The sequence below is a fragment of the Magnolia sinica genome, chromosome 14 (genome assembly GCF_029962835.1).
Source record: "Magnolia sinica isolate HGM2019 chromosome 14, MsV1, whole genome shotgun sequence".
NCBI classification, from domain to species: domain Eukaryota; kingdom Viridiplantae; phylum Streptophyta; class Magnoliopsida; order Magnoliales; family Magnoliaceae; genus Magnolia; species Magnolia sinica.
Window position 1 is genome coordinate 1,422,096 of NC_080586.1, and position 71,813 is coordinate 1,493,908.

Sequence of the window (71,813 nt, forward strand, 5' to 3'; positions counted from 1 at the left end):
CCAAGACAATGTTGTCTATGATAGTACCGGGGTTCTCCTCCTTATCTCCTACTTACAAGCACTCCCCAATGAACAACATTCTCCTTCAATCAGAGTTTGGTGTTGTTGGGATTTTTGCCTGCGGAATCACACAAATCTAGATCTAAGATAGCAATCCAATGACACCAAGTAAACACAAGAGAACACAGATTTAACATGGAAAACCCTTGCGGGAAAAAATTACAACACAAAGTGACAAAATTCCACTATGAAAGCATAAATTATAAAGAGAGGACTTACCCGATTCGAACAACCTCGAATCTCACCCTTGCTACACCCTTTGCACCCTAGAACCCCTTCCAGAAACCCTTGGAAACCCTTTAGGAAGCCTTAGCCATACCCCAGAAAAGATCTAGGGACCCCTATTTATAGTTTAGGAAACACCCCATCCGCACCTTTCCGAAACCACTTCAAGTTTACGTAATCTGCACAAAATCTACGCAGAATTTGTGTAACCCTTGACTAGTCGAGCCAAGGCCTCGACTAGTCGAAGGGCACCCTCAACTAGTCGAGCCTAACCCTCGACTAGTCGAGCGTCCTGGAACTCCAAAAAATAACGTTACTGGACTTCAAGTCGAGCGGACCTCGACTGGTCGAGCAGCCCCCTCGACCGGTCGAGCAGCTGGGTAATATACAAGATTTAAGACATCTGTTTACAACAATCTCCACCACGTCTTCAATCTTCAACCGTGTATCTTCGTCACCTCTTCTCTTATTTCCGCATCATATTATAGCTTTAATCAACTCTTCTCATGCACACTCAATCCTTTTTTTCTGCCATCGTCAAGCCCAGAGAAGTTGCACAAAACTTGAACTTCTCTGCAGGAATGACCTTGGTGATCATGTCTTCCGGATTCATGATGGTGTGAATCTTCTCCAGAAATATTCCTCCTTACACAAGCACCTGTCAGATAACATAGACATCTAATTAATTGCTCCACCCGCTAGTACAAATGAGTAACCTGAAGTCAACTTCCTGGAATCCATACTGTTTGCATAATCTGAATCCACATACCCTTCCAACTTTGTTCCTGTCTTTCCAAAAGAAAAGACGTAGTTTTCTTACCATCTCACCGCTACCTAATATTACTTGCCGGAGTACTTGCTCACAACACTGATAGCTTGTGAAATAACCGGTATAATTCAGACCATGACATACACTGCTAACCGCATTCAAATAAGGCTTATGAGATATATCCTACTTTTCCTCATCTGTTTTGGGACATGTCTTGAGGAAAATTTGATGAGAGACGCGTAGGGAACGCTCTTCGGCTTTACCTGGCCCATCACATCCTTGATCAACACCTACCCAAGGTATCCTACCTGAGATAACCAAAACCTACTCCTCTTTTAGTCCCCCGATCCTTCATCCTGAATGTCCCACTTAACCGACTTTTCAATACCTTGATTTCAGACATGTCATAATTGTTGATCTACATGTCATTAGCATACAATTCCTGACTCACCATGAAGGAATCAAACCACTGCCTAGGCGACAGGTCATACCATGACCTCCTACAAACTTTTTTCTCAGCCCATTTAACTTCGAACCGCTCTGGTTGCTTCATGTAGACCTGCTCTTCCAATTTCTTTTACAGAAGTGTAGACTCCACATCCATCCTTCCAACTCAAGATCACATTGGCCAACCAGCGCCAATCACGGATCTAATAGACATCTGTTATACTGTCGGCGCGAATATCTCTGAGAAGCCGATTCCTTCTCTTTGAGCATAACCCGTCGTCACCAACCTCACCCTGTATCTATGTTGTATCCTCTTGAAGATCCACCTATATCCAACTACTTCCCGGCCCACTGGAAGCTCTACCAGCTTCCATGTATCAATCTGGTATAACGAGTCCATCACATTGCCCATAGTCACCTTCCACTTCTCAGTACTAAGCTCATATAGAGTCATCTGAATAGAAGATGAATCCTCTGCGATATGGGAGTCATCCATGTACCTCGTCGATATCCTGCGATTATGCCGTGTGATTCTTCCCATAGGTGGCTGCTCTACCTGCACTGTATCCCTGTTCGCATGTCTCAGCCTTCCTGCCCTGCCCGCTCATGTGGCCATACCCAATATGCCACACACGTACAGAGGTGGAATCCACTACAGCCACTGCAACTCCACCTTTTGAAGTACTCTCGATCAACCTGTACATGTTACCAAGTCGTTGCGCTTTCATGATTACCTGTGCCGCATTAGATACCTTAAGAGCACCATCAATACCTGTGAACTTGCAGCCCATTGCTTCAAGTACACTAAGAGAAATTAGATTCTTCTTCATGTTAGGGACGTGCCTCACATCAATCAGGGTACGCTCCACCCCATCAAACATCTTAATATGCACCGTACCAATATCCACAACATTACAGGCAAATCCATTGCCCATAAACACCTATCCACCATCGCACTTCCTGTAGTTGGTGAACCAACCCCGATAAGGAGTCATGTGAAAAGATGCCCCTGTGTCTAAAATCTACTCGTCTTTACGATCATCGTATAAAAGTGTCTGATTATAGACACAGACAAAACATCACCATCACATCCACTCCATCCATCTGATGTGACAGCATTGGCTTCCTTGTATGAAGCCTCAGAATCTTCTCTCTTCGATTTAGGATTTTCACAATCCTTCTTCACATGTCCTTCCATCCCACAATTCCAATACTTTAGCTTTCCTTTACAAAATCCTTCTTCACATGTCCTTCCATCCCACAATTCCAACACTTTACCTTTCATTTGCAAAATCCTTCTTCACATGTCATTCCATCCCACAATTCTAACAATTTACCTTTCCTTTGCCATTGCCCTTGGATTTGGATCTAGAACCTGAAGAACCTATACCTTGTTCAGAATTCCTACCCCTTGTAACCAGTGCATCAGAAGATATCTCCAGGTCGACGTTAAGCTTTCTCATAACCTTCCTTTGAAGGGTTGGGATAACGGTGTTGATACTTAGGGTTTTATTCATGCTGCACATTGTGTTCTTGAATGACTCATAAGACGCCAGAAGAGAATTCAGCAACATACATCCTTATTCTTCATCTTTCATCACTTATTCCATATCTAGCAATTTGCAAACCAATTTATTAAAGTTGCTGATGTGAGTCTCTAGGTCTCCACCCTCTGCCATCTTTAAGTTATACCACTGTCGCTTCAAGTGTAGGCAATTTTCAGAGAATTTTTTCACATAGACATCCACTAACTTTGCCCATAACTTAGTCGCAGTTTTCTTCCTTATGACATTGCAGAGAACCTCATCCGTGAGACATAAACAGATCGATGATAAGGCCTTCCTATCAAGAGTATTCCAATCATCATCAGTCATAGTAGACTTCCGCTCCTCAAGAGCACCATCTTCACCTTGCTTGATTAAGGAACTAATCATCTGGACCTTCCATAACTCAAAATTATTTTTCCCCGAGTACTTTTCAATCTCATACCTAGTGCTTCCCATTGATGCTAAATCCTAAGATTCAGATCTGTGTCCCCAATGATTGCTCTTATATGACTTGTTGGGATTTTTGCCTACAGAATCACACAAATTTAGATCTAGGATAGCAATCCAATGACACCAAGTAAACACAAGAGAACAAATAGATTTAATGTGGAAAACCCTTACAGGAAAAAACTATGGCACAAAGCGACAGAATTCCACTATGAAAGCATAAATCACAAAGAGAAAGGACTTATCCGATTCGAACAACCTCGAATCTTACCCTTGTTACACCCTTTGCACCCCTAGAACCCCTTCTAAAAACTCTTGAAAACCCTTTAGGAAGCCTTAGCCATACCCTAGAAAAGCCCTAGGGACCCTTATTTATAGTTTAGAAAACACCCCTTCCGCACCTTTGCGAAACCGCCTCAAGTTTATGCAATCCGCGCAAGATCTGCGCAGGGCCTCCACTGGTCGAAGGGTACCCTCAACTGGTCAAGCCTGACCCTCAACTAGTCAAGCGTCCCAGAACTCAAAAAATCAACACTGATGGACTTTGAGTTGAGTGGACCTCAACTAGTCGAGCAACCCCCTCGACCGGTAGAGCAGCCCCCTCGACTGGTCGAGCAGCACTGTAAGATACAAGATTTAAGACATCTATTTACAACAGGTGTTCCCATCATCTTCAAGCCCATGCACATGTGAAAGTTCACACACTAGCTAGGAAGCTATGACCGACTAGTCATATTTACATGGTTACGTAGCAATGAATGTTATAAGAGTCATGTTTCGATTTGATGTTTGCTAAATTACATGTCTATTCATGTAACATACCAATATCTAGTCGGCTATGCTTTCTTTTACTTGATAGTGGGCCATCTTGATGTTTTATTTCTTACTTTTGCTAGATATGAAAAAGGCATATGAGTAACTCAAATAATAATAATAATAATAATAATAATAATAATAATAATAATAGTGAGGAAAATAGAGCCAGACACAAACTGAACTAGCTCGGTTAACTTGCTCGACACAGCTCAGGCTAGCTCGACTCAGATAAGATTGAATGTTGGGCTTGGGCCAAGTTTGAGCCTTTTTTTTTTTAATATGAAAAAATTTTGAACCGAGCTCTGCTTAACTCGAAATCGACTTGGTTTGGTTCAGCTCGACCTATATACATTTAAAATTATATATATATCACCCTAAATCTCCTTTTCTTTTTCACCCTAGTCAACCCGACCGGCCTAACCCCCCTCTCAATTTCAAATATGAATCTCTCTCTAGCCATCCTTTCCTGTTCATGTACTTGGTCGTCTGTCCCTGTTCGATCACTACGTTGTCCCTATCCAAGCACTCGATCGAGCATTTGAGCTTCCCTATACGACTATACGTCCTTGTCCGAGAACTCGAGTCGGTAAACACCCCCCCTCTCTCTCTCTCTCTCTCTCTCTCTATATATATATATATATATATATATAGAGAGAGAGAGAGAGAGAGAGAGAGAGAGAGAGAGAGAGAGAGAGAGAGAGAGAGAGAGACATACGCGCTCGAACACGAACTTGGCTTGAATTTGATTAAGGTAATATGATATGACATTCAACCGAAAAAAATAAAGTGCTAGAAGTGAAATTCAAAAGGTTAGCCAAATAAATCTATCAAAAGTACCCAAACTATATATGTGTTTTCAAAAGGAAAGAATTTTTCAGAAATAACAAAAAAAAAAAAGAAAAGATCCGTCCATTTAGCTAAATCCATCTCTACCACAACCTATAAAACCAAAAAACCAAATAATAATTAAAAAAAAGGGGGGGTGGGGGGGGAAGAAAAGAAATTAGTTATTATTTATAATCTTATATAAGAAGCTCTATTGTATATGAAAAAATAATAATTGCTTTGTAAGTTGTGGCAGAGATGGATTGAGCTAAATTGAGACATCTCGTTTTGTCTTTTTTCTTTTCTGAAAAATTGTTTTCATTTTGAAAACATATATATAGTTTGGGTACAGTCGCTAAATTTATTTGGCTAACCTGACATTGAAATTCACTTCTAGCACTTTATTTTTTTTGGTTGAATGTCATATCATCTCTTTCATCTAAGGGCGTGCTCCAGTGGTACTGGTACCACCGCAAACTACAATAGTGCTCAGAAGATGTGGAGTCCACATGGTGCATGCGTAAAATCTAGCCTGCCCAAAATATGCGATGACGCAAATAGAGATCCCTTGACTGAATTTGAGCTTGAGTTTGAGCTTTCGAGCTCCCAAATAGATGGGGTGGGGGGGGGGTGGGGGGGGGGTGGGGGTTTCGAGTTCTCAAACAAGGATGTACAGTTGGACATGGAAGCTCAAATGCTCGATCGAGTGCTCGGACAGGGATGGCCTAGTGCTCAAACAGGGACAGACGACCGAGTACACGGATAGGAAAGGATGGCCAGAGAGAGAGAGAGAGAGAGAGAGAGAGAGAGAGAGAGGAAGGATGGGCCGGTCGGGTCAACTAGAGCTGAAAAAAGAAAAGGAAATTTAGGGTGATATTATATGTGTGTGTGTGTATTATTTATATTTAATTTTAAATGTATATAGGTTGAGACGAGTCGAGTTGAACCGAACTGATCGAGTCAATTTCAAGTCGTGTAGAGCTTGGTTCGAAATTTTTCAAACAAAAAATAAAAGGCTCGACTCGGCCCAAACCCAACACTCGATCCAATCTGAGTCGAGTTGGCCTGAGCTGAGCCGAGCAAGTTAACCGAGCTAGTTCAGTTTGTGTCCGGATCTATTTTCCTCACCAATGATTTTTTTTTTTTTTTTTTTTTTTGAGTTACTCATGTGCCTTTTTCATATCTAACAAAAGTAAGAAATAAAACATCAAGATGGCCCACTATCAAGTAAAAGAAAGCATAACCCATTAGCTATTGGTATATAACATGAATAGACATGTAACTTCGCAAACATCAAATCCATACATGACTTTTATAACTTTCATTACTACATAACCATGTAAAGGTCCCAGCTTCCTAGGTAGTGCGTGAACTCTCACATGTGCAAGGGCTTGAAGATGATGGGAACACCAAACTCAGGTTGAAGGAGAATGTTGTTCACTGGGGAGTGCTTGTAAGTAGGAGATAGGGAGAAGGAGAACCTCTGCAGTATCATGGACAGCACTGTCTTGGCCTCCAACATTGCAAAGTTCTGGCCCACACAGACCCGTGGTCCCATCGAGAAGGCGATGAGCGCATTGGGGTGTTTGGCGGCCCGCGAAAATCCATCGGCAAACCTTAGAGGATTGAACTCATCGGCATCATCGCCCCAATACTTCTTGTTTCTGTGGATGATGGGGAAAGGGAATGTTACGACAGTGTCCTTTGGGATCATGAGGTTCCCAAGCTTGAGGTCTGAAACGGCCTTTCTCTCCGTGAATATCACAGGGCTGTACAGCCTTAGTGTTTCAAAAATAACCATGGTCACCTGCACACATAACAGGTCCAAAAAAAAAAACTGTCAACCTCAGATATGTGCCCAATAGCAGGGGTGGCAATGGGCTAGGGCTTTGTAGGACTAGGGCTTGGGTTCCTAAACTTAGTCCAAGGGCTAAACCCAATTCAATCAAATGGGCCACCCTTATAAAAAAATGAATGGATGGTTTAAAGATAATTAGTGAGCCATTTCCATTAAATGTATGTTTGTAGTTTAAAAGAATTTTAGATACAGTCTCATGTTCTAATAATCAAAATCATTTATATGATGGGATTCATTTTTAATAGATGAAATACCTTCAAATTTTCTCAATGGACTATTTCATTTTTTGGTCATTTTCTTTTTATTGTTACCTGGCTCAGGCGGGTCTAGTCCGGGCCAGGGCTTAGGGCGTCTAAGGGGTAAGGGGCCGGGCTAACCCGGGACGGCCCTACTGAATGTTATCAAGCACTTAATCCACATACATGTGGAATCTTGGTAGGAGATCAAGACCGTTCATCAGTTGTATTCAGGTGCGGATAGAACACACTTGAAAAATCGCAGCATTCGAACGATCATAGCCATTGTTTAGACAATCCTCGCCAATCCAATGTTGTAACCATTGGTTGGGCATTTTTCCTATGAAGGTCCTGTAAACAGTGGCTAGGATCATCCGATCGGTGTGATTTTTAATGGCGGGGAGCGTGTACTCACCAACTTCAACCGTGCAAGATTGTCGGCATCCGGCAGCTTGGTGGGCCCACATACGGACGCAACTTCCTCCCTAAGCTTCTCCTGCCATTCCTGGTTGATACTGAGGAAGTACATTGCCCATGTTAGTAGATTAGATGTGGTCTCATGGCCTGCAAAGAAGAAAGTCTTGCATTCATCAATGATTTCATTAATAGTCAAGGTGGCGTCCATCTTCGCCTTCTTGTTGGGCCCACCAATCTCTGAAATGCTCATCATCAGTCCAAGAAGATCATCTCCAAAATCATCCTGCCCTTCATTTCTCATTCTCAGCTTACTCTCAATGATAGCACGCAATTGATTTCTCAACCTTTTTTCAAGCTTCCACATGCGTCTGTTCCATTTTGTTGGAAGGTATCTGCAAAGGAATGGACGGACAGTAAGTGGGCCAGGTTTTGGTCGGCTCAGATCAGCCTAAAAGAAAATAAAAGTAAAAAAGAAAGTAACAGCTCATATCGTAGTGGGCCTAGATATGCCCATCTTGATAGACATGGGCCGGGCCAGATCTCAACTTGGACATCCAGACTGAGCCCATTGACCAATGATATGTAAGCTAGTGGGCCATTAATCTGGACCGTTGGATGGTTGAAGATGGTGGGAGTAGGGTCCTTACTCGCTGCCTGGAATGTTGACATCTGTTACAGATTCAATGACCATGTGATGGAGTTCTCTTTCCACCTGAAATACTTCTTTTCCTTCCTTGTAGCTGGTCCCAAATGATGTGTGAGATATGATGTCTCCCGTTAGCTGCATGAACTCCTTATGCATGTCGAAATCCTTCTGATCTCCTCCTGGGTGGGCCATTTCATTGGCCCACTGATCAAGGGTGGATTGTGAGCATGCAGCCATTCTCTTTATCATTCCCTACATAGATTGAAATGCAAACATTAGGAATGGGAGAGTGACATTTGAATACATAAACCCAATCGCAACCGTACATAGATACTGATACTGTACATGTGCCATATTGGTAACACTTAAATGAACCGTTCAAATGGTGGGCCGCATGGATGGGATGATAAAGATCTTGCTGGGAGTATAACCATCTCATCAGGTGAGGCCACAAATAAAGAAAGGTCCAGTACTCATCATATCTAGAATATATGACTGATGCTTGTGTGGCCCACCTGACAAGTGAGAAGATCTGATTTTTTAGCCATAGAGGGATAAAGGTGACCCCCACATGATGAATGGTCTGGATCTGTCTCTATGCCACATAGGAAAAAAATAATCCTGGGCAGGCTAGGAAAATAATGGTCCATGTTGATTATACTATAAAGAGGTATGGACATTGGCATGGACAATCTATCACATGGGGCCTACCTTTGGTCGCCCATCCCTCTTAAAAGACTATTTAATCAGAAGATCCTCACCGTCTGATAAATGGATACAAAAAATAGATAGCGTATATTTATTTTTGCTTTTTTTAAAAAATGATCCCTAGATATGGAGTGTCCATCGGATGGGCCCACCTTCGACTTTCTATAAAATCATTTTTCAAAGGCTGGGGAAATGAACGATCCATATTAATTACATTAAAAAAAAAAAAAAAAGGCCTTACCGTAATGTAAATCATCCCTCTAAAAAATCACAATGGTTGGGAAATGGATGATCCACATAGATGATGATACTAGAAAAAGTCTGATTAATGGTTATGATTTTCTACATGTGACCTCCAACCTTTGATCATACAACACTCTTAAAACAACTTCATAAAATCATCCTAATCATTCAATTGATAAATAAAAATCATTTTGATGGGATTATCCTAATCATGTAATCAATGAATTGATAATACTAGAAAAGACTCAATCATCGATATGGATGGTCCATCACATGGGCCCACCTTGTAGCCCATCCCTCTTGGATGATCCTAACCATCCAATAATTGACTAGTTTCATTTAATTATACTTTCTTAAAAGATAACCACAACTTTATAAAGAAAATATCGAGGAAGAGACAGAGTCAAATAACATATCATCTGACGGCAAAATAAAAGAGCCACTCCCATTCCCCACCATCGTCTAAGAAAGCTGCGGTCACATTGTTACCTAAAGCTGCTGTGCATTGAGTTGGATTGAGTTAGGGCTGACCTGACTTGATCCAGTTTTGAAATATGTCTAACTTGAACTCGATCTAACTTAGTACCGAGTCCAGCATGTTTGACCCGATCTGAGTCCGGGTCTGACCTGGACTAATCCAGACCGAGTTCAACCCTATCTAAAATACCAAGTCAAGTTAAGTCAGCACCGAGTTAGGCCAGGTGCAACGGGTATCTACAGGTTAAAATCACAACTCAAAACCTAAATTCGCTTGCCCAAATTGCAACTTCTCCTTCAACTCAAAAGCTTTTTTTTTTTTTTACTAATATATATATACAAGTCAAGTTTTGAATCAAGCCAGGTCAATACCGAGTTGAATTTCGCATCGAGTCAAGTCGAGTTACTAGGTAACTTGAACTCAACTCAATTTGACTCAATTCCGATCGACTCACCCACTCAATTCGAATCGAGCTCGATCAAAACAACTCAGACAAGTCGAATCGTCTCATGCCCATCTCTATTGTTGCCCCAAATAAGAAAAAACAAAAAAAAAAAAGAAAAAAAGCAAAAGATATAATCACCGATTTGCACCTTTAATCATGTGGGGCCCACCTTTTTTGTCATCTTTCTTAAAAATCACTCTAGTTAGATGAATCTAATAAACCTAACCTTCTATCAATTGCTTAGAAGATTGACGATACTTATTGATTATACTATAAAGTGCCAAAGCATCGTCCAAATGTGATAACTTAAAAAACTCTCACAGATCAGCTTTTTTTTTTTCTTTTCTTTTTTTTGGGGGCCATTTTGTCCCACATCTGAGTCCGTGATAAATGCACATGAGTAAGGAAGGATTTTTGCCACTCGCCTCCCACACATGGTAACGTGGTGTGCACATACATGATCTAAGCCGCTCAGTGTGTGGGTCCCATCAGGTACATCCATTATCTCATAAATCAGACTTCTACAAATATCAGATGGGTTGTAGGCACGCAAAGATGGATGGGCTTTCAGGAGAATTCACCAGTACTTGAAATTCAACGTACATATTTAGCCCATCAGATGAGAGAATTCATCTGAGGTGTACGATCTTCCTGATGAGCGGCTTGGATCTTGCACAGATGTAAGCTAGCATGAGTAGATAAGATGTACTCACTCAGAGAGTTGGGTTATTAGCAAGACACCACAAACAATGTTCATAGGCTTACGGCTTCTAATTGGTAGGCCACACATGCACCGAAACAATGTATACTCTAAAAATACTTATTGTACACCGTCCATTGTTACTGTAAATACGTGGCCCACCTGATCGTCAACCAGACCTAAATATTTGGCAAGATGATCTAGACAGTCTGTCCCACATCATAAACGGATCTGATGTCCTCACACGAGCCACATGTATGAGGCTAGCAAAAAGAAAGAAAGGAAAGGGGAGTAGTATGTTACCTTGAGTTTGTCAACGTGGAAGGCAGGATTAACGGCTCGCCTGTGCCTGACCCAGTCAACCCCAGTAAGAGAGAGCAAACCATTCCCTAGAAGTGCATGTACTGATGGGGCTGGCTTGTCTACTGTGTAGTATTCAAATTTCGTAGACAACACTTCCTTGATCAGCTCAGGGTCTACAATGCTCAGCCTCGGTTGGGTCCCAAACCAAAATAAAAAGGTCTCTCCTGCCACACCCACATACACCTTACACATATCAGGTCATGATATGGGCCCCACAAAGGCTGCCATAAATGTACGGTCCACAATCGAGGAATTGTGATCCATGAATCCAAGATTGAGACTAGCACTATAGAAATAGAAGTAGGATATTATAATAGATTAATGTAGAAAAATGCTACACGCAATCTTACCGAAGTCGCACGTGGAAATGAGTCACGTGTGTGTAAGATAGGACAATACACCATAGACTCCGTGCATCTAGAATCAGGCAAATAAGATGAACAAGTGGGCCACACAGAGAACATACAATTTGAACCATCAATCTATTTCATCTAATTGTTTATTCATTTCATACATTTGGGTGGCCCGCTCGATGATCATCAATGCATGTCTTTTTATATATCACGTTTTCATTATTGGGATTGCTTGATGAACGGTGCTGATCTCTCATACGTGTACTTAGTTTTTACGTGTGAGCACATTGTACTTTCATGGTTGTTATAAGCTAATAAAAGCTATTTTATTATTCTTCCATTGGGGATGTGCGGAGGGAGTAGAGCTAGGCAACGAGTCGAGTAGGATGGAGTTAGGGCTAACTTGACTTGATCCGGTTTTGAAATAGGTATGGCCTGAACTCGATTCGACTTGATACCAAGTCCAGCATGTCGGACTCGATTCGAGTTCTGTCCGGCCTGGATTGATCCGGACCGAGTTCGATCCGGTTAGAAGTATTGATTTGCATCGAGTTGGCACCAAGTCAAATTGAGAGATGAGGGAGAGAGGGAGGGAGGGAGTGGAGAAGAGAGAGAGGAGGAGGAGGAGGGTGATGGTGGTGGGTGGTTGCTGGGCTTGGAAGAGGAGGATGAGGGAGGGAGAGAGAGAGAAGTTGGGATTGGGTCAGGGTAAGTTTACAGAGTCGGGTCAAGTTGGGTTTTAGATCGAGTTGAGTCTAACTAGATCTAGTTTCAAGTCGAGTCAAGTTGAGTTACTGGGTAACTCGAACTCATCGGTTTGAGTTCAAATTGGGCAAAGCTTGGTTCAGACCAACTCACCCATTTGGTTCAAGTCGAGTCGGATCGGACTGATTCAAACGAGTTGAGTTAGCCAACTCAGGTTGTCTCGTGCCCACGTCTTGGAGGGAGACTGAGTACTCTACATAATGGGCACCTACGTATGTGGGCCCACCATATTTTAAGTATAATATCCACTCTGTTCATCAGGTTCTATACTTGATCTTTAAGTCTTTAGGTAAAAAAAAATCAGTGAGATTGACAACTTAAATGGGTCACACCATGTGTGTGAATGAATGCCGTCCAAAGATCTATGCGTGGCCCACCATATGGTGTATCTTTCATCAAAACCGTTAATCAGGTCTAGCTCACTAGGATGAAGAGAAGATACTATAATAAGCCTATTAAAAAACTCAGCCACACCGTATGAACGTGGGAGTAATTATTTGTGTCCACTTGCATGCCTTCTATGAAAGAGTGAAGTCTTGAATATGCACCATTGACTGCTTGACATATCAAACGAATGGTTTAGATCTAGTGCCCACACACGTCTGCAGCAATGAATCGATTCTGCCTTCCACTTCCCAACTCCTACTATAGTTCACGACCACTTTGAAAATGGTGGTGACTCAACCATTCAAATTGTGGGGATATTTTAGGTAAAATATATCTCTAAGATCACGCTGAAAAAGAAATCCTAACCATTCAGTTGGTGACCATCATGTGGACGGTTAGAAGTAAAATAGTAAGTGATCTTAAACTAGATGGTAACTCACCTTATGAGTTTTGATTTATGCTCCATCCAGTTGGGTCATCAGATTTGAACGATCAGGATTACCTTTCAGCCATGCGATGCAAAAGGCAAAGATTTGCAACATTTTTTATTTTTTTTAAAAACTTTTTAAAAAAAATTTTAAAATTTTTTTTTAAAATTTTTTTGTGGAGACCACCATGATGTACATATATTTTATCCACTTCATCTATCGGTTTGGCCAGATCATTTTACGATGTGATCGTAAAAATGAAGCAAATCCAAATTTTAGGTGGACCACACATGAGTAAACAGTGTTGATTGAACACCCACCATTAAAAACTTTATAAGGGCGTACGTTGAAATATTTATTTGCCATCCAACTGGTTGATAAGGTCATAAAAGCCTTAAAGGACCACACAAATATCATCTAAGGCCTCGAGAGGTTTTTAATGGTTAATCACTACTTTTCCTATGGCATGGTCCACCTGATTTTAGACCTGCTGCATTTTTTTGGACGGGGATTGGATACTGACAAGGTCAGTAGCCAAATGGATGATGTCACCAAGCTCTGGTGACCCACCATAATGCGTGTGTTGTATCCACACCGTTCAACCATTTGTAGAGATCGTTTTATGACACACCATGATGCATGTGTTGTATCCACACCGTTCAACCATTTGTAGAGATCGTTTTATGGTACGAGAAGAGGAAGAAGATAAGATCTGAAGTTCAAGTGGACCCACCACAGAAAACCGTGGGAGCAGTAACACCACCGTTGGAACATTTATAGGGCTTACCGTGATGTATTTTTGAAATCCAACCTATTAATAAGTTAACACAGAGAAAGATGAAGTGAAAAAAAAAAATATATCATCTTGATCGGAAACTTCTGTGGCCCCAAAGAAGTTTTGAACGGTGGATGTTACTGTCCCTACCGTTTTCCATGATGGGGTCCACTTGAACTTTAGATCTATCTCATTATTTTCTTCATGCCATAAAATGATCTCTCCAAATGGATGGACGGTATAGATACAACACATGCATCATGGTAGGGTCCACTGAGCTTGGTGACGTAACTTCAGTAGCCATTTGGCTACTGACCTTGTAAGTATCTAATCCGTGTATCCTAAAATGGTACGGCGAAACGGATGGACGGCTAGGAAATAGGATATATATTTCATGGTGGGCTCCACAGTTGGGATCCACCGCAGTCGCGTCCACATGCCACGGACCTCCTTGGCGTGTTGACGTGGCAAAGATCTATGGCCCCACCATGCATAATGTATGTATTATATCCATGCTGTTCATTCATCTTACGAGATCATTTTAAAGCATGAGCCTAAAAATGAAGCAAATTAAAATCTCAAGTGGACCGCACCATACAAAGCAGTGGGGACAATGATGCCTGCCATTGAAACCTTTCTGGGCTTACCAAACCTGTGCATAAGATCACACATACCTTCCTTGGATGCAGCCAAAACACAAATATCAACTTGATTAAAAAAAAAAAAAAAACCTTCGTTTGTATTTTTTTTCTTTCCTATTTATAAATGGCTAAGCATTGCTTTGAATGATTTGGAGCACTCGATGAGTAGATTAGATATATTTTTGCAAGAGATGATCCCCATGGCGGGACCATTCTATTGGATGGGTTGGATGTTGTATCCACTGCATGGGTTTGATATTATCCTTGCAGCTTAACCGGTTAGACACTTTGGACTTGAAACTTTGTGTGTGCAGCTGTCTTACATACGTAGGTGGGTCTCACATCCTTACCGAAAAAGCTAGGAAGACAAAAGGAACAAAGGGACAGACAAGCCGCCCTTCGAGAACCACGGGACGCGGATTTCGTAAAGGAAAAGCCTTTGGCAAGGAGTTTCTGTGCCAGGAAGCTAGGTGAGGCCCACCATGATATTTGTGAGAAATCCACCGTGTCCATCCCTTTTAAGACATGCAATAAAAAAATCAGATGATCCAATACTCAAGTAGCCCACTCCAGCGTAAACAGCGGGAATAGATAAACCGCAGTTGAAATTTTGCATGGCAACAAAAGTTTTATATCAGGTTAAGTTTTCTTTGTTGTAAGTTCATCCCACTAAAAATGACTTCATAAATAGCTTATATGGTATATGAACATCAAGGTGGAGCTTATAAAAGTTTCAACGGTATGCATTGCTTTCTTAAATGTTTTCTCATTGGGCTCTCGCAATAGGCAGACGGAATGAATTTGGCCCTACCTAGCTTCCTAGCTGAATCCATTGTTGGAAATCTGCATCTGTTTATCCATTTTTTTTTATTTGTATTTTTGAGCATGAGCCACTAAATGAAGCAGATGCAAATCTCAGGTGGACCATACCACAGGAAACAGTGGTGATTGGATGCTCACCATTAAAAACTTATGGAGGGTACAAAAGTTTTAGATCAAATTATTCTTTGTGTTTTAACGTTATTTACATGCTGAATGGCAAATAAACATTAGTGGTTCCCATTAAGTTTTCAATGTCGAGCATCCAATCACAACTGTTTCCCACCTTGGATTTGAATCAGCCTAATTTTTTAGTTCTTGCATTAAAATGATCTTAAAAAATGGTTAGTTCTTGCATTAAAATGATCTTAAAAAATGAATGAGGGCATGGATAAAACAAATAATCTTTCCCACCTTCGTTTTTCTTCTTCCGGAATGACTTCTCTCAAGAAGAAAAACGAAGGAAGAGTTAATTTTTCTTATTTTGCTACTTTGGATGGAAAGCATGTGTCACCTCAAACTGACCGCATGTATAAACAATCCAATGATCAGAACCGTCCATATTCTGTACGCTACAATAGACGGTCCACAGTAAGAAATTTATGATGATGAACGGAGGATTCTGCCCATCTACATATGTAGTTAAATGTTTTCCACTCCAAAGAAAATTTTCGATGGCTCGAATTCAGCTACATGAATCAATGGATCAGAATCATTCTTCCAGCGTGATTCTTGGGAGCCATTTAATATAGGTTGGACGGTTCCGATCATCCAATAGTTGAATGTTGGCCACTGAAAAGAAAATTTTCAGTGGCTCGAATCCAGGCCCACGGATAAATGGATCAGAATCATTCTTTCGGCGTGATTATTGGGGGCCACTGAAAGTGGCCTCCGAAGAGGATGGACAGTTCCGATTATCCAACCATGTATGTATGTGAGCTCGATGGGGCAGACACAGGCAAAATGAAGTGAGGGGAGAGAGACTGACCATAGTCTCGAGACCATCGGTGGTAGTGGGGCAGCACCTTTGGTGTAACGTCGAGTGATGAAGGATCCATAGGCTTCTGTTTAGCTTCCAATTCAAGCCTCTCAATCTCCTTGAGAGATCCTGTGAGGATTGAGTAAGAAGGCCCCTTTATCCCTTGTTTGGCAAAGTGCCTTGTTATGGCGTATGGCCTCCATATGAGATCCATGAAGAGCTTCCACAGCCCTAGGATCACTGCCAGCATCACAGCCGTTAAAAGAACTTCAAGGTAGCCCATTTCTCTATTTTGCAGCCGAGAGAGGGAGAGAGAGAGAGAGAGAGAGAGATTCTTCAGGGAGGGTTACATGGATTGCTCCTTCAGGGAGGGTTACATGTATATTTATGTGTTGAGTCGGGATCCTCTGTTATCAGGTCAACAGAGAATTCCTGTCACCCTAATGGTTTGGCGTCCGAAGCAGTTTTTTATTTATTTTATTTTTATTTATTTTATGTGTTTTGGTTGATGTTTGGAATTTTGACAGGAAGCATGTGAGTATTTGCCTAATTACTGTACTTTTTTGTAAAAAGTTAAACGTTTTTTAATTATATATATAAATCTATCTCACTAATTTGGTAATTTTCCCTGTACATCCCTAAGAGAAATCTAATGGAAGTTTATTTTCTGTAAGTGACAAAACTATTTTTTTAATTCCGTTGTTATTTTTTTTAACAAGATGGGTGTTTTATAGGGAGTGGATTGGGTGCTTCCCTGGCTGTGGGGCCAACCTTGATGAGTTTTTGTATATCCACACCGTCTATAAGTTTTTCCAACTCATTTTAGATCGTTTTTCTAAAATGGAAGCAAATCAAAATCTAAATTGGGCCACATCGAAGGAAAAAGTAGTCATTGAACGGACGCCGTTAGAACATTTTGAAGAGCCCGCGGTAATGTTTGGATGAATGGAAAACACAAATATCAGCTTGATCCAAAACTACCGTAGCCCCCAAGAAGTTTTTAACGGTGGAAATTCAATCCTTAATTTGTGGCCCACTTGAGATTTGGATAAACTTATATTTTCGGATTGTACTCTAAAATAATCTGGAAAAAATGATAGATGGCGTGGATATACAAAATACACATTAAAGCAGGCCCCATGGTCAGGGATACCCACACTGCTATGTTACCCGGGTAACACCTAATCCGCTCTCAAAGTCCAAATCCAATGCACGAACTCGGATTGCGTAGTGCAGAAGACACGCGTGAGTATTGTGTATTCGTCGCAAAATTTGTGGGGCCACCACGATGAATTTGTTTTATCCACGCCGTCCATTCATTTTTCCCCGTCATTGTAGGGCATGAGCTCAAAAATGAGGTAGATCCAATGCTCAAGTGGCCCTTGAAACGTTCCGAGTGCCCACCATGATGTTTATTTGCCATCCAATCTGTTCATAAGGTCACACATAAATGGATAAAGGGAAATCACAAATATCAGCTTGATCCAAAACTTATGTGGCCTCCACTCTTTACTATGGTGTGGTCCACTTGAGCTTTGGATCTGCCACATTTTTTGGCTCATGCACTAAAATGATCTATAAAAATAGATGGACGGTATGGATAAAACACATACATGATGGTGGGCCCACAGAATTTTGTCACGTGTACGGGGTGTGCTGTGTTCTGCACTACGCAGTTCGAGTCCACAATGCACCCCACCAGTTTTCAACGGACGCTCCGGCCTTCACTCAGTACAAGCGGGTCCCATTTTTCAGCAATCCAAACCATTGACATGATGGAAAACACTACAAAGGGGACGCGGATTGCATGGTGACCCCAACACCACCTACGTCGGTGGTTTTAAGACGTACAGAAAAGTCATTGACGTGATTGGTATATTTCTGTATTTTCCTTGTTAACCTTTGATTTTCTGAAGATCAATTCAAGGGTTTTGATATTTGAATCTCTTGCAATTTTCATGCATGGCCCATACGTTGTGTGCCTCTCTCGTCAACGGTTTAGATCAGTTAAGAACAAACCCCACTTTGACTTATTAAAAATCTGAGTGCGAAGTGTAGAGATTTAAGAGGAGAATTCAAGGCACACATGCACGAGCGAACATGGCATATGAGTGTGAGATTCGGATCACTCATCAGGTGGGGCCACCGTTAACATTCGCTGGCCCCAAAAGTCTTGAGTGTTACACTAGTCAAGAAGGTTATGTAGATGGAAAATACTGAGTGAAAGATAAAAAGTCTTTGAGTGTTACACCCCGATCTGTAGCTCAAGTGGTAGACGTGAAATATACCTCGTTTCAACACCGAAGTCATGGTATCAATCCCTAGTGAGGGGTCAACTAACGGTGGGTGTACTGACAAGTTAACAAAAAAAAGATAAAAATTAGGCTATATAGGTGGAAAAGACATATACCATGTTATCCTCACCACCCAACCCATTCTCCACACGCATGGCCCACCTAACAAGTCGACCATTCTCAAATTTTAAACAGGGCATACTAACAATGGGCCCCACATGATGAGTGTCGTAGATCTCACATGCAGTTCCCTTTCCACATGTGTACAGTCAATCACCTTTTGAATATTTATGTGCGCGAATAGCCATAGAAATTCTGGTTTGAGAAAATATACGCATGCATCAAGTCATGCATTACGAAAAATAATCCACCTAACACGTGGACCGCGTACTGCTTCCGGTGTTAAATAAGAGGGGGTCTTATATGCAACTAGTTGGATCTATCATTAATGGTCCAACTACCACATAATTTTTAAATTCTTTAATTTGATGGCATCCAAACGGTCCAAATGGTTGGTCCAAGAAGTAACATTTTCCAACGTGATAATCAAACCGATCCAATCATCAGGTGGGCAACACAAGTACTTGGACAGAATCGGGAGATTGGATCTTTTTTCGTCGGTGTGTCCCACATGATGAATAGATCAGATTAATCATTAAATGTCCTTCATCACGGGAAAATTACTCAATCGGGTTGGATTTTGTAGATCCTTTACAGTTGGTTTCCTTTGATGAATTGGACACTGGATTATTGTCCAACTGATTGCTCCTAATACGACCTTATTAAACAATGGGGAATTTTACCAGAAACATTCGGGTACATGTTTCAGGAACGATTTTTTTTTATTTTTTTTATTTTTTTGTTTTTGTTTTTTTTAGTTAGCTTGTTAGCACACACCCATGTCAGTACAGACACTCCATGTTAGCCACCCCTGCTAGGGATCCATACCAAGACCTCAAGTGTTGAAACGGGGTATCTCCACATTCTGCCGGTTGAGCTTATCTTGGTGTCAGAAGACGTTTTTGAATGAATCTGTTGCGAGACATAGACAGTACCAGACTGGCTACTGAAGTGACGTCACTAATTTCTATAAGGCTCCACGTAAGTATACACAAAGAATGAGGCAGGTACAGAGCTCAAGTTGCCCACAGCAAAAAACATGGATATTAAATAACTACCATTAAATTCTTGGGAGCCATGAAAGTTTTAGATTAAGCTAATAGTTCTGTTTTAAATTTTTTCGTGTCTTTGTTAACTTATGGACAGGTTGGATTTCAAATAAATATGATGGTAAGCTCAAAAAGGTTTCAACGGTGAGCATTAGTGGCCTCATTATTTTATGTGATGGGTCTACTTGAGCTTGGATCTACCTGAGTCTTTGCAAAATGTCTTTAAATGATATCTCTAAATGATTAGTTGGTGGATACAACACATACATCACGATAGGGTCCATGGAACTTGAGGAAGGTAGTTCAGTAGTCAAATCGGTACTGACTTTGTCCGTAGCTAATAGAGCTCAGCCAGAAAAGGCGTCCGTGGCTAGGGTGGGTCCTTCGGTTATCTTTACATGAATCCACCCGTCACCTGCCCTTGGAAATGAATCGTATTTGATGGGATTAACATCATTAGTGTACAATGATGGCATGTTTGGAAATACCATGGTATTGGAGCCATCCAATCCCATGTTTGGGATAAAATTTTTGCTATGAAACATATTGGAATAAGCAAAATCATATTTGGTGGATTGTGGAATTGTAATTAACAGACCATATTTACAACGGATGCCATTCACTTGTACACTAATGTAGTCAGAATGTCACATGTAAATGGTGTACATGAATAAACGGCATGGATAAATGCACGCATCAATGTGAAGCCCATGTGTAATGGATTTCAAAATCCACAAAAATCTTACATGAGACTAAATGCAATTCCACAGGACTAAACGCAATTCCATCCCACCTAATCCCAACCTTTCCCATCTTCTCCAAATGCTAGATGGAATTGGACAAGTAAATGCAATTCTATCCCACCTAATCCCATATAATACCCTGTGTCAAACACTCCCTAATAATCACCCCATATTAGCCTCGGAATTAAAAATAAAAATTTAAAATAAATAAACATTGGACTCATCCATAATTCATGATTTAGATAGACCACATTTAGTATGTAAGACGACACTCATCATCCAAATGTTTTCCCTTGGGGTGGCCCAGATGAACAACGGATATGCATGATTTTTGGGTCCCTAAACTAAAATGTTTGTTTTTCATCTAATGGTTAGGAGTGCATTTTATATAATCAACATGGTGGGCCCTATAACAATCAATCGTTCCCAACTACTTTTATTGATGTGGTGTACCCGAATCACAGATCATCACGATTTATTGGCCCTTGCTACAACGTTAGATTACACATCTAATAGTTAGAGTGGATCTCACGTACATGTCACGATGGCCCCGTGAGAAATCAAAGGTGGTCATAAAACCCTATAAGCAGAAGATTTCTTGTACACAAGGGAGAGGGACGCCCCCCACTGATTTTAAGTGATACACACTTGGATAATTAGAAGTATAATCTCACGGCCGGTTCAGGATTTAAAATCAGTTGGCCTGCGAATCAGGTGGGCCATATAAAAGGAAACATGTTGACCTTGATTTTTTACATCAATTACTTCAATGATAATTTAAAATCCACTCCAACCATTAGACACCACGCTTCAATTTAGACCCATGGCCCAAAAATCAGGCCCATCTGTAATTCAAGTGAGCTACAGTATGAGAAATAGTTTGGAGGGTGAGCATTTTCCTACACACCTTTTCCAATCATGTGCCTCCCCTGAATCACGGATGGATCTGACTTTGGAATTCAGGGCCTAACAGAGGGTGACGCACCTGATGGTCGGTGTCGATTTCACATAAACATCATGATAGGGCCCACTCGAGTCGGCAGCTTATTGAAATCCTTTTTTTAATAGCGATATATAATTCAATATTAAGTAGATATTAAGTAAGAAGTTTTGTTTTGTTTCGTTTGTTTTTTTGTAAAATTCTCTAAATAAGAATATAAAAGGGATTGATACATTTGTCTGTTTTCATCACAACATGATGCAAGTCCCACTGACCGGTCAACAAACTGGGTTGGTGGTTCCAAATTCATTTTCATCGGATGATCTTAACCGTCTAAATAAGAATATAAAAAGGATTGATACATTTGTCTCGTTGCATCACAACATGATGCAAGTCCTACTGACCGGTCAACAAAGTGGGCTGGTGGCTCGAAGTTCATTTTCATCGGATGATCTTAACCGTTCGATGGGAACTTTGGCAATTTAACATGATTCCGTAACTGAGGATATCTAAAGTATCCTCACTATAATGTATGTATTTCATTCATGCTGTACATTCATTTTTCATGTCATTTTATAGCATGAGGCCAAAAATTTGGACCACATTATAAGAAACAATATTGATCGAACTCCCACCATTAAAACTCTTGGGGCCATACAAAAATTAGATCAAATTGATATTTGTTTTTTTCCTTTTATCTAAGTCTGTAGGAAAAATAAACCAATCAATGATTAAAGGTCAGGTCGGATAATACAACGGTTTCAATTCCATACTCAAAACTCAAGGTCGGAGTAAGATCGAGCTCGGCATATCGTCATTGGATCGGGACATTCTCTAACATGCACAAGCACCTGAAAGAGTACTACCTCCGCCAGTTTTAAGATCCCCAAAGTTCTTAAGGGACGTCCCGCCTCATTGCCCGACTAAGGAGATAGGTCGGTATAGCGCAGGTCAGCATGAATCGGGTCCTCATGACCCAGGTTAACACGCCACTCCCTGGTCAAGTCGGCCAAAACCACCTCGGTCTCCCATTGCGCGTCTCTAATGATCTCGGATAATCAGATCTAGCTCAAGAAAAATCCGTTTGGAGTCTTCTCCAAGGTTCTCAAAGGATATCTGCGACACGCTCAGACCCCCAAGATCTTCACTGAGGATCTCGAAAGATCCTCCTACTATTCCAAGATCTGAATCTACTTCCAACATGTATATACTAAACAGGAAAATTCCCTCTATGCCACCGCCTCTCCTAAAAGCTATAAATAAGATATCTCTAATGGTGAAAGATATGCACTATCTTTAGCCCTAAAAATCTCAATACTCGATTAGATCTAGATCATTTTCCTGACTTAGGTATCGGAGGGTCCCCTACTCTACCTAGGGTCTTCCTTGTCCGTTCCTCGTGCAAGTAAGCAGGTCCAGAAAGAGCTAACCAGATTTCTGCAGCAACAATGTCAAATAAACATTACAGTGGGCCTTACGAGGTTTTTAATAGTGAAAATTCAATGACTATTATTTTCCTATGATATAGTCCACCTGAGATTTAAATCAGCCTCATTTTTTAGATCATGCCATACAATAATTTTTTTAAAAAAAATGAATGGGTAAGATAGATAAAACACACACATCATAGTGGGGCTCATAGAGCACTGACCACACCGTCCCTAGCCAAATCCCATCCATTTTTTGAGTCGCTACGAGCAGGACCCATAGCATACTGATTTGGACCATTGATATGGTGGTCCACCTTGAATCGACTGGCCTAAAACATCTTCCACGCTGGATGACCCTAACGTCTAATTTTCAGCCTTTATTCGGTCAAAAGTGGGCTATTTTTATGCACCGAAAATGGATCTTTGTAATTCATTGCAACCGGTGTAATTACCCAAACACCGGCTAAAGACAATCATCACATTTACTCTCTTATCGTACTGAGTAAACTCAGTTGGGCCCACCTTGAATGTATGTGGTCTATCCACGCCGCCCATCCATTTTTCCATCTAATTTAAGGGGTTGAGCCCAAAATTGAACCATATCCAAAGATCTAGTGGATCATACCACTGAGACAGTGGGGATAATGATTTCCACCATTGAAACCTTTCCAGGCCTCATTGTGATGTTTATTTGTCATCCACCCTGCTCATGAGATCATAAAGACATGGATGAAAGGAAAACAAAAATATAAGCTTGATCCAAAACTTCTGTGGCCCTCAGGAATTTTTCAACCGTAGATATTCAATTTAACTGTTTCCTGTGGTGTGATCCATTTGAACATTTTATATGCCTCATTTTTGGGCTCAAGCTCTAAAATTATCTATTAAAATAGATGGACGGAGCGGATAAACTATATAAATCATGATGGACCACATCTCTGATGCGTGTACATAGAATCAAAAGCGTTGGTGAGTATGATCTTAACCATTGGTGTATTTTCTACACACTTCACCCATTTTATAATCATATTACCCAGAATTTAGATATGAAATGTACCCATGTTGTGATTTTGCACACCTGTTCTTAGTTTTGCGTGTGATGCAAGTGCACTTTCAAACGGTACTTTACGTTCCACTACTCAGGCTGGGCATACATCACCTACTGAGGCCCACGAGCATGGACGGATGGTTGGAGATTTCTGTCTTCTAGACTAATTTATGTAGTCCAATAAAATCAAGACAAAAAAAAGAAAATAAATAAATAAGAGTCAGAGTCAAGATGGCAAGAGTCATGGCGGTGCCCAGTAAATAAGACTCAGTAGTCTACATGGATATTTCCAAGCAAGCAACTTTCTGTTTTTGTTAGACCAGGGTTTTCAAATTTCCTGGAAGATGATGGAGTTTGAAATTCAAGATGGAAGCTTAGATTACGTCTAAAATCCTTCTTAGAGTTGCACGTGTGTCACTAGGTTATTAATTAGTAATCCATTCAGTGTAAGAAAATTGACCTGTTTTGTGACATGGTATGAATGGCAATGATGTGTACCAATAAGAAGCACGGCGCCAGAAATTCCCTTCAAGGTGGGAATATCCATGCATAGTATATTTATAAGAGTTTGAACTTAATTACTAAATCAACTTTAATATTTCTAATTAGTGTGTGTATGTAATGTTTGATACAAAAGTTGTAATAAGTCCGTTGAAATATATACTTTGCCTGAAAATGATGAAATTCCAAGTCTCGGATGGGTCACAAGCACAAGATCACATCCGAATGACTAACCAATAATTTTTAACCATTAATTTACATAGATAATGTTTGGATGGCACAAATTATTTTATTTTAGTGACGCAATTGATAATCTAATTGTTTTTGAGATATCATTAGTGGGTCATGTGCCCAATAGATTAGTAGTATATATAGTGACACACACATTACACATGCAACCATGGGTAGGATATTACATTTAATCCAAGCTTCAACCTTGGATTTCAAACTCCCTCTTTGAGGGGATTCGAAAACCCTTGGAATTGGAAACCAAGATTGCTTGGAATGGCTTTCCTGTGACCTTGCCTCTATGTGAAACTGACATAGGGAAGTAGGTGAGGTCGAGCACCATCTTCCTCAAGAGGATAACTATTCCGAATACATGGAACTTTTATAGACTCTTCACAGAGATGCTTCAAATTCACGAAGAAAAATAAGAAAATAGAATAATTCTAGAAAATTTATAATAAATTAATTGATAATTAAAAATGAGCTTACAACCTCTTAAATAATAATATAAACTCCGGAAAGAAGTTTCGAACTCATATTATAACTAAAACTACTAGAAATCGTGACTTACTATAAAAAGTAAACTTACTATTTAGAGACGGTCGTCATTTCCATTAGACCTCATGGTTTTCGGCCAAAAATGGTAAGTGTCCTATTTGGCTCAACATGTTGTTCTCCTAATTATTCTAAGTACTTTTCACGTTGGACGCAACTCCTAAAGCCCAACTAATGAAGAGTTATATTCAAACTAAAACTTACTATAAATAATAAAAAAGAAATTAAAATAGGAATTCGATTGTCAATGTAATTGTATGTCTGATAACTCATTTGGGTTTGTGAGATACGTTTGTTTTAAGTTCTAAAGGTCCGGATCATCTTCATCTTCCATCAGGCCTTTTCTAATCCATCTTGGCCATGAAAGTGTCCACGACCCACTCCACATCAAAAATCACACTGAGATGTCTATGTGACATCCGCTCTGTACATCAATTTTACCAGAGCATGAGCTGATAATGATTTAAAGCTATGTGAAACCTTTGTAAGGCTCACGGAGATGTTTGTGTGACATCCGCTTTGTCCATCAATTTCCCCAGCTCATGTTATGGTGCAAGTTGAAAATTATTTAAAGCTCAATTAAGCCACCCAATCAGTGGGAATTGGGATTGAGCGACTGTGATTGAAATCTTTCAAGGCTTCATAACTTTTGCACGGAGATAATATTTGAGCTTTACATTTTTCTAGGTGGGAATAACCTTGTGAATGGATTGATGACACAGTGGTCCCAAAAAAGCTTAAGTTGTTTTCACCCTCAGTCTTCCATGTGGTCTGGCCCACTTGAGTTTTCAAACTGCCTCAAATTTAGATTCATTTACACTGCCAGCTAGGGAAATTAACTGACAAAGTGGATGTCATACAAACATTGTGGTTTGCCCCACTGATGACAACGCACATAAGACACCGTCCAACCATTTTTCATATCATTTCAGGGTAGGAGCCCAAAAATGAATCATACCCAAACCTCATGTGGACACACTACAAGAAACAATGGTAATTGAACACTCACAATTAAAAACTCTCGGATGCCACAAAAATTTTGTATGAAGCTGATATTTGTGTTCTCCCTTCATCTATGTGACCTAATCAACAAGTTGGACGAAGATAAATATTACAGTGTGCCTTATAAAGTTTTTAATGGTGGGCGTTTAATCACCAATGTTCCTGTAATTTGGTCCACATGAAATTTGGATGTGACTTATTTTTGGACTCATGCCTTAAAATAATACGAAAAAATAGATAAACAACTAAGATAAAACAAATACATCATGGTGGGACCTACAGAGTACCGTCTATTATATTCAGGCTACAATGACAGATAGCGAAGGTAAAGTCTAGTCCAAACCACGAGTCCCTTTGAGCCAGGTACGTTAAGATCGTTCCATGTGCTCTCGAAGTTGAAATTTCGTGACATCCAAACAAGTAAAAACAAATGAGAATGATTCTGTGAAACCAACTGTCCTGAATGGGAATTTGGATGTCCTTTGCTGCAGAATGATCATATCTAATGTTTAGTTTACACTTACGTGCTGATTGGATATAAAATCTGATCCGTGAAAAAGGTGGACCACATCATAAATATCACCTGAGACAGAATCCAGGATGGTTCGTTCATCGGACAGGCTACACCAATTGAAAACAATGTGCGGCCGATCGTCTAGTTCAACGCAAGTGGGGCCCACATGAAAAATGGTTTGTTGTAGTTTTCTCTCCAGGTGATAGTCATGGTATGTTCCACCCTTTCCACGGGTAGGATGTTCTACCAAAGCGACACTAGAGTAGAAAATATAAAAACGTTGCATATTAAGTTACGTACAACGTCGCATAGGATCGTTTCTAACAACGTTGTTGAGTTGACTGGTACGCGGTACTAACTCAAATTCATCCCCCGTGCCTCACGTGTGGTGAGAAAACACAGACACTCCAATGCCTGTCGATGGGGCGGTACGCCACTGTTTGAACCTTAAGGGCCCGTTTGGACGGGCGGATTAAAGTGTAGTGGATGGGATTCAATTGGATTGCACAGCTATCAATGCAATTAATGTGTTGTTAGTGGATTGTCTACGATCCACTTGTGATTACAAATCCGGAGTCCGATTAGGTGGCCCGTTTGGGAAGGGCCGTCCATCGAGGATTCATTTCAGTTGTCCTGTTTGGACAGGCGTGGATTTGAAAAGCTATCCCAACTACTGTGTACAGATGGCATGTATGGGAAGCCTGCGTCAGGTGGGCGGGCATGGAATTAAAAAGCTATCCCAACTACTGTGTACGGACAGGCATGATTAAAGCCTGCGTCATGTAAGGGACGCCTGTGGGCCCTACCATGATGTATGTGTTTCATTCATGCCGTCCATTCATTTTTTTTAAAGATCATTTTATGTTATTAGAGAAAAAATGAAGTATATCCAAATCTCATGTGGAGCACTTTACAGGAAACAGTGTTGAATGAATGTCAACCATTAAAACTTTTTGGGGGTCATAAAAGTTTCGGATCAAGCTGATCTTTGTTTTTTTTTTCTTTCCCTTTCATTTGGGTCTGTATGACCTAATCAATAAATTGGATGTCAAATAAACAGTACATCGGGCCTTAAGAAGATTTTAATAGTGGATATCCAATCACTATTATTTTCCTCTAGTGTGGTCAACGTCAGAATTATATCCCCCTAATTTTTGACATTAACCCTAAAATGATCGGTAACAAATGGATGAAACACATACATCATGGTGGGGTCCACAGAGCACGGAACATCAGCCACTGGGCTGGTGGCAGGGGGAGTAGCCAATCCGTTTCCTGTTCGAGTAGCCAAATTGCTACTGAATACTGACGTAGCGTCACCAATCTCTGTGGACCCCACCATGATGCATGTGTTGTATCCATACCGGCGGGTGCTCCCTTTGACACCGTCCATACCGGTGTTGTATCCATACCGGTGGGTCGACGTCCGAACGCAGGACTGCTGATGGGATCGGAATGGGCTCGAGATGCCATCCAGAGAGAGAGGAGGAGATGGATGGACTGCCGAATCTAGCAGAAAATCGCTGTTACTGCCATCCGCCTTATCTCCTCGTCAAACCAAACACACCGTCGCCCCTACGTTAGTGGAGTGGACTCGCGAATCCCATAGAGTACCGATTACTCCCTTTTAATCCATCCGTCCAAACAGGCCCTAAATGCATCTACCATGCACATGGCATGTGTACACGTACGGCGTTTCTAGGTGAAAGTGTTTCTAGTTATTTATTTTTTTAACTTGAAATTATCAAAATAATAATTCATAAGATTAATCACATGATCTTATCTTCAAAAAACTTTCGAGTTAATTTTGTTGCGTTCGGAAATTTTAGTACTAATCTTATAGATTAGATTTTACGTGTAAGAAGTCACTATTTAATGGTATATCGTACATTAGGATACTATTAGGTATACATATAACAAAGGTTGTAAAGGTTAGGCTCACTATTATATTTTATCATATATGTTCTATTTATTGGTTGTGTCAAATTATGTTAAGGATGTGAGCTAAAAAAAAAAAAGTTAATTCAAAAATCAAATAAACCATACTACAAAAAATAACAAGTATTAAATGTCCATCATTGAAATAATATTAGGGCCATAAAAATTTTGGAGCAAGTTGATATTTATGCCTTTCCTTCATAATTATCTAATGAACAGTTTGGATGGAAGATATACATCATTGTGTCAACAAAAAGATTTCAAATAGTAGGATGTTTGGAGTGTCGCGATGGTGGAAAATAGTGTTGGGGGACCACAGAAACACGCAAAGATGAATCAAGAAAAGTAGTCTACCAGCACAATCAAGCCCAATCACAAATACTTTGGATTTAATGTGAAAAAATTATTTCGAAAAAGAACCTTGGCACAAAGCGACAAATATCCATTATGAAAGCAGAAAATTGCAAGAGATAGAGATTACCCAATTCGAGCAAACCTCAATCACCTAAGCAACACCCTTGAAATCCTACGAACAAATTAAAAAGCTTTGAGATACACTCTATTTTCAATTACACCCTTATACATAGCCTATAGGTGAATCACAATTGAAATAGAAAACAAATTTCGCACTTACGCAACTCTACGTAATTTCTATGCAATTGTTCGATGACACCTTTGATGAGACTTCAATGGCATTAATAGATTGTCGATGGCATCGAACAAAATACTAAAACGTTTCAGCAACTAAATATGAATTTCTCAAATTTTCTCGATGGCACTTTGATATTATCGACAACTTGTTGATAGCATCAAACTTCCCTCGATGGCATTTAGCAGGACACCAAAAGTGTCCAGCAACCAATTGTAAAATTGTCGAGTTTTTTCGATGGCATTGAGTAGCTGTTAATGCATCGAACAAATCTCGATGGCATCGAACGGGCTGTTAATGACATCGACAACCTGTTGCTAAAAAGATTTGAGACATCAATAACATGTAATAAGAAAAGACTTATGACATATAGTCTAACATAATTAGATACTCAAAAGAAATGGCAAGACGAGACGATAGGGTACTTCAAGTGCCACTATTTCATACAGAATTAATTGGAATAAGGTTTAAATGATGATGATGATGTGCCTCAAGTGCAACTATTTCATGTGGTATGGCCCACTTAAGTTTTAGATTTATCTCATTTGGGGATAAAATTCTCTCATAATATGGAGAAATTAATTGCCCTGCGTGACAGACATTCAGATGATCCTGTAGCTTACAATCAAGGCTAATTCTCCCCTCTCCTCCCCTGTGATCTTTGTGAGAAATCCACCCCACCATCCATTTTCCCAGCTCGTGCTGAGATATAAGCCCAAAAATAAGGTGGATCCAAAACTCAAGTGGGCCACACAAGAAGGGCTCCACCTCGATGTTTATGTGCCATTCAAACCGTTCATAAGGTTATTCCCATTGGGATGAACTGAAAACACAAAACTATTACTCTGATGCAAAACTTCCGTAGCCCCACGAATGTCAATCTCCACTGTTTTCTATTGTGTGTCTCACGTTAGTTTTGGATCCGCCTCATTTTTTAGTCTCATGTTCGATCATGATCCGGCAAAACAGATGGACAGAGTGGATTTCGGACCCACTTAGCTTCCGACCATAGGTTTGAGGTCACAGGCAATCCGTGTCCAGTTTTTGGGTTAAATCCGGCCAACGATCAATTATCCTAGGACCCTTTTCACCATATCCAAAAACTAGGACAATCCAAAAATAAGGTAGGTCCCACCACTTGAATTTAGAGGTTTTGGTATCATTTTTCCTTAGTTCCTGATGTCGTGGCCCCCCGTAGTTTTGGATCTATATATATATATATATATATATATATATATATATATATATATATATATATATATAGTTTCTAAATAAGCCATACGAAGTGGGTGCAAGGTCTGCCACCTTTCATCAATTGTAAAACGCAAGTGGGCCGGGGTCTGCCACCTTTTATCAATTGTAACCGTTGGATTTGAGTGGTACCCGTAGATTGCACGTCTCCCGAATATATTAATCAGATGATCAAGGTGATCATCCAAGTAAGGGAATACAAAACAGATCCTTACACCGTCCATTTCGCAAGGTCTTAGATGATTTTGATCTTTGGTAGGCAAACCACGCTATCATTCAAATAAACCCATGTCTAAATGATGGAAGGCTTAGATCGCCCACAACGCACATGTGGGGAAAGCTGGAATGAAAATCCTACTCCCACCGGTGGAGCCTAGGGCTGAAAGTCAGGCGGGTTCAACCGCCAGACTTGTTACAAACCCAACATTGGGATGGGCCCAGGCAAGATATATCGGGTTTGACCTCAAGCTTAGGTTATACAAAACATCAACCCGACCAAACTTAAGTTGGGCCCCGGTTGAGGTCTTAGGTTGCCTGACCCAACCGGACCGATCAATATATAACTTAATTATAATTGACCACGGATTGTCTATAACGAAAGCATTAGAAATTCTAGCGTCATCGGGTTTCATTGGTGCACATCACTTCTAATGACTCAAGTTAACAAGATATGCCGGATTTCTCTCTCCTAAATAGATTGCATGCTATACAACATAACTTTTAAAGTAGTTGTCTTATATTTTAGCTTCTTTGTTTTTAAAAGAATGAACTTCTTTATAATAAATAATTACATATATAATTAATAAAATCATAGGTGCAAAAAATAAGACATACATTGAAAATATAATAAACTGATATAATAATGAAAATATTAGCATGTATCCACCATTTGGCCAAGACCCTTGGGTTGAGCTTAGGTTGAGAATTCTCCTCTCCAGAGTGGGGTTGGGTTGAGTTGAGGTATAAGAACCTTGAGTTAGGCTAGGGTTGAGCACCAACCCAATCCGAACAGCCCTAGTGGGAGCCGCGGGAGGGTTTTTGACTTCTTGTTTGGCCCAGTCCTGGCCCATGGCCCCCACCCATTTTTGTCAAGATCTGGGCTGTTCATTAGGTGTGCCCTGTCATGTATAATATTTGATAAAAATGCCCTCAGCATCCTAAACGGATGGGCTGGGCTGTTTAATGGGCTCTTCTTAAACACAGCCCGTCCATCAAGCAATGGACCTCGAACACTGGGCCTCTAACATCGGGTCAGACGGGTCTGACCCAAACATTTCCCAAGAGAGACAAAAGAAAACTTCCGCAGAGTGTGATGGATGATACTCAGGCACTTAGAAATTGACACGTGGAAAATAATTATCGAATAAACCGTCCAAATTATGTTATATAGTATAGATTTCTCATGAAATGAAGATTAATATTATTTTACTTTCAGATTGGTGGACATTTATAAGACGGTTAAAAACGAAAAAAAATCCAACGGTCCTATTTCCACAAACAAGTGTCCACGAATCAGATGTTAGGATTATTAAAAAAATATGATCTTGGGATTATAACCTGGAGACAGTAGCATGCACAATCTAGTCGGTTTTATCCCAGCTAAGATGTGGCATGTGCAGAATATCTGACTGCTCGCGTATCAACCGTCACAGGCAGCCTGAGTATATATAACTCCTCACCCTCAAAAGGACGAAAATGTCCCCCCCTCCAGAAAGTTCAAATGCTTCTCTAGGGCTTGTTTCGGTCCCAGAACACACTCCCTGCAAAATCCCTCTCTTCCGACCGTTGGACCTTTCCCGCGTAAATTTGAATTCGATTCCAACCGAAATAATCTTTGGCGGGGAAATTCTATTCCAGGCTTTCCAGCGCCTCTTCTTTCCTTTTCTCCCAACGTCCAAAAGCCTTTTGAATTCCTTTTTCTTGGGGGAAAAGGAAAATCGGGTCTGCATGAATTCCTCGGTTGCCGAAATCATATGGCGGGAAGTGCCCGATTGGGACGACGATGTCGTGTCAGCAGCTCGATTCAAGGCATTTAGTGGACAGAGATCAGATTGGGAGCCCAAGTTCTTATTCTGGAGGGACTTGATTCTGAAGGTGGCTCGGCATCTGGGCGTCTTCATCATCCAAGCATCCGAGGTCTGTATTCAATTGGATTCTGTTTCATAAGTCTAGGCGCATTTGGATGATCAGTTGGAACGAATTGAAGCGCAGCACCTGAATTCAATGAAGAATTCCGCCGGATATGGGGCCAGTCCCAATTCGTTCATGATGAGGACCAGCCAAAAATCATCATCACAACTGTTTCAGAGCGAACTTGAAATACATCAAATTGCAATTGACTGTTTGGTCGTCATTATGGATTAAAATGGTTCTGGCCCAAATTGCAATTGATGGTTTGGTCATCATCAAATTGCAGTTCAGTTACACACCCGTAAGCACCGTTATAGTTTTCTAGAGGACTTGAATTTGTTGGTAAGAATGCTGGTTTGGAAGAAAACTTATAGAATGGAAAAAAAATAAAAAAATAAAAAAATAAAAACAATTTTTTTTTATAACACTTGTCTATGCGGTTTTTATGTTAATTTTTTTTAAAAGAAAGGAAAAATCTTTTCTTATTGAACTTATTTTGCCATTTGGGGTATTTTGTGTTGATTCTCAATAAAGAAAAAAGGTTTCTTTTTTGTTTTTTTAATGCTTTGTGTCACACCCATTTGGGTATACTGTTCTCGAGGGATTTGTCTTTCAATGTTAGTGAATTCAATAACCTGCTTGTGAAAAGCCATTGCCACGCATTGAAACATTTCTCCATGAAGGTTTTCCAGGAAGCACTGGACCCCCTTTTGATGCATCCAATTACATTCTTGGAATCTCCTTCCATCTGGAAACACTTCTGTAAAAGCAACAATGGAAGCTTTAGTCTATTCTTTGCATTTATGCATTTCGTTCTTGCATCCGAAGATATGTCTAGATTCATTTTCTTGATGGGTCTCTAGCATACATGTCCAACTAACTCAGTCTTAATGTAGGTGAAGAACAGTTGGTTTGTTCGAGGAGGCTTGACGCCTTTGTGCATCGATGCTGTTCTGGTGAGCTTCTTGCCTATTTGGTATTGATCCTTGTAATAGTTACTGACGTCTCAACCAATGCTGAATATCTTTCTTATGAAATGTACCATTATTCTAATGCTATGTTGGTTAGGGCTATGAAATGATAAGAGGATGCAAAATAGGTAGAACTTTTAACCTACAGAGGGTTGCATGTGTTTCTTCTTGATAGACTGGGACTATATTTGGAAGTTTTTGGTTCGGAAGTCAGTGTGACTCACTAGTGCCAAAATACAAGTTCGATGTGTCCAAGATGATCTTCCCATATGCATCTCCCTTGCAATTTATGGATTCCCTGTCCGCTCTGCCCCAACCGCAAATGACACCTTGTTGGTTCAGTAGTCCGGCCTGCTGTATACTTGGTGATATGTACAGTGCAAGGATATAGACACTACTGCGGTGATTCAGCCCCTGTTATGACATGGTGGGGGTTTTCTTCAAATAGCTTGTACAATAAAAACATGTTGGGAGGATATTCTTCCTAAAACAAAAGGTTGAAATGATTAGTTGCTAGTCAGGATATCTTCACGAAGATGACAACAATGGTAGGTAGCCTAACCTTACCAAATTCCACTACGGCCATTCAGCAAAACGAATTTAATCCTTGCTAAGACCAGGAAGAATCGGATCTCATCCCATGTTGCTAGCAGGTCCTAAGCTGATTTAGAATGCATTCAGCATAATATGGAAGGTTGATGCTCAAGCATTGATTTTCTTAGCCCTTTAGTCTAATGCTCACAAGAAGGCTTCAATTTCCAACAAGAGCTGAAAATGATGGTCATCCATTCTCTAGTCTGAGAAAGTGTGTTAGCATATACGAATGCATCTTGTCCTAAGCTGTCTGTATCATTATCAATTCATTATTCATGTAGCTTTTCTTCTATTTGTATGAGGGGATTCCTTGATGTATTTTAATTAGAAGGATCATTTTCAATATTCTTCTAAATATTCTTCTACTTGCATGGCTTAACATTCAGTCTTGTCATTTTGTGATTCTTTAACAACTTGTAGGGATTAGGAAACCTTGTTGCCGTGCTGCAAACCATGCATCAATACAAAACTGCGGACATTGTCCCTGAACTGACTGATCTAAATAAATCCTTAAAAACCAGCTTTTAACCCTTCCACACCGTCAGCCCCATCCATAACAAGGACATGCTTAGATGCCTATCTCCTTCATCAACTCCAGGTCAAATTGGTTAGGTATTCCAAGAAAAATTCTGTGTTTAAATATGCTCATTCAATTAATTTAATTATAAAAAATGAAATCTTGTCTATTAGATGTATTACATACATACCCATAAAAAAACTAAAATAAATAAATAAATAAATAAATAATAAAAACGTCTTACGTACATGGATGCTATTCTTGGACATGTTAGATATTGCAGGATGATTCTTGCATGGACCGAGCTGTCTGAGGGAGGGAGTCTCATTGGTTAGTGACTCATCTCACCTTTTCTTTGGGGCTATGTCCCACTCAAGCTTTAGACGTACCTCGTTTTTGCGTTTACTTGTTGCATGGTCTTCTAATACCACTCTTCCATGTGGGCTACACGCAAAGAGGAAGTCGGGCTACATGTATAAAATAATTCAAAAGACAAAAATACCATCAATTGAAGCCATCCCCACAACACACACACACACACACGCCCCAGTGTTTTAAATAGCTATGCTATGTAGCATGCAACAACTTAGTCTCAACGCCACATAGCTTATGAAAATAGCTTAAGTCATGTTCAGCCTATGCTACATGATAATTTGCATATGCTACACTATGTAGCTCACATTACAAGTTATTTTTTACAACGACATTAAAATCAATTAATGTTTTCAATGTTTATTACGTATTTCTATTTTCAATAAAAATTAGTTAATCTTTTTAATGCTTCTAGTAAAATAATATAAATAGCATTGGTAACTCAGTTTTGTTGCTCCTTCTTTACCTTTAACTTAATCATTGCCCTTTCTTATTACTATAGGTTGCATTTGGTTGCACCAAATATCATGAAATTTTGTTAAATTTAATTATTAATCAGTCTAATTTGGTGTAGAATCTCATGAAATTGGTGCAACTAAGTGTAATCTTGATTAAAAATCTAGTAGTGTGTAGCTTACACCTCATGCTAGTGTGTGCGTGTGCACACAAATACTACTCGCATTATATATAGTGGAGATGGAGGGTCAATCGATGCATATCATCAACAACGACTTCTGTTTAAGTATTTTAGTCAGTTATGTTTCTGATATTTCCTCTAACCTTTTGCCAGCTTGAAATGTACAAGAATGGTGACATTTTAAGAAGTGGAGATCTCATGGACCCAACTAGTCGGAGCCTCTACCAGATGTTTAAAAGAATAGGACATTTGATAGGTATATCCAAATCATCAACTCCTCAAGAAATTTTTGAAGACCATCTCATCCTAAGGACACTAATGCAGGTATATATTATTCTTCCATTTGTTATCTTGACTCCGATAGCTTCTTTCCACATTCATCTTTGTTTTCTTAGGGATGCAATCTGTTGAGTCATGTTTGATTAATTTAAATTTTAGGAAAGTGCTGCTGAAGTTGTCAAGGGTTTGTCTGAAAATCATTGGACGTCCAGTTGTATTGTTACGACTGCAGAGTTCCAGAGCATCTGTAAAGGATCTGATGAAGCTTATGCGATCTTGAGCTATTTGTCTGGATGCGGGAAAGCACGGTATCTCTCAATCAGACAAAAGGATTTCATCGAGGTGCAGTCTATGGGTCTTTTGTATAATTTTGATTGATCGATACCTCATACATACAGGTTTCATTCATAGTCCTAAAATTCATTGACTCAACTCAAAACTCGGCCGGGTCAACTCAACCCGACGTGATATTGATATGAGTCTTTAGGAAACTCGTTTCTGACACTGACTTGGGAAGACTCATCGAGTAAACTTGATAACTCGTTCGATTTGATGCGGTTCGCTGAGACTTGGGTCAAGTCACTCTCTCTATGAAGCATTTTTTAATAAAAAGTACTAGTATGAGAAGTTTGGGCAATAAACCCACTACATCTTTCATTACTCACACACTCTCCACCAGCAAGCCAAGTGCAACTTCGCTTTCTCATTTGGGATTTTTTTAATACTTATACAATATGCAATTATTTTAAATATTTACTACTATTCCTAGATATTTGAATTTATATTTATTAACTATTGAGTTGGGTCGAGTTGTGTTTTTGGGTTTTTAAACTATGGTCTCATTCAGGACAGGATAGTTCCTGTCATGTTCCATGTTTGTTGCTAAGTGCTATTCGTTGAATACACTTGTTTTGTCATTGTTTCAGGGGGTGAAAGTTTCTCTTGTGCCCCAAGCTGTTCCCAATATCTCAAGTCTTGATTACGATACTTTGCACTTGGTTTGGACGACGGAAAAATTTCGGCAACAACTTGATGTGATTGATCGGCGTTATGAGAAGTAATCCTTTTGTTTACCTTCCTTCGTACTAGTTTTCTGGCCTTTAGATGCTCTGTGGGAGAACTTGGGCATGCATAAACCTGACTGTTCTTTGCCCAGGTCGAGAAAATCAGCATTAGATTTCATTAAGTCGGGAAACAAAAAAGGTGCTCTCAGACATGTCCGGCAGTTAAAACTGACGTCCGAAAGCAGAGAAAAATGCACTTCACTCTTGAATCGGGTTGAAGAAGTGCTCAATATAATTGCAAATGCTGAATCCACAAAGAAGGTAAACTAGCACTTGATTGGATGGTCTCCAATTCTTTACGATAAAATTTGGGTGCCTTTGTAATTGGACGTTCTGAAAGTCGCAACGATGTTTGGCTTGGCATCCAATTTGTGCTTTGCTAAATTCTTCTTGAATTTGCTCATCACCCCAAATATAAGGTTTCTGAAGCCATCCAAATTGGAGCTCGAGCAATCAAGGAGAACAGCATCAGCGTCGAAGAAGTTCATATTCATCTCGAAGAACTCAATGAGAGTATTGCATCTCAGAAGCAAGTAGAAGAAGCTTTAGGTAATTTGTTATTGTTCTCTTTTAAGATTCCATGTTGCTCACTTCGTTAGTATATTTATTTTGCGATTGCTAAGCCCACATGGGTGTACAAGGCAGCTCATGTACAGGCCATACATGTGCCAACATGGCATATATGTCCGAGATCCAATTCATCCATCAGAGGGGGTACCACTACATTGATGCCCAACCCAAGAATCAGGTTGATCCATTAGTCAGGTGGGCCATAGTTATAATACAAATGTACACTCTGAATAGAGTTAAGTTTCCTAACCCGTCCACCCATTTCCCATATTGGGGCCCATCTGCTGAGTGGACCACATTTATTTTGGGCTCAAAAACATCTACGCGGCTTGACCAACACGATGGATGGATTGGATCTCACACCTACATGTGATGCGGACCATGTGGTGTGTACACATGAGCTGATGGTAGGTATTTGAGATGTTTTTAGCTGGCCTTTAGCTGAAGAAGCTGTATTACTGGCGAAGGCAAAGTATCTTTTGTTCTTCTCTGTAATGCATGTGTATATATCAGACCTCGATTACAATTTATTCTTCATGTTCTTTGTTTCAATGCCTATCCATTGTTCTTGCAGAAATACCACTTCAATATGCAGATATCGAAGATGAAGATATCGAAGAGGAATTTAAGAAGCTGGAGATGGAACTTGGAGATGAAACACCATCTGAGCAAATTGCCAAAACTGTCATGGATGGTGCAGCAAAGGAAGTGGAAGAAACACAAGCTGTGCAAATTGCTGAAACCATCACAGATGGTGCAACAAAGGAAGTGGAAACTCAGACATCGGCAGAAATGCTAAGCCAGACGTTATCAAATCTCAAGCTGGAAGCTGTATAGATCCGTGAACTCCATAGCTACAATGTAAGATGAATATTATTTATTTCATTTTGTTTTCGTGTCTTTTCACGAATGCAGATCTTTTCATGTGCCAATAACTGGAATACTTGGTTCTTTACAAAGAAATATATGTTTCATATTTTCCTTTGTACTTGAACAAACAAACTTGAAACTGAAACTGTATCCTGGACATAGCCACCTGTCTTGGTGGAAGTAGATGGGTGTGCTTCGACCAAGTTCATCATACCACCATCAAGGCTTAGTAGCCCTGTACACACCATTACACACAGCACATGCCAATTTGGCACATGTGTGGAGCATCTGAGCCATGCACTAGGCGGGCTCTGCTGGGAACATGAGGATGGTGCAAAATTTGGTGCCTGTTTGAAAACTTTTGGTGTATACATGTGACTCTCCTTGCCAACAAGGTAGAAACATCTCTAGGGCCCTCACTCTTTTGGTTAGAATTCCTCAATTGTAGAATCTTCTTTCTGAATTTTTTTTGGGTGTGTTTGGGTGCCACCCATTTTTCGTTTCTCATTATATCTTCAGAGGCTGACATTTATCAGGAAAGCTTCTGCCCCCCATTTTCGAAAAATTGAGGTTAATGAGGCAGAGATTGACTGTCTCTCACACATATAATTCTGAACCATTCATCAAACTTGTCATCACAAAAAAAAAAAAAAAAAAAAAAAAAACCTATTCCACTGAAATTTCAGGCTTTAGCTCAAATCCACTGTTGGTACGCTTCTGACAGGTGCTGGCAATGGTTGTTAGCACAGATCAGAAGGAAAAAATGCATTAAAACTCATTCTCGGCAGCACCCAAACATGCCCGCAACATTTCTTAGCTGCCAACTTATTACCATTTCAGGAACCACGAAAATCTGTTTTTGATTATGGAATTTTTATGGAGAATTTCCTTGTATCTGAAACTATAGCTCTAAGAAAGGGCTCTTTCATATCTGCATGAGCATCCTTTCATGGTTTTTGAAATTTCTACTTACAATAGAAATTACTGGCTTATATCCCTATTTTCATTTACAAGTTACGTACATTTTGAATCAGCAAATACGGGGCGTTCTGTGGTACATATTTCTACAAATTCTACAAATTCAATGACTTGAAACTTGACCGAGTTTGACTTGACTCAGCGAGATTCTAAGCCAGGTCGCTTGGAAACTCTGGTGAGCCTGAATCCTTTGGGTTTTTATGAGACTAGTCGAGTCGGCTCAAAAACTCGGTTGACTCAGTGCAACTCGGCTTGACTCGACGGAGTCATTCGTTTTTTGTTAAAAAAGTTATTATTACTTTCTAAGTGAATTCATGCTATTGGCTTTTGACACTAATAATGGGGAGAAAAAAAATCTTCAGGGGTCACTGTGATGAATGTGTCTGATTCATGTTGTCTATCTGTTTTATCATTTCATTTTAGGGGATGAGCCTAAAAATGAGAAGGATCAAAGGTGCAATTGGACTACACCACTTGAAACAATGGTACTGAATGGTAACGGTTAAAAACTTCTTTGGAGCTGTAAGTTTTGGATGAAGTTGATATTTTTGTTTACTGTTCTTCCATGCTTGTTTGAGCTTATGAACTGGTTGGGTGATCGATGCAAGTCATCGTAGGCCGTAGAAAGGTTTCAGAGTTCACTGAAGCTTTATACTCTGTCTCATTTTTGGGCTCATGTACAAAGGGATCGGCCTTATTTTCGGGCAAGACATCTACATTGGGGATTGCCTGATGAGCGGCTCTAGTCCCTCACACGTGTGGGTAGTGAGTATAAAAAATAAGTGCACCCGCACAGTATTCCTCAATGGAATGTGGGTCCAGAAGATTTGGACGGTTCTAGTGAAATCATTCCACGTGTATAATTTCTCAGTGCCTCATGATGGGAAGCGGATTGGGTGGTGATCCCAACACCACCGAAATCCCTGGTGATCGGACTGTAGGGCCCACTGTGATGTATTTGTTTTATCCATGCCGTCCGTCGAGTGGACTACACCATAGGAAAAAGTGGGGATGATACCACTGAAAGCTTCTTAGGGCCCACCATGATGTTTATTTGTCATCCAACCTGTCCACAAAAATATCAGCTTGATCCAAAACTTCTGTGGTCCCAAGAAGCTTTCAAAGGTAGGCATTCAATGCTCATTGTTTCCTGTGGTGTGGTCCACTCGATCTTTGGGTCTCCTTCATTTTTGGGCTAATATCCTAAAATGAGCTGGCAAAACGGATGGACGGCTTGGATAAAACACATACATCACCAGGGCCCCACGGAGCCGTGTTCACGAGGCAATATCTGTATATGTTAGCCCACCGTTGGATGTCCACCACAAACTGAAGCACAACAGCTGTCTTACCGAGGATACCTATACCATTGGTCCATCCATGGTGGGGCCCAATAGACCAATGGTCAAGATTACCGGGCCATGGGCCCCACCTGTAGGAACCAAAAACCCATGCATACTGTGCAAAGATACAGAGTCGTGTGTCACCTACAACCCTTTTGCTAAGACAATTTTGCCTTATTAGAGAATAGGTAGTTTTTCACAAACAACATTTTCTTTTCCCGCCAATATCCAAGCCATTCAAAAGGTGGGCCATATCATAAAGATCATCTAGGGCGAAAAACAGAACGGCCCACTCATCAGGAGGACTACGCCAATGAAATCAACGGACAGCCGATGATCTGCCTCAATGTATACGTATGGTCCACCTCCTGAGTGGATCCGTTCCATTTTCGCCCCGGATGATCTGTACGGTGCAGCCACCTTTTTGCACAGATCGGATGTTCCACACGAGTGACATTTGCCAGGAAAAAAGGAGAGCGTTTGCATGTGAAAAAGTCTCTTGATAATACATGAAACACACCATATGCAACTAAAAACCACCACAAAAGCTGTATTTCCCTCCAAAAATTCAAACGACTCAATGCAGCCAACCACACAAACCAAAGAATCCTAGCCGTCCACTACAAGGCCCACTCATATCCTCATGTGGGTCCCACCCAAATATGAAATACAATAGCTAAACCATGCTTCTCCATCAAACAACAAGAAGCAACCAAACACCACCATATAACATGCATTCGAGGGCAAGCTTCTCCAAATCCATTCAAAGACATTTCCCTCCAAAATCCAAACCGCCTCCTGCAAGCTCTCACCCCAAGTACACAAACCAAAGCATCCCAGCTGCCCATTACGCGACCCACCCATATCTTCATGTGGGTCCCACCCAAATCTCCCCCAAAACCAACTGCCACAACATCATGGCCCTGCTCTTGAGATCATCCACCCATCTGCATGAAGCTAGGAAAATCCATGGGCTTTTGCTAGTCAATGGCCTTTTCAATTCAAACAGCAATGTAGAGCTGGCATCACACCTTCTGAATGTTTATCTGAGCTTTGATAGCCTCCAAGAAGCTCTCATTGTGTTTAACCACCTTCCTGAAAAGAACGTTTTCACCTGGAATTCGATTCTTAGAGGTTTTGTCAATGCCGGCCAGTTTGCGAGAACGATTGAATTCTATCATTTGATGATCGCGGAAGGTCTGACGCCTGATAATTTCACCTACCCACTTGTTCTAAAGGCTTGTTCCAAACTGTCCGATCTTGAACAAGGGAAGAAGATCAGGGAGATGATCCGCCGCGGAGCAAAACCCAACATTTTTGTGGAGTGCGCCATGATAGATATGTTTGCCAAATGCGGCAATTTGAATGAGGCGTGGTGTGTGTTCGATGGAATGTCTCAGAGAGATTTGGTCTCGTGGACTGCAATGATTTGTGGGACTGTGCAGAGTGGGGACTGGTCCGAGGCACTGGGGCTGTTTACAAGGATGAGATTAGAAGGACTGAGCCCTGATTCGGTGATTGTAGCCACAGTTCTTCCAGCCAGTGGTAGGCTGGAATCTCTGCAGCTAGGGATGGCATTGCATGGGTTCTCCATAACTTGCGGAATTGAGAGTGATTTGTGTGTTTCAAATGCTTTGATTGATATGTACTGTAAATGTGGCAATACCAATGAAGCTTGTCATCTGTTTCGTTACATGGAATCCAAGGATGTAATCTCTTGGAGTAGCTTGATTGCGGGCCATTCGCAGAATTGTGAGTACGACAAATGTTTGGATGTGTATTTTGCGATGAAGGGATCAGCTGTGAGACCCAGTTCAGTTACGATTGCGAGCATTCTTCCTGCATTCGCTAACCAGAAACAGCTGAAACAAGGAAAGGAGATTCACTGCTTTGTCATAAGAAATGGGTTAGAGTTTGATGCATTCATCTCGAGCGCCTTGATAGATATGTACACCAAATGCGGGTCCATGAGAGAAGCAGAGTTAGTCTTTGAAATCACATCAGACAGGGACATTGCGGTATGGAATTCAATGATAGCAGGGTATGCTCTCAATGGGGACACTGAATTAGCCTTTGGGGCATTGCGTAGAATCCGAGAATCAAAATTTAGACCCAATTCGATAACCATCATGAGCGTTGTTCCGATCTGCACTCGCTTGGGGATGCTGCGACAGGGAGGGGAAATCCACAGTTACGCAGTTAGAAATGGTCTTGGGTCGATAGTTTCCGTCATGAATCCGCTTATAGACATGTACTGCAAACGTGGGTACCTGAAGTTTGGAATAAATGTTTTTGAACAGATGATTGAAAAGGATGTCGTGACGTATAACACCATCATCGCTGCACTGGGGATGCATGGTAATGCAGCTCAGGCATTTTCGTACTTCAGTCAAATGGAGAAAGAGAGAATCAAGCCAAATAAAGTCACCTTCATCGCCCTCTTATCAGCTTGTAGTCATTCCGGTCTGATTGACAGAGGCTGGTCATTCTATAATTCCATGATTCAAGACTATGGTATTACGCCGGAGATGGAACATTACGCATGCATGGTGGACCTTCTTGGTAGATCTGGATGCCTTGACGAGGCATGGGAATTTATAAAGAGAATGCCATTCGAGCCGAACATTGATGTTTTGGGAAGCCTACTTGGGGCTTGTAGAGTCCACAAAAGAATTGAACTCGCTGAGCTTGTTGGGAAGAGGATTTTTGATAAGAATCCAGAAGATCCAGGGTATTATGTCCTTTTATCCAACACATATGCTGCTGCAGGGAGATGGGCGGACGCATTGAAGGTCAGAACAATGATAAAAGAGAGGGGATTGATAAAGAAGCCTGGGAACAGTTGGATTCAGGTGGGATGTTCTGTGCACTTCTTTCTTGCAAGAGACAGATTACATCCGGAATTCAACGAAATACAGGAAATTCTAGAGAGCTTGCTTTTGGAGATGAAGGATGAAGGGTATATCCCCAATGTAAGCTTTTCCTTAGATGATCTACCAGGCGATCACAACGACTGAAAAAAGGGACCGTATGCATTGAGTATAAGTTCATTGATTAAGTGAACTGATCACCTACAACCGGGTTGCCTTTTGAATTTTTATTACCAATTTTTCCCTTGCGAAAATTGGATTCTGACGGGAATAATGCTTGTAAAATCAGTCAAATGTTAAGTTAGCCTATGACTGGTGATTGGCGATAGATTGATGTTTAGTCCAGACAAGAACAAGAAAGTGGGCCCCAGTTATTGATCAAGAAAACATGAAGGAGATTCACATGAAGGCAGAATGATAAGGAGATTCATCACACCTATGCTCACGTTTGTGTGACCGGGGCTGTTCGTCAAGAGGGGTCATCACGAGCATGCTCTGTTCTAAAGATCAGGTAGGTCAGCTCATCAGGTGGGCCACACATACAAGGAAAATGGGCAGTTAGAGGAAAGTCGAAGAGGACTATATAAAATGTTCATTTGTGCTCCTCCAGCTTATTCTTAGGGTAGCACGTCCAAGGTGGGCCTGACATGATGAATGGACTGGATCTTGAATAAGGATGCTGTATAGGCATCCCTGCATGAATTGTATACTAGTGAAATGCAAAATTGAAAAGGATTTTATCATCCAAAATGCATTTGGCATTGAGACTAGAGTAGGAAGCAGTTCTTCCAAGGAATCAAAGTTGCTTATAAAAGCACAGAAAATTTCCAACTTCTTTTGAATTAAAGGAATGAATTTCAGAATAGCTCAGTCTCACTTCTGTTTAGATGCTTCAACTGCTATAACCCTTGAACAGTTTCGCGTATTGTAATATTCTCTCCACAGGAATTTGAAATCAAGAAAAATTCAAACACAGTCCAAAACCAATACAATAATGAATAGATCAGCGCCAGGCAAACATAAACATCTTCCAGAAAGAAATGGCATTGCATTGATGAAAAGAAGCACTTACAGAGGTGTAAATACACCAACTACATCCTTCTCAAATCAAGCCATGTACGAGATCCCCACTAACTACATTGACCCCAAGATCGAATTTACAAAGGTGAATGATGCCACTTCTCTTTGAAGCCCAAAATTCTGTGCAGTTAGTACTGCCCACTAGATGGTTATTACAGAGGTTCTGAGCTCCTTTAATGTCGCTAAAGAATCTTTCCCAATGATAGGTTGATTTCCATGCTAAAGAATCTTTCCCAATGATAACTGTGTAAATGAACAAATTGAATTAAGAACCGATCTCAATTGCCCATCAAGTTCTCCGATCATGGGATCTAGGACGGACGGTCATCAGTCAAAGTCTGCATATAAAGAAGTAATTTCAGGCAACAGAAGTTGACTAGAATGAATTAGTAAAATGAGTTCTACTTGCATAAGCTCATAAAAAAGCAGCCCAAACGCGCAAGTGGTAGATGTGTGTGCCAGAGCGGTTTAAGTGTGAGATCTACTAGTTGGACCCCGGGGAGGATGTGCGTCCCACTTTTCAACAGACCAAAGTGGGACCACCCTCATTCCGTTTACAATGAGGGACTTGCATCCATGAAATTATGATTGTTTCATGTTTCATGTACAACATGAAACACACAGAATTCAAATTGGGGGTTTGGTTGTCATTCTAAATTTTCTTCTATATTGAATTGGATTACTGCAAGTCAAATTTAGAGCATCCAAACATGTCCTTAATTAACTGAATGAGGAATGGATCCAGGATAAAAGCACAAACCTGAGTTGATGGCTGAGTCTGTAAGCATTCAGTGTTTGTTTTATGCATTGTTTGTAGGCTTACGTCTTGAATCTGGTCCTTTGAACTTGAAGGTGGAACCGAATCTGGAACAGGCATAGGACAAGCTGCCACTGAGAAATCAGGCGCCGAAGGTGGCTTTGTTGCAAACCCTGACAAAGGAATGAAGGGTGCACGAGGAAGAGACAAGGGAAGTCCTTGCCCTGGGATTCCAAACATCTGAAGGCTCGAAGCGGGCAACCCGTGCAAACTTGTGGGTCCTGGAATCGATGAGCAAGGGAATTGTGGGCCATGCATTTGGAGCATTGGAATCAAAGGGTAGCTAGAGGAACAGCCCATGTCAGGCATTCCCATCCCAAAACCCATACCCATGCCCATTCCCATCCCTACACCCATGTGTGGGAAATGAGGAATTGCCGGTCCACGTAAGTTTTGTATTCCTGCAGGTAACATCATCGGAGGCATACAAAGCCCAGTTCCCATGGACATGATCTGTGTAAGGAATAAAAATTTAAGCTCATGAGAATGAGATGAACATAACAGTGTCGACACTTTTAAATTATACAATACTCAGGTCAAGAGATTGTACGGTGCAGTTTCTACGAGTTGGGTCCATTGTTCAGTGATCAAAACCGTTGAACCATGGGCCCCATTAGTACCAACTGAAAGGCTGAGAGAACCATACCAACTCCAGCCCAAGAATTGTACAATTCCTCCATTAATAAATCCATATACCAAGATGTATTTTACCTGTACTTGCATCTGAAGGGTTTTCAGATACTCAATGGCCTCATCCAGCATTGAAGCTTTGTCCACCTTTCAATGACACAGATTTCAAGTTAGCAAAGAGCTATGAGAAAAGGAGGAAAAGTATAATGTTTGCATTTCAATGGATAGTGCACACACTATGAGGAGGAACTCAGAAAGACAGACCAGCCTAACTTAGGTTGTGTTTGGTTGCATGCAATATCATGAAACTTTAAGATATTTGATGCAACCAAACACACCCTTATCAATGTAATGATAAAAAATACATTTAAGTACTGTATGAAAGACAAGCAACTTGAGAAAATTGAAACTACAAGATCCAACCTTATTGCAATTAGGTATGAGTTCCTGTAACGCACGCATCTTCTCGTTGATCCTATCCCTTCGCCTCTGTTTGTAAATATGAGCACCACATTAAACTTCACAGTCCAAACCAAGGCTGCAGTCAGTTGTTCAACAGAATTGAATTGCAATGATTCAATTCAAAAAGGGCCTGTTTGGATGCACCCTTGAAAGGAGGGTTCGAGGCATTAACCCCCCTTTGAGCCAAACCACAGTGGTGTGTTGCGTTTGGATGCATTTTGCAAACCCTCATCTGATTCCCCCCATTCAACAAAATAGGCAATAAAAGCCCAGTCGTCGAAAACTAATTGGATTGGTTTTAGATGAGTCACCTAAAAAGCAGGCTTGAAAACTCCTTTTGCGAAACCCCCCTTTGCCAAATTGCGTCCAAACAGGGTCAACCCCCACTCCTTTTGTGACAAAGGACTGGCCCCCAAAATTGCGATTATCATCATTTCATATCCAACTGGAAAGATATGGAATTGCAATTAGGGGTTTGGTTGTGATTATAAATTAAAAATGTTGCAACCCCACATTGGTCATTTGCCCATTGTGAATTGAATGAATTACAATTCAATTCAACCGTGTATCCAAACAAACCATAAGATAACAATTTCAGTATCAAAAGGCGTTTGCTTTCCCACTCACTCTTTCTGATAAATTATGCACTTCTGCAGCGCGGCTTCGCTTGGGGCACTTAGTCGGCTTCCTTACATCCACAGATTCGTCATCAGCATCCTGCATTAAAACTCAAGCCTATTAAAATGAGCCTGTGATGAGATGGGAAATCAAGAACAGAATTCAGTAGTCAACTGAAAATTCTAAAGCTCCATGAAGTGGTTTTTACTTACTTCGCTCTGGTATCCAGACTCTTCTATGTCCCGACATTTCCTCTTCGGCCCATGTTTGGTATAATTCAACATTCCCCCAGAACTGTTGCCTGAACATACAGAAGAAGATGCTGCTGCAGGCCTGAAAGCTTTTTCGCTCTCTAGCTGTCCCTCAGCAACGCTCGCTGCGAAGCTTGAACTCTGACAAAGGTGATCTGGGGACCTATGATTCGTGGGCTCATCTTCCTGACAAACCTTTTCTGACTTCTTGGCGGAGGCCACCTCCTGGGGAGTTATACTGGGTGACTTTAAATCAACCTTCGCCAGCACTGAAACTAGTTGGCCTGTGGCAGTGCCTTGCAAACAGCTACTGGACTCGACCACCGAAGGTTCGATGGGATTACTACTGGTGACGGAAACCTTGTCACTGCCCTTGAACTTATCTACACCTGAGGCGCCCACAGCCGCAGAACCAATGCTCTGCAGATTGGCTTTAACAAGAGCTACGGGTCTTGAGAAATGGGAGAAGTTCATCAACCCGGTATTGTTACTAGGCTGCGATGGCCTTGTAGGTGATGGATCTTTCTTCAGCATCTTCGAACTAAGCATCCCAGCTGCCGCCACCTGCGTCTCAGTCGGACTTGAATTCCTGCAATGTGCTTGTTGTGTGTTATTGTTATAATTGGCAAGGGAAGCTGAAGCTCTCGATGTAGGTTTTGGGTCTGAAGCTGGGTGTTGCTGTGACGACAGAAATAATGGGCTGCTCCTAATTCTAACAGGCCAGGCGTCACTCCCAACGGCTTTCAATGTCTTTCTAATTTCTTGCTTCTCACGGCCATGTGCTGAAACTATGTTTGTGTCCCTAATAACCTGACCGCAGCGGCCCTTTCCTTCAACAGGAACGGTACTATTCTGCACCGACAGAGATTTCAGATTGGGGCCTGATAATTCAGAAAAGAATTCTGAACAGTAATCATTCTGCAAAGATTCTTCAATTGGGTAATTCAGCCATGGGACCATCTCATCGTCTTGTGCCATCCCAACAGGGGCTGAAGGAACTGATGATGAGACGCCATTCACATCAGATTCCAGCCTTCCGTACCTCGTCGTCTTTGGAAAAACAGCATCGCCGACGTCTTTCTCTTGAACTGTCCCGCTGTGATGAGATGAAGAAACACCAGGTGACATGGAGCTCTTTCTAGTCCTACTGCAATGACCTTGCATCACAATCTGACCATTCTCCCACAACAGTTCGAGGAATTCATGATCAGACCTACATCAAACCATCAAAGACGAATAAAATCCAATGCCAAAGAAAAAAAAAGAATAAGATGGGAATTGAATGATGAAAGAAAATGCAGAACTAGAGAATTGATCTTACGGAAAAGAAAGATCGGTCGGGCAGTTGTTCATCTTCAATTTGGTTGAATCGAGCTTTCCCTTGGCCATCTGATGGAATTCAGAGTAAGGCATGGTGGGTGGTGTAAACAAAAGCGCACTGTTTCTCAATCAAGCACCAGAATTAAAAAAAAACAGCCCATGATTGGAGCTCTCCATACCTTGATTTCTGTAAAATGCCCCACCTCTCCAGAGAATCCCACTGACCAAAATGGCCCACCTTAGAAAAAAAAAACTCAAGAACCACCACCTCTCTCAGATCCCCCAACAACCTCAGTAAAGAAAAAAAAAACGAAGTATTTTTTTTAATTTTTTTAATTTGGGGTTCTTCAATGTCTTCTCTCCAAACTAACAACACTGTAGTCTCTCAAAACCACCACAGTAAAAGAAAAAAGAAAATCATTTGTATTTGGGTTTCTTCTACTTGTTCCACTCCAATCATTCAAATGAAGACTCAGACAAACTCAATTTCAAAATTTCAACCTCAGCTATTGAATTCTCCACATTCCAATCAAAACCCATCTCAGATTTTCATCCAAACATCCCAACCTCCACTCTCTAGAATCAGTTAAACCAAACCCATCTCAGATTTTCATCCAAACATCCCAACCTCCACTCTCTAGAATCAGTTAAACCAAACCCACCTCAGCACCAATCTCATTCCATCACACATGCAATTTCTCGACGCGTAAACATCCAATTTCAGTTTGTTTTCCAGAAATCTATCACACCCACCAGCAAAAACACACAAATCCACCAAAATCTTCAGAAACCCAGCTATCCCACACCATTTCCGACGCGGTTAACGGTATTTCCGGCCTTGGAAATGACACAAAGGACGAGAATTCCCTCGATTCCCCCCGAGTACTGTAGCACAATACGCAGTAGCAAAGCAAAATCCTGGAAATTCTCACAAGGGTAGTTGGGAATTTTGAAACTACGTATCTCTTATTAGAGGTTCGGGGGGCTCAACGTTCCGGGTGGGTCATGGATCCAACGGCTCGTAGAAGACGACGAAAGGCTTGCAAGAAGGCCGAGGAAAACGCACGTATATATACACAAGCACACCGAAGCTGCTTAACCATGGTTAAGTCGCTGACTATGGTGTGCGTTTGCCGCAGTTTATTGTATGGTGTCTTGCAACTCAGCCTCTGCACACGTGTGACCGACAGCCAGACACTGTGGATTGAGAATGGCTCCAAAAATAGTATTGATCGAACAATCCTAACCGTCCAGCATGTGGGTATTAAATAGACAGCTGAGATAAGATTTGTGTGCTCATTTTCTACTGCCTTTCATCAAGAACACCTTAAGATTTGAGTTTGGTATAACAGCAGAAATTCATCTCAGCTGTCCACTGCTGATCTCAAATTACTAAATTTCCTGTTGTTCGAATTCATGACAAAGGACAGAAAAGTGAAAGAAAATATTATTTCAAATGAAACAATTTTTATTATTATTTGCGAATATATATATATATATATATATATATATATATATATATATATATATATATATATATATATATATATATATGGGAAAAGGTACTATACGGTCGACCTTACCATAGGCTTCCGTAAGGTCGAGCGTTGGCATAACGCTGGCCGTCGGATGCTGAAATAAAAAATCAACGGCTCCCGTCAAAACGGGATTTTCAATGTTGAAACCGGTCGCTCCGGTTACATTACATCCCTACCCCTGCAACCTTCTCTCCATCGGACTCAATTCCAGCCCTCTCTCTCCCTCAATCCCTGCCACGAGCGACGTCCGCGTGCGGCCCTCTCTCTCCACCACCAGCAACCGCTTGCAGCCCTCTCTCTCTACCACCAGCAACCGCGTGCAGACCCCTGCAACCTTCTCTCCATCGGACTCAATTCTAGCCCTCTCTCTCCCTCAATCCCTGCCACGAGCGACGTCCGCGTGCGGCCCTCTCTCTCCACCACCAGCAACCGCCTGCAGCCCTCTCTCTCTATCACCAGCAACCGCGTGCAGACCCCTGCAACCTTCTCTCCATCGGATTCAATTCCAGCTCTCTCTCTCCCTCAATCCCTGCCACGAGCGACGTCCACGTGCGGCCCTCTCTCTCCACCACCAGCAACCGCCTGCAGCCCTCTCTCTCTACCACCAACAACCGCGTGCAGCCCTCTCTCTCCACCACCAGCAACGTTCGCCTCCACCTCTCTCTCCCCCCTTCTCTCCCTCAATCGGTACCCCCAGCCGCGACCACCTTCATCTGACGGTAAGGTCGAGCGTATAGTCGCCACTCACGTACGCAGATTGGCTGATGGGGTACTACCCGTGTCCCGAGCTCGGCACACACAGGAGCTCTGTGGGGCCCACAGTGATGTATGAGTTCTGTCCATTTTCATGGGAGCATCGTACGGAATAATTGTCACAGTGAGGCTCAGATGTCCTACACATGTGCGAAGGTGGTACGTGTGTGATGTGTAAAGGTGTATGTGAGGCTAGCAAAGCTCCTTGGATCATGGCTCATCAAAATCACCAAGATAAATGCATCCAATCCCAAATTAAAAATATACAACCTCAGCTGACTTTGCCTTTTTACTGCTGCAATTTATTTTGGTTCTGTTGTCTTATATTTCTACTTGTTTCATATTCATCTCTTCATCACTGTTTTCCCTCTACTGGATCTCCTTCTCAAGTTGGGATTCTTTTGTATGATCTTAGTGGAAAACATAATCCAAGTTGATTTGATTGCTGTAATTAATTCGAATGGAGTGTTTGTATGCGCTATTGAACTGAATTGAAATTTTTAGTCTAATAGGTTATTTTCGATGCGCTATCAAATTGAATTGAATATTTGAATTATTCTAGCAAAGTGGAATTAACAAATGTTGTTTCCTTTCAAATGCGTTACTTTCAACTCAAACTGAAAAAAAACATAAATGCAATTTGACGGCTACTTCCTCTTTCTGAATACTGCAGAGCATATTAATTTCTATCATTTCGTCTTTATTAAACTGAATGTTCGCAATTCAATTACTTCATTCATCCAACCGGAGCCATAAAGTGGAAATGGGCAAATTCTGTTTTACCTATCTTAGCATTCAGTTACTATTGCATCTTTTTGTTCAATTGGATGCAATACATCCATGTGTTATTTTTATAGAAAGCCTTCCGAGATGTTACTACCTTGATATCTTATTATTTTTTCCTGATTAACATTAGGTCTAGTTTGGTGGACACCTGAAAATGGGTTCATCTCATTTTATGTATTAGAGGTCATAATTTCTAATACATAATTATGATTAACTAAAATGAGATGAACTCATTTTCGGGCATTCAGGCTCTAAATATTTCTGTCAAAAAGTATTTTGCCACTACAGATTTTACTAGCCATCATAACCTTCTTTGATATCTCTACCAAGCACATCCTTGTGCTACTTATTTTGATTGGTTTTCTATGCAGGCATGGAATGAGCATCATAGATCTGGGATTTCATAAGGTAGACTAGAAGGCATGGTTCGATTTTTTACAGCGAAAACAAATCACTCTTGTTGATAATGATGGTGTCAAGTTAAAGTTTCTCTTGTGGGGAGAGCAGGTTCTCCTTGCGAATCTTTTCAGGTAGGCTCTTAATTGAATTTGGATTTTCATGTTATCTTGCTTGTGCTGCCATGATCCCATCCTTAAAACTTCTTTTCAGTGTAGGAAGTATGCTTGCACTGGATAGACCTTTCATTGCAAATGTTATAGACAGTGATATGCAAACAAATGCTGAAATTTGTCTTGAATATGGTAGTGCCACACAGTTATATTTGGTCCCCTTTATTCAACATGAAGAGCAGGTAATTACGAATATGCTCATTGACAGCCATGCATTGTCTACATTAAATGTTCCATGACATGTATGTTTCTTAGGTACTTGTAGCATCCACACCAAATTGGTGTCAAGGATCAAGGCTGTTGAATGGATTGAGTCAAAGTCAGGGTCCTAAAGTTTCTCAAGTGGCATTGCCCTACAATTCTGAAGGTTCTATTGACTTCAGTAATTATCCTTTCAGAGTAAGTATACCATCATCCTCATTTTGGAAACTTTACTTTTTTCAATGATGTTTGCATTTTGCCTTTTCTTTTTACTAGGTTGCAAACCTTTTATTTCTGTTATGCTAAAAAAAAAAAAAAGAACTAGGGCTTTGGAGATTGTTTGCTTATGCTTGTCAAGTGCAAGCAATTTACTTAAACACACACATTGGCCTTAGTGAAGCAAGGTTCTCGAAGTCCATTAATGAGTTCAGATGTAAAAGAATTGGAAAAAAGTGAACCTATCCCTGTCAACTAACTGTCAAAAGAGCAAGATGCTGGCTTCCAAGAATCACTACCAGACTACTTCATGGAGTCACATGTGGCTGCAAAACCACCGTTATCAACACATTGCAGAAATCAGGGTTGAACAGCCAGCTTTTGTCATTCCAAAACTGAAATACTGATTGATAAATAGTTCATAATTGTGTTGTTGTAGTTCTAGATGTTATTATTGGCCTCCTTTTCTGATGTGGAGGGGTGGGGCGGCATCCTGGATCACTGCACCCAGGTGTGTGGGTGTGGTGGGTGAGTGGGTTTGGGAAATAGCCAAGATCACCAGCTAAGGCCCCTAAATGACTGCTCAATGATTGAGGTATGGGTGCAGAGCAAGCCAGGAGGTTTGCCTAAAAGTAGCTACCCTTGAAAGAGTGTGTGCATGCATGTGTGTTTTTGTCTTCAGCTAAGTAAAACCTTATTGCTTACTTTCTTACATCATCAATGTGTGTGTGTGTGTGTGTGTTCTTTTCCTCTACATTTTTTTTCCTTTGTAAATTTAAGATATTTAACTATTTTTCTTTCGCTAAGTAGAATCTTATTGCTTATTTTCTTACATTTTCAAAGTCTTGCAGTCATTTATTGTTGATCTTCGTGACAAGATGACTAGAATCAGCCTTTATGGTGCTGTAACAAACATCTTAAGAGAAGGGGGGAGAGAGAGGTGGAGGCGAACGTTGCTGGTGGTGGAGAGAGAGGGCTGCACGCGGTTGTTGGTGGTAGAGAGAGAGGGCTGCAAGCGGTTGCTGGTGGTGAAGAGAGAGGGCCGCACGTGGACGTCGCTCGTGGCAGGGATTGAGGGAGAGAGAGGGCTGGAATTGAGTTCGATGGAGAGAAGGTTGCAGGGGTCTGCACGCGGTTGCTGGTGGTAGAGAGAGAGGGAGAGAGAGGACTGCAGGCGGTTGCTGGTGGTGGAGAGAGAGGGCCACACGCGGACGTCGCTTGTGGCAGGGATTGAGGGAGAGGGAGGGCTGGAATTGAGTCCGATGGAGAAAAGGTTGCAGGGGTAGGGATGTAATGTAACCGGAACGACCGGTTTCAACATTGAAAATCCCATTTTGACGGGAGCCGTTGATTTTTTATTTCAGCATCCGACGGCCAGCGTTATGCCAACGCTCGACCTTACGGAAGCCTATGGTAAGGTCGACCGTATAGTACCTTTTATATATATATATATATATATATATATATATATATATAGTGTAAAACACTATTTAATCCTTTTTTGTTGGAAAATTACCTCTATAAATAAAGACATTTTCTAATAAATAGATTTCTCAAGAGTTAAAGAAGGGTCACTGCCCATTAACAATTGCCTCACGTGTAATATTTTATTTTGTCACACATGTACGCGTATACACATGTGCCTTCATCCATCTTCACTTGGGCTCCACACATAAAAGCACCTTAAATGTGCCGTATTTATCAACTTATCACTTGAGCGCCGCATGTACAAAGCTCCCATGTGTTGTATATGTACTAATTTTCCATAGTCAGCCTTTCATTGTGTCATTCATACACGTGTCATCATTTGTCTTTGGGTTGTACCCCCACGTGTGCTACATTGCCAGTGTGCCATTGTACATATCTTCAAAATCTCTTTATATGCTACATGTGATAACATGCCATGTGTGGCAGTATGCCTATATATATATATATATATATATATATATATATATAGGGAAAAGGTACTATGCGCTCGACCTCACTATTAGCTCCCGTGAGGTCGAGCTGTGTGGGCCCCACCGTGATGTGTGTCAACCATCAACACCGTGCATTTGATGGGTACCCTCTAAATTATGAGATATCTCAAAAATCAGCCGGAACTCAGGTGGGCCATACCATCTAAAATCATGTGAAATACCGTTAAAACATATAAAAGCACTTGGTGGGGCCTACCTGAGTTTTGAATGCTACGGAAACTTTGTCCAAACCCTCATGCAAGTGGGACACACATAATGGATGGGCTGGATTTGCAAAAAAAAAATCTCTATGGGCCCAAAAAACTAATTATGAATGTTTTAATGGTGCACAGCCCCTCCCCACTTCTGTATGCGGTGTGGCCCAAAAAAGTCACGGATTGACTTGATTTTTGAGACCTAGGCCCACGATGGAATGGTGCATCTGACTGATGGGTTAGATGTTCGAAACGCATCACAGTGGGGCCCACACAGCTCGACCTCATGGGACGGACTCGTGAGGTCGAGCACATAGTACCTTTTCCCATATATATATATATATATATATATATATATATATATATATATATATATATATATATATATATATATAATATGAGAAATGGTTCCATGCGGTCAACTTCATGAGAACTTCCCATGAGGTCAAGCTGTGTGGTCCCACCATGATACATGTCGAACATCTACCGCATTAGTTAGATGCACCATTCCATGGTGTGCCCCGGGCCTAAAAATCAAGTCAATCCATGACTTGTGTGGGCCACACCACATACAAAAGTTGAGAGGGGTTACCCTCCCATTAAAATATTCATAATCATTTGTTGGGCCCACCAAGATGTGGTTAAGAAATCCAGCCCATCCATTATGTGTATCCCACTTGGACGAGGGGCCAAATCAAGTTTCAGTTGCATATAAATTTCAAGTGGGCCCCACCAAATACTTTTATATGTTTTAGGCATTTCTTTACATGATTTTAGATGGTATAGCCCACTTGAGTACCTTATACGGCTAATTGTTAGGATATTCCATAATTTAAAGGGTACTCATTAAACTTATTCCCATGAGGTTAACGGCATAGAACCATTTCATATATGTGTGTGTGTGTGGGGAGGTAATATGCGCTCGACCTCACGATTAGCTCCCGTGAGGTCGAGCTGTGTGGGCCCCATCGTGATGCGTGTCAACCATCAACACCGTGCATTTGATGGGTACCCTCTAAATTATGGGATATCTCAAAAATCAGCTGTATACGGAACTCAGGTGGGCCATACCATCGACCTCACGATTAGCTCCCGTGAGGTCGAGCTGTGTGGGCCCCATCGTGATGCGTGTCAACCATCAACACCGTGCATTTGATGGGTACCCTCTAAATTATGGGATATCTCAAAAATCAGCTGTATACGGAACTCAGGTGGGCCATACCATCTAAAATGATGTGAAACATCGTTAAAACATATAAAAGCAGTTGGTGGGGCCCACCTGAGTTTTGAATGCTGCTAAAACTTGGTCTGAACCCTCGTACAAGTGGGACACACATAATGGATGGGTTGGATTTACAAACCACATCTCGGTGGGCCCAAAAAACTGATTATGAATGTTTTAATGGTGCACGGCCCCTACCCACTTCTGTATGTGGTGTGGCCCACACAAGTTAGGGATTGACTTGATTTTTGAGACCTAGGCCACGATGGAATGGTGCATCTGACTGATGGGTTAGATGTTCGAAAGGCATCACGGTGGGGCCCACACAACTCGACCTCATGGGACAGACGGGTGTTTTCATATATATATATATATATAGGAAAAGGTACAATGCGCTTGAGGTCATGATAACATCCCATGAGGTCGAGCTATGTGGGCCCCACCGTGATGCGTGTCGAAAATCAACACCGTGCATTTGATGGGTTCCCTTTAAATTATGGGATATCCCAAAAATCAGTCGTATACGGAACTCAGGTGGGCCATACCATCTAAAATCATGTGAAGACACGCCAAAAACATATAAAAACACTTGGTGGGGCCCACCTGAGTTTTGAATGCTGCTGAAACTTGGTCTGAACCCTCATCCAAGTGGGACACACATAATGGATGGGCTAGTTTTGCAAACCACATCTTGGTGGGCCCAAAAAATGATTATGAATGTTTTAATGGTGCACGGCCCCTCTTAACTTGTGTATGTGGTGTGGCCCACACAAGTCATGGATTGACTTGATTTTTGAGACCTAGGCCCACGGTGGAATGGTGCATCTGACTGATGGGGTAGATTTTCGACACGCATCACGGTGGGGCCCATGTAGCTCAACCTCATGGGACGTTATCATGAGCTCGAGCGCATAGTACCTTGATATATATTGGATTTGTTGATGTGTCATGTGTCATATGCTCAGGCAACTTCAGGCACCTCTCATATGTCATGTGTGACACAATTAAGCTTAAGCACCTGCATGTATCATCATCTATCTTGGAGCATTTCGCATGTGTCACGTGTTAATCTGGTATATGCTAATCAGTACTAAGGAACTTTTTTTATTTGACTGGACAATAAATTGAGAATCATGCTCCAAAGTTTTAAGAAAATAAAAACAAAATTTTCTTTCCCATTAGTTTCTGAAAATAAGATTTCCGGAGGAATAATATTTCATTTCTTACACTTTTCTTAAATTCAAACAATCCCTAATGAAAACCTAAGGATTTGAACTTTGACAGTTGACAGAAATTCAATTGATGTCGGCGGAAATTCAATTTTGGCCAGCAATTGGAATCCCGCTAATTGTTGTTGGCATCTTTATAAAATGAGGCTCAGGCCTCATTTGAGAGAGAGCTCGGAGGGTTTGAAGAGTCATTTAGAGGGGGTTTAGAGGGGGGAGAGTTGACGAAGGAAGGTGTGGGGAAGAAAAAGAGAGGAAAAAAAAAATAAAAGGAGTCTCAAATTTTCCAACGATTCAAATGGTGTAGATATAAAATTCAAGATATCTTATCATCTTGGGCATTTAGAATATCCAATCTCTTAGATTCTCCCTCACATCTCCAGATAAACTACAATGAGAAATCTACAATCAGTCATATCTTTGGACCACATCTCACATTTATATTTGATGTATTTTCTTTTTCTTTTTTACTTTACTTTCATGCAATAATTGCCTCCTTGGTCCTAATCAATGTGAAGTGCTCCCTTTGTATGGGTAAGATTGTAGTTGAGTAGTTTTCTACTCTGTTTATATTTATAAATTTTAAAGTATTTAAAAAAATAATAATCCAAATCTCTTTGTTATCAATGCCTTTACTCATAATCTCTAGTTCCATACCACCTGGAGTAGTCAATCTAGTTGGATATTTTTCGATTCCTCAATTCGTAGCGAATCTACAATATCTAGCCAACTATAGATTTTAACCCTTATCGGCTTGACTTCAAGTTAGTCATATCATTTGAGTCAATATCTTATCCAATCCTAACCAACTAAACAAAAACTGCTAGCCAAATTCCAATCCAAGATGTCGGATTCTGGTAACACCTTAATGTCTATCATAAAAATAGATACATCTGGTGTTAATGGCAGACAATGTCGCTTTCATCATCGGATGCCAAAAAAGAATGTGAAATAGAGCCCCATGGCTAAGTATGGATGTCAACTCAATGAACGTTCTAGATCTAGCACAAAGAGGAAAACTAAATAATTCAATAATCAATTTCGATATTCCATAGTCGATGCACAGTCGACTCTAATACCAACTTTTAACTATAATGCTATATTCAGAATTAAAAGGATTGATTAGTGCATCGATGATGGAGATTAAATTATTAAGCATAAAGCCATACTTGGTTAAGAGGCCATTGTTGAATCCGGTTGCCGAGGTCTTTTGCACCTCACACCTTTAGAGAGGCACCAAGATAAGAATAGAAGGCTTCAGATGCATGTAGGTTTGGAAACCTAGCTATGTTTAAATAATAGCAGGATAGACAAGTTTGAAACCCATCAAAATTTCTTCTCAAAAAGCTCTGATGAGGTTTTCCTCCTCAGTTCAGAGGAGATGTAGTGTGGTTTGGATGCCGCATTCCTTGACATTACCGCGCTGCTCGACCGGTCAAGTGGTGCTTGACTCAAAGTCCAGCGTCCAATTGTGTTTAATCTTCCGTGCTGCTCGACCGGTCGAGGACTTTGCTTGACCGGTCGAGGTTATGCAGATTCATGTCCGGATTTTTGTGCGGACCGCGTAAATTTGAAGCGGTTTCGCAAAAGGTGTGAAAGGAAGTTGCCTAAACTATAAATAGGGATTCCTAGGGCTTTTCTAGGTAATACAAGAGAGTTTTCTAAAGCTTTGTAAGGGTTTGCTAAAGGGTTTAAGGCTATCAAAGGTGTGAGAGAGAGAGAGAAAGAAAGAGAGGAAGCTTATGGAAGGGAGGTTCTGCTCGTAGAGGTGATCTACTTCGCAGTCGACGTCTCAACGCTTCTACGTCCTCGTGATTGGTGAGATCTCTCCGTTTTTCTTTATTCTCTTATTGTTTATCCACTCCTGCGTGAGTGAAGAAGGTTTGTGCTTGTAATCGGTTGTAATGTTTTACTTCATAGTAGATTGTTGCTTTGGACGAGACCCCATAGTTTTTACCTCTTTGAGGGTTTTCCACGTAAAAATCTCTTGTGTCGTATGGTTTGTGTTTTGATTTATTTTATTACTTTATTATTTCATAACTCTAGTGTTTTTGAGAGGTTAAATCCTAAGGTTTTATGCAACGGCCCCCAATAAGCTCCACATGACTATGCATGAGTCACAATCTAAGTGCACCACCCTTTATACAAATTTAGATTAATCACAACTTTAGTGGGATCTATCGGTATACCCATCATAATATCCGACCCTTAAAAAAATCTAGATCGTTAATCAATTACACCTACCATATAAAATTCTTACAAGAATAATAGAATGAAACTATATTGCACAAGAGCTTATTACAAGCCCATATTACAAGTGTATACAAGTAAGTCAAATAAAAAATATTTGATGATCACATATCAACAAGAAGTGTTCATCAGAAGACAATATGACTTTATGACAATGACTTAGGGATTGTTTGATTAAATTTATTTTCAACACTTATCACAAAAATTTAATATTTTCAATGGCTTTTTCTTTATTCATATAATTTGTCAAATCTAACTTATTAAGTATTTAAATTAATGTTCATTGAAAATATGAGGTTTTTTTTTTTTTTTTTTTTTTTTTTTTTTAAGCTCCCGTCCCTTTACTTAAAATTCCTTTTTTACTTTTGACTAAAATATTCCTTAAATTATTTTAAAATTACATTTTAACACTTTAAGTTTTTATCATTTAAATTAATTTTCAGAGTTTATTATTTTTTCAGTTTGTCAAACAACACTTTATTGCTTCCATAATTTAATTCATTTAATTTGAGTTAACGTATGCCATATATATATATAATTTATAGATTCCAGTTTATAAAACGTCGTAGCTTGCCTGAGTATATCATATAACTTTCCATTCAACTGCATTCCACATTTCCATGGTTATCTTACGTATCATTGTCATAACATCTGAAGTGACCCTAAAAACCAAAATCATTGGCATAACAATAATGCAACATACAACCTTTCATCACCACAAGATGCTCTTTTGGCTATTGGAATCGAGTGTGGATTAGGTGAGACCCCGACCTCCCTCAAGATGGTGTGGTGCTTACCATGAGGCCCACCTTTAAGTATATATTATGCATCCATGACGTCCATCCATTTTTCCCTATCATTTTACTTTTTATTTCACAATAAGACCTGGACGACTATCCCTAGCCTCGGTAACTTACAAGTTTATGTCCATCCCTAGTTGGGTATAGTTTCCTTTCTATTTTTCCATTGTAGCCGCACCTGAATTCGCGTGTGTCTACACCCCCTGAGGAATCCATTCTCGCAAACAAACACACCTCCTACACACACCTAGGAGCATCCCTTCCTACATATCCATACAAGACCCAAGTAGGCAGGTCAAGGTCCTACAAGGTACCCACTACTCGGAGTACCCTCCCAAAATGAAGCAAATCTAATTATTAGGTGAACTATTCTATAAGAAATGGTGGTGCTTGATTGTCCTACCATTAAAAACTTCTTAGGAGGCACCTTAATGTTTATGTAGTGTTTATTTATCATCCCCTTCCTACATATCCATACAAGATCCAAGTAGGCGGGTCGAGGTCCTACGAGGTACCCACTACTCGGAGTACCCTCCCAAAATGAAGCAGATCTAATTATTAGGTGAACCATTCTATAAGAAATGGTGGTGCTTGATTGTCCTACCATTAAAAACTTCTTAGGACGCACCTTAATGTTTATATAGTGTTTATTTACCATCCCCTTCCTACATATCCATACAAGACCCAAGTAGGCGGGTCGAGGTTCTACAAGGTACCCACTACGAGTACCCTCCCAAAATGAAGCAATCTAATTATTAGGTGAATCATTCTATAAGAAATGGTGGTGCTTGATTGTCCTACCATTAAAAACTTCTTAGGACACACCTTAATGTTTATGTAGTGTTTATTTACCATTCCCTTCCTACATATCCATACAAGACCCAAGTAGGCGGGTCGAGGTCCTATGAGGTACCCACTACTTGGAGTACCCTCCCAAAATGAAGCAATCTAATTATTAGGTGAACCATTCTATAAGAAATGGTGGTGCTTGATTGTCCTACCATTAAAAACTTCTTAGGATGCACCTTAATGTTTATGTAGTGTTTATTTACCATCCAATCTGTTGATAAGGTCACGTAAGCCTGGATGAAGGGAAAAAACAAATATAAGCTTGATCCAAAACTTGGGTGGCTTGTTAAAGGTCAATCACTACCGTTTCTTATGGTATGGTCCACTTAATAATTGGATTTGCTTCATTTTTTGGATAATGCCTTAAAATGATCTGGAAAAATTGAACGGATGGTGTGGTTACATAATACATACATTAAGGTGGGCCGTAACCCTATAGTAAGGGCTGGCCGCACCGTCTCGAGTGCATGAGAGCATTAGAAACCAAGAGCATCTTATAGATTAAAAGAAAAAAAAAAGTAGTTTGATTGACACTTTATAGTGAATTAAAATAAAGAGAAATTTGGGACTGTGGACCCCACCTTTTATGCAACTATTTTTACGAAACAATACAAACTTTGTTTTGCAACTTAGACCTGCACATACGGACAACGAATTTGAGGATGAAAATACCCCTCCTTTCATGGAAACGGATTGGGTACTCCGCCAGCCACCAACCAATGGCGGATGGTCAGTGGTTTGTGGGCCCCACCATGATGTATGATTTTCATCCATGCCATCGATATACTTTTCCAGATCATTTTATGGTATGAGACCAAAAATGAGGTATATCCAAATCTCAAGTGTACCACATTACAGGAAATAGTGTTGAATGAGCGTCAACCATTAGAAACCTTTACGGGGCCCACTGTAATGTTTGTGAGAAATCCTCCCCGTCTAAGTTCATTCATAGGGTCACAAAGACCTGGATGAAGAGGAAAAACAACTTTCATAATGATCCAAAACTTCTGTAACCCCTAAAAGGGTTTCAATGGTAGACGTTCAATTCCCCACTACCTTTTAGAGTGTGGTCCACTTGATAGTTAGATCTATCTTATTTTTCGTCTCAAGACTTAATATGCGCACGCCAAATAGATGGACGGTTTGGATATAACACAGACCTCATGATGGAACCCACATAAGCAACACAGCATTATAATCCGTAGCCATAGTGTATCGAAAATTACAAATTTTCATGCAAACTCGCTGGACAATTCTAGACTTTTTCAATAATATCGAAAGATTTGAGATATATCGAAGGACCTATAGCTACAGATTATAACCATAGCCATAATTTTATTTTTATTTTTTATTTTATTTTTATTTTTATTTTTTTACATGGAGAACTTTATTCTACCCACAATATTCTCTAATACATATTTATATAAATATGTATATATAAGCATATAAAAAAAATTTCTCTCTTTTTTTCATTTCTTTCTTTATTTATTTAACAAGAATATCTTCAAAACCAAAATTAGTTACTTGACGCATCTTATATGATTTTGGGGTAGGAGAAGCTACTTTAGTCAACCAACCTGGTTATTTTTCAAGATTTCATCAGGTCGATGGTCGAAAATCCATTTCATTCACTTCGCGGTCAATTTCATTCATTTCATTTACTTCGCGATCAATTTTATGTTTGCCTCGCTCAATTTTCAGTTTTCCCTGCTCAATTTCATGTTTGCCCTGTTTAATTTCTAGTTTGCCCAGCTCAATTTTCAGTTTGCCCTGCTCAATTTCATATTCGCCCTGCTCAATTTTCAGTTTGCCCCGCTTAATTTTCAGTTTGCCTCGCTCAATTTCATGTTTGCCCCGCCCAATTTTCAGTTTGCCTCGCTCAATTTCTAGTTTGCCCAGCTCAATTTTTCCGTTTGCCCCGCTCAATTTCTAGTTTGCCCCGCTCAATTTCATGTTTGCCTCGCTCAATTTTCAGTTTGCCCCGCTTAATTTCATGTTTGCCCCGCTCGATTTCTAGTTTGCCCCGCTCGATTTCTATTATGGTGGTTCCTACAAAATTTTTAACGATGAAAATCAATTTTCCCGCTGCTCTTTGTAGTGTGGTCCAGTTGATCTTTGGATATGATTCTTTTTTTTATATATATAATGCTCCCAAATAATCACGAAATATGGATGAACGTTGTGGATATAATAAATACAAAATTGTGGGGCCCATGTAACTTTAATCTCCTTTGAGCGGGGCGAACATGAAAATTGAGCAGGGTAAATTAGAAGGTCCATGGTATCAATGGCTAATTTTAATTGAAAATGAGGGCAAAATGAAAAACCTAAAAATGTTAGACGACTTGAGCGGGGCAAACATGAAATTGAGCGGGGCAAACTACAAATTAAGCAGGGTAAACTGAAAATTGAGCGGGGCAAACATGAAATTGAGCGGGGCCAATGAGAAATTCAGTGGGGTAAACTAGAAATTGAGCAGGGCAAACTAGAAATTGAGTGGGGCAAACATGAAATTGAGCGGGGCAAACATGAGGTCTATGTTAGGGACCGAATGCATTTTATATAGGGGAGTAGCTATGGGAGAGAGTTCTATGAGTCTTATCACGGGGTATATGTTATATCCAGATCGTACACCCATTTGAGGAGCTTGTCTTAAGGCTTGAGATGAAAAATAAGACAAATCTAACTATCAAGTGGACCACATTGCAAAAACCAGTAGAGGATTGAACGTCTACCATTGAAACCCTTTTTAGGCTCACAGAAGTTTTGGATCAATATGAAATTTGTTTTTACTCTTCATTCAGGTGTTTGTGACCTTATGAAAAGATCGAATGTAAAATAAACATTACGGTGGGTCCTACAAATTGTTTAATGGTGAAAATCATTATTGCTACTACTATTTATAGTGTGGTCCAGATGATCTTTGGATATGATTCAGTTTTTTGGATAATGCTCTAAAATAATCTAGATATAATAAATACATCATTGTGTGGCTATGTAACTTTGATCTCCTTTGAACCGTTCGTACAACATGGAAATTGAGGAGCGTCAGTGCTCCTCTTCCAACGACACGTACCTACAGCAGCTGTACACCAGCCAATTAACTTCCCTATTCGGCAAAACACGCGATCATTTGAGGCGCTGACATGTTAAGAAAGTCTAACGGTGGATTAGGTACTGCCCTGCCAGTTCTAAGCTCCAAATAAACTAGTGCTTCTAGGCCTAACATGTTTATTTGTCATCTAACTGGTTCATAAGGTCTCTTAAACATTAATGAGGGGAAAACACAAATATATTTTGTTTCCCACCGTTTGCTTTGCTGAATTTCATGTTTCTCTTGCTCAATTTGTAGTTTGCCCCGCTCAATTTCATGTTTGCCCCACTGAATTTCTCGTTGGCCCCGCTGAATTTCATGTTCGCCTCGCTTAATTTCATGTTTGTCCCGCTCAATTTGTAGTTTGCCCTGCTCAATTTCATGTTTGCCCCGCTCAATTTCAAGTTTGCCCCGCTCAATTTCATATTTACCTCACTCAATTTCTAGTTTGCCCCGCTCAATTTCATGTTTGCCTACTCAATTTTTAGTTTGCCCCGCTCAATTTTGTGTTTGCCTCGCTCAATTTCATATTTGCCCCACTGAAATTCATGTTTGCCCTGCTCAATCTCTAATTTGCCCCACTCAATTTCATGTTTGCCCCGCTCAATTTCATTTTTGCCCCGCTCAATTTCATATTTGCCCCGCTCAATTTCTAGTTTGTTCGGCTCAATTTCATGTTTGCCCCGCTCAATTTCATTTTTGCCCCGCTCAATTTCCAGTTTGACCGCGAAGTGATTGAAATTGACCACGAAGTGAATGAAATGGATTTTCAACCATCGACCCAATGGAATCTTAGAAAATAACTAGGTTTGTTGGCTAAATTAGCTTCTCCTATCTCAAAATCATATGTGGTATGTTAAGTAAATCATTCTAGTTTAGGAGATATACTTGTTAAATAAATAGACAAAGAAATGAATTAAAAGAGAGAAAAAAAATTTTATATGCTTATATATACATATTTATATAAATATGTATTAGAGAAAAATGTTGGTAGAATAAAGTTCTCCATGTAATATATATATATATATATATATATATATATATATATATGTTAAAAAAAATGCATAAATTGCAACGGACTACAATTATGGCTATGGTTATAATTCGTAGCTATAGGTAAAACTGCAGGAATTTTGAGGCAAACTCGTTGGACAATTCGGGACCTTTTTCAATATATCGAAAGACCATAGGGGCTATGGCTATTGCTATGCTTATAATTCGTAGCTATAGGTTTCTGGCTTTTTAATTTTAATTTTTATTTTTTTGCTGTTGTAATCCCGACCGCCTTTTGTGAGTCCCATCATGAGGTCTGTGTTACATCCAAACCGTCCATATATTTGGCGAGCTCATATTAAGCTTGAGACGTAAAATAAGGCAGATCTAACTATCAAGTGGTGGGCCCTACAAAATTTTTAACGGTGAAAATCAGTTTTCCCGCTGCTCTTTGTGGTGTGGTCCAGTTGATCTTTGGATATGAATTTTTTTTTTGGATAATGGTCCGAAATGATCTCGAAATATGGATGAACGTTGTGGATATAATAAATACATAGTTGTGGGGCCATGTAACTTTGATCTCTCTTGAGCCGTTCGTACAACTCTCGGTTGGGGGATCGTCAGCGCTCGTCTTCGAAAGGAGGGGTATTTTCATCCTCAAATTCGATGTCCGTACGCGGAGGTCTAAGTTGCAAAATAAAGTTTGTATTGTTTCGTAAAAACAACTGTATAAAAGGTGGGGTCCACAGTCCTAAATTTCTCTAAAATAAAATTTCAAATCCTAATTAATGGGCATAAAAAATAAGTTCATCTCATTTTAATTAATCATAATTAATATATTAGATATTATGTTTGTTTCTTATTAAAATTATTTTCCACCTTTATAAAAAAAGAATATGATCTCCATGTTATATAAATGTCATTAACTAAAATGAAATGAACTCAGTTTCAAACATCTACTAAACAAAATTTCATCATTTTCTAAGAAATACTAGCCAATTCTAATATTATTTTCAAAAAAAGAGCATAAAAATCAAATAGACCATGAATAATTTTGACTAGACTTAAAAATAAAATAATAATAAACTTCTTGAGCCACGTACAGGTACACGTATCAATGAACGGCTCAGGATCCACACATTCTCCTTTGCTATCATTTACTATGGTTAGATTGATTTGATTGGTGATCCAACCATGGTTTTCATCCAATGCCTCGTATCTGAAAGTTTCTAAAATCAAAGATAAGGTCTAGTGTCCATAATATATACATTGTACTATTATTTTATGATATCTTATATAGATTAATAATAAGATTACATTGCATTTAAACAAAAATGCTAACATCCAACCAGCTGGACGATAGGTTTCCGTACTCCCAGCAGATAACTTCTAACCTATCATGTGCATGCGGCATCTACTCCATCCAATAGGTTGGCCCACTACCTCTTGCGTCGCACATAGAAAATAATGGATAGCTGCTAATGAATTAAAAAATACAAGCATATATAATTTTATTTTATTTTATTTATTTATTTTTTTTAATTTTTGCACAAGGTGATCTTCAGGGTGTGGCCCACTTATTGGACGGGTTGGATGTAGCATAAACGTGACAGGTTGGAAGTTATCTAGTGGGTGGATGGTAACTTATTGTCCAACCAGTTGGATATAAGCTTATCTTCTATATATAGTAAATGATATATTTTTATATAGGTAGATAGCTTATGCTAGATTTGGAATCTGAAATGAAGGGATTGCGAAAGAGATTGACTTGGTTTTTGATAATGATGGGTCTTTTTCCTTTTCTTAGTATCTCAATCAGATTTTATGGGAGAATGATATGCACTAGTGACTCGTGTTATAATATTTCAAGTGGGGCCCATCGTTGCAGTGATCCAGGGCGTTGGTCTGATGTGAACCAACATGGACATCCCCGGCCAAAATGTCTTTGTCATGGAAAGATTTCTATCACCTATCTTTGGAATTTTATTTTATTTTTTTAATTTTTTCCAGCTGTTGAATGTGGACCCTTGTTTCATTTGTCTTTTTAGCTGTTTTCTTATAGGCCATGGATTGGAGGGTTGAGATTTTCTTGAATAGAAGATTTTTGGGGCATGGTCCATCCATGGTGGGTTATGGATTACTGAACCATTGACCCAGCTTGTAGGAACTAAAAGCCAAAGTCCTAAAGTCCTCTTTTTTTATATGAGTGGTAACAATAGGACGATCGTGTGAAACGGAGCTGAGTTGAGATTAGATTTGCAGACTCGAATCTTGACTCAGGTGTGCATACACACATTACTGGGACCTGAATGTTCCACCATGCCCATCATATTTTAAATGTGAATCCACTCCGTCCATAATGGGAGGACTAATTTTGGAACCGCTCGTGAAAAATATCAGAGTGATAAAAGAATATGATGGGCCACACCAAAGAGAATAATGTAAAACTGCTCTAAGACCTCTAAGTTCAGACTGTGTGGCCCGCCTAAAATTTGGATCAGGCCGATTTTTTGTTTTTCACTTTATCCTAGCTATTTAAACCTGATTAACGGGTTTGATGAAAGCTTCACACCATGGTGGCCCCACATACAAACCTACGGTTTGCATTCCATCTCCATTGTTCCTTGTGGTGTGGCCCACTTCAGTTGTTTATCTTGTAGATTTTTCTCGAAGACCTGTAATCTAGGATACAACCTGATGGACGGAGTGAATTTTACATATACAACATGGTGGGCCCCACAAGCTTTGGTGTTTTACACGGTGGGTAAAACAGGTATTGCGGAGGATTCCCGTCCCAGCGGGCGCTTGAAGGAGACCCACTCTCGGAGGGCTCGACAATATAAACAATCCTCGTACAAGTGGGGTCCACGTTTCAACAATCTAGACCATTGATCTGTTGGGTCTCATCATGGATGGACCGTCCCTCATAAATACAGCAACGGTCAACGTTTAAGTGGAATTGAAATACAGCAACCGTCCACATTCAACTGAAAAGGCGTCAAGGGAGGTGGCTCAGATACTAGGGACCAATGGTCTGGATTAGAAAACCATGGGCGCCACTCATATAATAGGGGCGTATCCAACGGTTGTGGGTCATTTATTTTCTTGACGTGTTTGAGGTGGAGAGGACAACACGTTTTCTGGTGACGTGACAAGTGGACAAATAGCCATGCCCCACTTACTAAATTGGCGCTTTCCATGTGGGGCCCACCGACCATTGATCTGTTGGGTCTCATCATGGATGGACCGTCCCTCATAAATACAGCAACGGTCAACGTTTAAGTGGAATTGAAATACAGCAACCGTCCACATTCAACTGAAAAGGCGTCAAGGTAGGTGGCTCAGATACTAGGGACCAATGGTCTGGATTAGAAAACCATGGGCGCCACTCATATAATAGGGGCGTATCCAACGGTTGTGGGTCATTTATTTCCTTGACATGTTTGAGGTGGAGAGGACAACACGTTTTCTGGTGACGTGACAAGTGGACAAATAGCCATGCCCCACTTACTAAATTGGCGCTTTCCATGTGGGGCCCACCTGGAGCAGCAACCGCTTTCATGGTACGTGTACGTCCCTGATGACGTGGACTTCGATTTCCCATCCGAGGGCGAAATCTCACGCCCTGAGTTGAAAACTGAGATGGGGCCGTTAGCAAAGCTGGTGACACGCGCGTGAGATTCACGTGCAGTGGGGTGTGTCGGTGTGTGTGTGAGAATGAGGGAGATGTTGATATACTGCATGACGTGGGCCCTTGTGGTGGTTGCGGTTGGAGGATTTGGGTCCGTCAGAACATGTCTTTACTCTTCCACGGACATTACTGGTGTAAGTAGGAAAGAAAGAGAGGATGGCCCACTTAAGAAGCTTCGAGGGTTGGATATTTTACACTTTCCAGCTCAGAGACATTGAATGTTACTAGAAAACTCGCCCGGATGAGGGGACATGTTCGTCAATGATTCGACCCGCCTTTCATCGTATTGGAAGAACATAGTCCGCTGATTTGCATCGTCACAGTTTCATGTTGAAGAATCGAAGGTTTTTCAGGGGCCATCTCAACCACAAAACCCGTCAAGGAAGTATGTTTTTTTTAATTTTTTTATTCGTTCTGTCCCTGTCGCGGGTCAAGATCCAGTGTGCGTCGCAATCGACTTGGGGCCACATGCTGAGGTGGTCCATTGATTTGAACCGTCCATATTCTCGTTACCCACACAAATAAGCTATTAGCATATAATCATGTTTCAGCGCTGGTATTAACTTTTGAGTTCTAAAGTAGATTGAGAGCCATTGAAAATTCTTTTTGTTATTCTAAATTCATCTTCAGATGATGGTAGTCAAAATATTCCATTCAGTGTTAAGTATCTTGAGGTGGTCCACGACCTGGACGGTTCCGATCATTGGATCATTCAGCATGTGGGCCCAGTGAATTGCAACAGAGAGCAACCGGCAAAACGATCTCTTTTTCTGCCCTTGAGTCTGGTATCATCATATATCCGGAGAAAGCATTTGGTGCTATAACACGATCAAGCACTCAATGGAAGTACACGTGGCACACATGTGCAAGATCCAGACGTTCATCTGGTGGCAAAGCGATTCCCCAAACTTTACCTGCGTGAGATCATCCTTTGCATTCCAACTGAAGACATTTGCCCACTGAATATTGGACCTTTTTCTACCCGTCATCCTATTCCAATTGGTTTTTCATCTTCTCCTTCAAATCTCTTCTTCCCATCCCTTGTTGGTGAATAGGATCCGATTGAAATCCAGCAACAACAAGAAGGAAGCCCATCTCTTTTATTTTTCTTTTCCTTTTGCTATATAGATTTTTGAAATCAGTTGTTTTTTTCCGTCTTTTTTGATACGTGAGTTTTAGAAGGAAAAAAAAAAACAAGAAATAGGGAACAACTGAGATTAAACGTTCTCTTTTAGGTTTTTTTATTTGTCGTACTGCTTGTCCTGAACTTTGATATTGAAAAGAACATCTGAAAATCAGATTCAAACAAGTTTTTCTCCTTTTTCATGTTCTTTCATACCCTTTTTGATTTCTTCTGCACTCTCTTTCTTTTAATGGTTTTTGGTTTTCAGAGTTCGATTCCATTGTCAACATTCCTTACATTCTCAGCTTTGATTTTTTTAATAGATGACAGACTAAAAACTCATAAAGAGAAGGAGGTTGATCTGAAAGTTTAGCTGCAAAATGATGCCAGATTGATTGTACAATATGCACGCCTAATACGTCGTATCCAAACATTGGTCTGTACAAGAAGTCGTATACTTGCCCGAACAATACCTCATATCCAAACATTGATTAATGGCGTGTTGATTTGAATGTATTTCAAAAACCATTCAACATATACATGAACAGTATCCGAATATAATACAATACAATACAATACGTGAATTCAAACAGGCCCTTAGTGGCTAGGGCAGCCTCAGCAGTGTATTTTATCTGGTAGATCTCATCCACACCAGGCAAAAAAAAAAGAAGATGAACGGTCCAGATCTCATACATTTGTGCCGCAGGTTCAAAAATTAGCCTATGTTCGACCCAGGCTTTCTCCAGAAATTTACCACTGGAGAATGCCCCGTGTCAAATTACGGAGTATTAAGCAACGGCTCCCCCACTTACCATTCGATGGTCCTATTTAAAGAAGCGTCCATGAATCAATGTTGGATCGTTCAATCAAACTAATTTTAGGACCGCAACTTAGTGACAGTCGGCCTCACAATTTAGCAGTTTTAGTTAATGTCTGGCCAGCACCTGCATATCAAGCGTCATGCCCTGCCAGAGTATCAATTAACTCGCTATATAGTTAAACGGGTTAAAATGTTAATATTAAAACAAAAGAAGCTTTAATCCAACATTTTGGTGGTCTTGTATATATTTCAGTAACTCTGTTTAAGCCCGTGGGCCGCTATATTGAAGTCAAGACATGGAGCATCAATTTGCCAACACAGGCCTGTTTGGAACTTCAGATTTAGTATGGAATTGCATTTGGTCCCATGCATATTCCATCAGACAATATGAAAGATTGGATTAATTCGGGTATCATATCATCTGGGCCGAGTAATAAATACTGCAGAATTTTTGGTGAATTTTGATATTTATTACATTTATGGGCTCACATTGACGC

At 40.4% G+C, this 71,813-nt stretch overlaps 5 protein-coding genes across 9 annotated transcripts; 3 read left to right on the top strand and 2 right to left on the bottom strand.

Moving 5' to 3' along the window:
* Positions 1-6,329: 6,329 nt before the first annotated feature.
* On the bottom strand, positions 6,330-16,749 carry LOC131225392 (cytochrome P450 709B1-like). Its single transcript, XM_058220921.1, has 5 exons — positions 16,387-16,749; positions 11,171-11,394; positions 8,295-8,545; positions 7,646-8,039; positions 6,330-6,943 (listed from the first exon to the last, which is right to left on the bottom strand). Exons 1-5 carry the CDS (start codon positions 16,658-16,660, stop codon positions 6,512-6,514), a joined length of 1,575 nt encoding a protein of 524 aa, XP_058076904.1. The 5' UTR covers positions 16,661-16,749; the 3' UTR covers positions 6,330-6,511.
* A 15,615-nt stretch (positions 16,750-32,364) lies between these two features.
* Positions 32,365-40,180, top strand: LOC131224762 (uncharacterized). 4 transcript variants are annotated; one of them, XM_058220104.1, is made up of 9 exons: positions 32,443-32,775; positions 33,666-33,725; positions 36,014-36,184; positions 36,299-36,481; positions 37,066-37,196; positions 37,296-37,464; positions 37,623-37,752; positions 38,348-38,634; positions 40,045-40,180. In XM_058220104.1, the coding sequence occupies exons 1-8, from the start codon at positions 32,587-32,589 to the stop codon at positions 38,608-38,610; spliced, it is 1,296 nt and encodes a 431-aa protein (XP_058076087.1). In that variant the 5' UTR covers positions 32,443-32,586; the 3' UTR covers positions 38,611-38,634; positions 40,045-40,180. The 4 variants fall into 4 exon arrangements, with proteins under 4 accessions (XP_058076090.1, XP_058076087.1, XP_058076088.1 ...); XM_058220107.1 differs by lacking the exon at positions 40,045-40,180 and having other exon boundaries at positions 32,365-32,775; positions 38,348-38,761; XM_058220106.1 differs by lacking the exon at positions 40,045-40,180 and having other exon boundaries at positions 32,657-32,775; positions 33,677-33,725; positions 38,348-38,761.
* A 1,025-nt stretch (positions 40,181-41,205) lies between these two features.
* LOC131224764 (putative pentatricopeptide repeat-containing protein At3g01580) lies at positions 41,206-44,160 on the top strand. Its single transcript, XM_058220108.1, has one exon. It carries the CDS (start codon positions 41,648-41,650, stop codon positions 43,979-43,981), a length of 2,334 nt encoding a protein of 777 aa, XP_058076091.1. The 5' UTR covers positions 41,206-41,647; the 3' UTR covers positions 43,982-44,160.
* A 994-nt stretch (positions 44,161-45,154) lies between these two features.
* On the bottom strand, positions 45,155-50,058 carry LOC131224765 (transcription factor PIF3-like). Of its 2 annotated transcripts, XM_058220110.1 has the most exons (9): positions 49,641-50,058; positions 49,192-49,579; positions 49,014-49,081; positions 47,654-48,905; positions 47,451-47,540; positions 46,785-46,850; positions 46,443-46,508; positions 45,675-46,184; positions 45,155-45,252 (listed from the first exon to the last, which is right to left on the bottom strand). In XM_058220110.1, exons 3-9 carry the CDS (start codon positions 49,079-49,081, stop codon positions 45,226-45,228), a joined length of 2,079 nt encoding a protein of 692 aa, XP_058076093.1. In that variant the 5' UTR covers positions 49,192-49,579; positions 49,641-50,058; the 3' UTR covers positions 45,155-45,225. The 2 variants fall into 2 exon arrangements, with proteins under 2 accessions (XP_058076093.1, XP_058076092.1); XM_058220109.1 differs by having other exon boundaries at positions 49,014-49,579.
* A 2,481-nt stretch (positions 50,059-52,539) lies between these two features.
* On the top strand, positions 52,540-54,223 carry LOC131225936 (uncharacterized). Its single transcript, XM_058221547.1, has 4 exons — positions 52,540-52,619; positions 52,699-52,840; positions 52,914-53,057; positions 53,927-54,223. The coding sequence occupies exons 2-4, from the start codon at positions 52,709-52,711 to the stop codon at positions 54,221-54,223; spliced, it is 573 nt and encodes a 190-aa protein (XP_058077530.1). The 5' UTR covers positions 52,540-52,619; positions 52,699-52,708.
* The last annotated feature ends 17,590 nt before the right edge of the window (positions 54,224-71,813 follow it).

Coding starts and splice junctions, on each gene's coding strand:
- LOC131224765 (XM_058220109.1), bottom strand. CDS start 49,105: ATGCCTTACTCTGAATTCCATCAGATGGCCAAGGGAAAGCTCGATTCA. Junction 48,906..49,013: donor CCGACCGATCTTTCTTTTCC/GTAAGATCAATT, acceptor GGTTTGATGTAG/GTCTGATCATGAATTCCTCG. Junction 46,509..46,784: donor TCATACCTAATTGCAATAAG/GTTGGATCTTGT, acceptor TGTCATTGAAAG/GTGGACAAAGCTTCAATGCT.
- LOC131225936 (XM_058221547.1), top strand. CDS start 52,709: ATGCTTGCACTGGATAGACCTTTCATTGCAAATGTTATAGACAGTGAT. Junction 52,841..52,913: donor TTATTCAACATGAAGAGCAG/GTAATTACGAAT, acceptor TATGTTTCTTAG/GTACTTGTAGCATCCACACC. Junction 53,058..53,926: donor TCAGTAATTATCCTTTCAGA/GTAAGTATACCA, acceptor AAAGTCTTGCAG/TCATTTATTGTTGATCTTCG.
- LOC131224764 (XM_058220108.1), top strand. CDS start 41,648: ATGCTTCTCCATCAAACAACAAGAAGCAACCAAACACCACCATATAAC.
- LOC131225392 (XM_058220921.1), bottom strand. CDS start 16,660: ATGGGCTACCTTGAAGTTCTTTTAACGGCTGTGATGCTGGCAGTGATC. Junction 11,395..16,386: donor CCGATGGTCTCGAGACTATG/GTCAGTCTCTCT, acceptor TGGGTGTGGCAG/GAGAGACCTTTTTATTTTGG. Junction 6,944..7,645: donor ATCTTGCACGGTTGAAGTTG/GTGAGTACACGC, acceptor TTATGTGTGCAG/GTGACCATGGTTATTTTTGA.
- LOC131224762 (XM_058220107.1), top strand. CDS start 32,587: ATGAATTCCTCGGTTGCCGAAATCATATGGCGGGAAGTGCCCGATTGG. Junction 36,482..37,065: donor GACAAAAGGATTTCATCGAG/GTGCAGTCTATG, acceptor TCATTGTTTCAG/GGGGTGAAAGTTTCTCTTGT. Junction 37,465..37,622: donor ATGCTGAATCCACAAAGAAG/GTAAACTAGCAC, acceptor CCCAAATATAAG/GTTTCTGAAGCCATCCAAAT.